The sequence below is a fragment of the Rattus norvegicus genome, chromosome 4 (genome assembly GCF_021556685.1).
Source record: "Rattus norvegicus strain SHRSP/BbbUtx chromosome 4, alternate assembly SHRSP_T2T, whole genome shotgun sequence".
NCBI lineage: Eukaryota > Metazoa > Chordata > Mammalia > Rodentia > Muridae > Rattus > Rattus norvegicus.
In genome coordinates this window covers 80,645,594-80,716,677 of record NC_141537.1, presented here as the reverse complement: position 1 = coordinate 80,716,677, position 71,084 = coordinate 80,645,594, and the positions used below count along the sequence as shown (strand labels likewise).

Here is a 71,084-nt window from a genome sequence, read left to right as displayed (position 1 = left end):
GAACGAAGTGGCTGGGTTGGGGGTGGGAAACAGAGCTCCAGTTCCAGGTTCCTTAGGATATTAAACTGGGTCACCCTATAACAGACCTTTCCCATAGCCTCAGGAAGCATGCGTCTATGAGTAAAGTAAGACGCTCCTTCAACGTAGCGTTTTAAGATATGTGCAACCCATCGCACACAAACAACCTCTTAGTTTCAAACACTTTCCCAGAAGCCCAGATAAGTCAGCCCTTTTAAACTTAGGTCACTTCCATTCCTCATTGGTAGGAATTATTTGTTCTCTGTGATTATCACTTTCCAGGAGTAGAAAGTATCTAGTGGACGTAGAAAGATAGTAAGCAAAGAGCCTCCTTCCATTCAAGTCTCCCACCCTACAGGAGACCCTGCAGCACTGTCAGGAGGCCGTCCTTGGGACTGTGCCGTGCCTTTTTGTTTGAACAGAACGGATTCCCATCAACTCAGTGAGACCCACTGGGGCACAGTGATCTTCTCAAGGTGTGTGAATACTGCAACAGAGCAAACCTGAATGATTGGCAGCACAGCTCCGCGACAAGCATTTGACCAGAATGTATAAAGCACTGGGTTCAGCGCCCCCTAGTGCTGAAAATAGCATGCATCGTACACCTACTCTCCCATCCAGCACACTCACGCCTGGCTGCTCAGGAAAGCCTCTCAATGAGATGAGCTGCAGTCTGAGAGTCTTACAGTCCAGCATGAGAACATTAGCACCTTCCAATCTCAAGAAAAACCACAAACCCAAGCTCTAGTGAAGATATTTCTCCTTCATAGTAAAGAGAAAATTCAGGAAAAGTGGCAAAAGCTGGAAGACAGACCACTTCCGTCCTCACACTTACTTTCAATATTAATGAAAACTATTCCTTTAGAAATAAAATATTCCTGAGTATCCGTGCAATAGACAATACACTCTGATCTGCACTGGTATGGTCCCGTTCTCTGAGTCTACGGAGCAGTATGGACAGCTGTGGCGAGAGAGACAGCTGAGAGCAGAGGGAAGTGTAGAAAAAAGATCTGTCCCTTGAAGCTGTACAGCTAGCTTGATTTTCACAGTATGTGATACCTCTACTGAGACATCTGACACTTTCTGTGCATAAGAAAAAGACTCAGCAGTTCCCAAGCATATCATGGGCACCGGGCTGTGGGCAAGAAAAAGCACAACCATTTGGAGGGAAGGGGTCACTAAGAGGCTGAGAGAGGGCTGGAGAGAGGGCTCAGAGGTTAAGAGCACTGACTGCTCTTCCAGAGGTCCTGAGTTCAAATCCCAGCAACCACAAGAGGGCTCACAACCAACTGCAATGGGATCCGGTGCTCTCTTCTGGTCTCTGAAGATAGAGACACTGCACTCAAATAAAATAAATAGACACTTAAAAAAAGAAGACGCTTAGAGATGGGGGAAGAGTTAAGCCAGAGGAAGAAGCAGAAGACAGGTTATAAAGAGTGAGCTTTCAGGGTGACTCTAAGGTAAGTCAGCATTGCGAAGAAAGAAAGAAAAAAGGGAAGGACTGGAGATATAGCTGGGTAATTAAGTGCTCTGGTCACTCTTGCAGAGGACTGGGGTTCGGTCCCTAAAACCTACATGGTGGCTCACAACTGTCTTTAACTCCAGTTGCAGGAGATCTGGCAGTTCCTCTGTCCGCTGTTGTCACAGGCACATGCCTACGTGTAGGCAGGTAAATGTTCTAGGCAAGAAGAAATTACTACAATGGACATTGGCAAAATAAGCGAACGTAAGAACTACTGGGGCATCAGCAGACACCAGGACTCACGAGAATGTTAGTGTCCACAGTGAATTTCAAATTCTAGTTCTAACATCTGTATGAATACTTCATTTCCCCTTCTGAACCTAGGTTATTATTATTGTTGTCTCCACAGAATAGAATAAAGTACGCGCTGGTGTTACCATCGAGAAAGAATAGTAAACTCACAAAGTATTTACAGCCGTTCTTGGCATGTGGTGACTATTTAAAAACATTGCCTACTATTGAGTACAATGCTCAAACCTAGAGACAAGGCGAGCTGTACATTGGGATGTGGGAGCAAACGGAAGAGGAGAGGCAGGGCTGTCACGGGACAGTCTGGCTCAGATCGCCGGATGCATGGTAGTGAGCGTACAAGTTACTGACTGTGGCTCAACTTCTATCTACCTTCCCGCACGTGGCGTGAGGCCATGGAGCCAGCCCAGTCGCCCTCTTTCTTTTGAAGGAGGCACATGGCGCTGGAAAGACTTTGGCTCCAGGGTCATCTGCTCCTTAGTTCTCACATCCATGGCTGATATTAGTGCACGTGAGGAAGACCACGATGCCCAGTGGAAAATCCCCAGGGATCTCACAGATATCCCAGTTTTTCACCTACACCCAGACTGTCTCAGACTTGCGGTATGGCAAGCACTGGCCCGGAGATGGCAGCCACTTTCTCTGCCATTTATATCTTCTCCCATGTGATCTGAGACAGTTTCCTCTCTCCCTCCATGTCCTGCCTCGTCCCCAGCACATGCCTTTTCCCTTTCAAATTAAACCTCTAGGGTGGGTGAAGTGGGTCAGTAGGTAAAGGCACCTGCCACCTGAGTGAGTCCCCAAGATCTGGATGGAAGGAGAGGACTGACTTCAGCCAAGCTGTCCTCTAACCTCCACACATGTGCTGTGGCGTGAACACACACAGACAATTTTAAAATGAAATTTTAAAATAGAACTTAAAAGTAAAGCATGTACTCAACTAACATAAGCTAGTAAGAAAAAAATTAAATCTGTGTGCCTGTATATCTTACCAAGAAATCCCCTGAGTATTAACTCTGTACACACGTACGTATGCAGTGGTACATTTCACCAAAGGTATATGTACCCTTTGTCTATCCTGTAGTGTGGTTCTCTGTCTGTTAAACTTCTAAAAAACTAAACAAAAAAATATGGTGAAAAACAGCCAATTTCCATTTTTATAAGGGCAAACCTTGTTGACCAAGGTCACACCCTGGAAAAAGTGGAAGGCACCAGATGGGGTTCCAAAATTTGGTTTGTGTCTAGTCCTTTCCAAAGAATGTGGCGCTCTAAGCAGGTCCTTGGTTTTGGTTGTACATAAGGTACCGGCGTGCTATTATAATTGCATTCCAAACATGGAAACCAAACCTAGCGGAGCAGAAAGGTAGGTAGTTACACAGGCTCCTAGGATGTCACCTACAATAACCTCTAACACATGTGCCAATACTTTATGTGCAGCCAAAACTGGTGACCTGCTTAGAGTGCCACATTCTGTGCAAAGGACTAGACACAAACCAAATTTTGGAAACCCCCTTCTGATGCCTTCCACTTTTTCCAGGGTGTGAACTCGGTCAACAAACTTGCCCCTTGCTTCATCCATCTCTCAAAAGTTTGGATCTACTGCCCACAAAAAGAGAAGTTCCATCAGCAGTTTACAAAAGAACAATTTGGAAGAGAAGTGTATTGAATCCTAGGGGAAATTAAACCCAAATAATCCAATAACAGCATTACAAAATTAACACAAGCCTATGAATTGAATTAATTGCCTCCTACGGTGGGGATTCTTGGCTACCACAGTCCAAAACAAATGAAGCCGGATGAAGTCAGCCGCCTTAAGAGAGGTCACAGGCAAGTACAGTGCTATTAAAGCCGTAGAGTTTATCTACTGCTGTTTCCCAACTTTCTGGCTTACTGTAGACACCTACGGAATAGGGAAACACCTTCATTTCTGCCATCCCATGCCTCGGGTTACATACAGAGGTTGTAGAGAGTACAGAACAAATACAGACATTTTTGCCAAGTCACCTCCTAGTCCCTCTGTCTGGAAGTTGAGGGATCTCCAGATGAGGTCCAGTTCTCCTGGGAGGGCAGAAGGTCAGATGTGACGGGTAGTAGTGTCTCTAGAACAGTGGGTCTAGCCATAAGGCAGTTCTTTAAGGATACCTACCAGTCAGCTGCTCCAAAAGAGACGCGCTGGGGTATTTCAGTAAATACACATTTCTATAAATTCTCTCTTAATGCCACGATGTCAGTATGCCTGTGGCGAAGTGAGATTACCTAAATAATATGGGCTCTGGGAGCCACAAACTGAGCACACGTGTGACTAACTCATCCTCTGCTAGGTTTCTTAAGGACTTTGAGCAGGAAGGTAGGATGTGGCGTCTTTATAGAAATAAAATCCTGGTGATTTATACACATTTGCCAAATTAGACCCTTAGGGCAAATAACGAGGAGGCCGAACTGCCTCCCGGAACACCTACTGAACATTTTCTCTGCGACTCATCCGCCATGCGACAGCTGACATTTACTCTCGGAGCTTCGTAATAACTGAACAACATTTTACGAAAACAATTAATTCATGGCATTTTATTGGGGTGCTATGTGACTTGCTATTTTTTTCACATTCTTAATTTTGTTTGACATTTTGAAAAGACCGTGCCTAACTCTTATATCCATTTTTTTTTAAAACCCAGCTAGCGTGTATAGAATTTTTTTTTCCTTTTTAAGCCTCCCTTGAAAACTAACGCAAGCATCGAAAACAAAAGATTTCTTGTTTAAGCTCTGAGAAATAAAGCATCCTGTTTGTTTGGAATCTTAATGACTGGTGCCCCAATCTACCTAATTAGGAGAGCCTTCATAATGAGGAAAAGTCTTTTCAAAGCCAATGGATTTGCAAACACAAACATTGCTGTCTCCCCAGAATGAATTAAGCACATTCCTCGTGTGCATATTTTAGTTACATCCTCTAATTAATATTACTACTTAAAATATGTGGAATTTATCTGTTCCAGTATAAAAACACCACGGGTTCCCTTCTCGTAGACTCACACACACCAGGCTGAATGTATTAACCTAATTTACATTTAGACAAAATGGAAATTATTTCATCAAAGCGATTCATTTTATTGACTTTAGCAACTTCAAGCTTCTTAACTTCAAACACCCTTTGTTCAGATGAATTAATGATGCCCCATTTTCACAGCAAAGAAGGTTATGGAAAATATTACCAGGTAAGTTTGAAAGGCTACCTATTACACTTGATATTCTATACGTACTCGCTAACATAACTGACATTCTATATGCATACACTAACATAAATAACATTCTATATGTACACATGCTAATATAATATTCCATACATGCACATGCTAATATAACTGACGTTCTAAATCCACACAGTAACAAAACTGACATTCTATACTACTTACTAATATAGCTGACATTCTATATGAATACACTATCATAAATGATATTTTATATGTACACATGCTAATATAATATTCCATACATGCACATGCTAATATAACTGACATTCTAAATCCACACACTAACATAATTGACATTCTAAATCCACACACTAACGTAATTGACAGTCTATATACATACACTAGTATAACTGACATTCTATACATACACATGCTAATATAACTGACATTCAATACCCACGCTCACGTGTGCACACATGCTATTTGTCTTGAATCTAATGCTTTGTAAAGAGTTAAGCTTATGCTTTGCTTTATTTTGGATTTTGGGTTTGTGTCACAGTTTAGCTTTTCTGTGACAGCATGTGATGGCACTTTGTAAAATTTGGCACAATGGCAATTAGCCTGACGCCTCAATGACCAGTCCTCTCGGAGTGTAATGTTTAGCAAGTGGAAGGTGAATTGTACATATCAATTGGCCCAGAGTGCACGTCTGCAATAAAGACAGATAGAAATAACATTGGATGCACTTCCGCTGGATGCTTGCATGGCAAACTGGGTGTTTGTATCTTCTCCTTAGCAATTACAAGCTGGTAAGGACTGGGTTATCTTTAAATCCTGGTAAAATGTTCATCCCTACATCAGGGAAGTGCGGGGAGCTTCAAGTTATGTTCATTCTCGATGTTTATATGTTCTGAAAGTTTCCTGTTAGTAAGTATCAGTCAGATTATAATCAGAAGAGAATTATTTAATTTTTTTGCATGTGGTTCAGTGTTTAGGGTGGAACCAAGTCTAAATATTCACTGCTCTCTGTGAGGCTCCGGCGTTGCACTAAAAATGTAATCTGCAGTCTAATTAAAGTGCAACCGGTTTTTTGAAACATGTTTTTCGAGTGAAACTCTGAATATGAGGAAGCAAAGAAAGAAACTCGATGGGGCCGCCTAGGCCCATTCCCAGACCAGGCAAGATCCAATTCTGTGGGTCTTTAAAGGGGTGAGGTGAAAGACAAACACACAGGGGAAAGGAAGTTTTCTCTAAAGTCATAATATAAGCACATAAAAATACTCCATAAACAATATGAATCAAAAACCTGAAAGAGAATAACTGTAATAAAATAAACTTTTGCCTTATTTCGATACTTCATTATATTCCTGCTGCTTAAACATACTGCTGCACTCACTATATATTTTTATTAATATTTTATAGTTGTCTTATAATAGTCAGGGGACAGAGAAACTAGATTGCTTTAAGAAGCTTAATACAGATTATTTATTTAAAAATTCTGCATATAGAAACACAAACTTTGTTTATAGCCAGAGCAAGTGTGCAGATTAAAGTCTGGATTTAAGTTAATTTAGGGTTTAAATCTATGGCTTGTAATAATAATAAATTATTTTAATTCTTGTTTCTAATTATAGCTGAGAGGAATCCCAAAAGGGGTAAAGGAAAGAAGTGTCACTTTTCAAGAACTCAAAGATTGGGGGGCAAAGAAAGATATTAAGATGAGTCCAGCCCCTGCCAACAAAGTGCCCCACTCAGCAGCCAACCTTCCCCTGAGGTTTGGGAGGAACATAGAAGACAGAAGAAGCCCCAGGGCACGGGCCAACATGGAGGCAGGGACCATGAGCCATTTTCCCAGCCTGCCCCAAAGGTTTGGGAGAACAACAGCCAGATGCATCACCAAGACACTGGCTGGTTTGCCCCAGAAATCCCTGCACTCCCTGGCCTCCAGTGAATTGCTCTATGCCATGACCCGCCAGCATCAAGAAATTCAGAGTCCTGGTCAAGAGCAACCTAGGTAAGTGTGGAAAAGCTGCTCGGCTGCATGGGGGCGGAGAATGAAAAATGTGTGTCCCGCACTGTCAAAGTGGGCCACTAAAAAAGCTAGCTTCTCAGAAGGACAAAGGCGACATCCCAAGTAAATAAGTGCCTGTACACACAGAGCTCTTCAAGGCGCAAAAAACCAAGCCAAGTACGGCCATACACTAAATCCATGCAATGACCAGACTGCAGGTTTAAGCTATGACACATGGTTCAATGTTTATCTCTCTACAGCAGAAGTCCCATGTGAGAGAACTGTTCCCCAGTTTAGATGACACAACCATCTCAACCAGATGGTAAAAGCAGGGATTCCCCCTGAAGAATACTTTGGGGTGGTAACGGGGATGGAATGTGGGCCTTATACATGCCAAGTCAATCAGACTGGATGCCATTCCTGCCCGACTTTTAAATGAAAGTTTTCCTTTTATACGTAAGTCCTTCTACAGTCATTCTGGATTACCTAAAAAGTATTTATTACCCACTACCTAAAGATCAGAGTACCAGTTGCTATATGGGATTAGAAAATGTTATTTCTAATACAGACCATATATTAAGAAAATTCAAATTCCTGACTTTAGTTAGGGACTGAGGGATGTAGGGTTGCAGAGTCTGTGACAGAATCAGAGAAGCTGCCTCAGAATACACCTGGCTTCCTGTTTCCAAGAACTTACAGCCATCTGACTTACATGTTTCGGTTCCATTGTCTTTAACAGACTTTCATTTCTGTAAGTTCTATCATTTTATCTACTGCCCTAATGTTTGGGCCTAGACATGTGACTGCCTCGTAGTAAGTCCTGGGTATGTGAGGGAATGAATGCACGTCATAAGGGACTAATAAGATCCTACAGAGGCGGGTTCATCTGCGGGAGGGAAGTCAGAGATATTTCCTCCAGAGAGTGGCGGGAGTCTGAACATGAAGAGACTGTGGGGAGGAGACAGGTCATTTCCAGATGAGGATGGGCTAAGGCCCTGAAGATAGCAAGCCATGGGGAAAGTCCTCTGTGGGAGCAGAAACAAGTGAATAGATGGGGACATGGGTAGAGGGGGAGCAATGCAGACAAACGGGACCCAGACATGGGCTGAGGCCCAGTAACTGGTAGATGGAGAGTTGCTGTCGATTTTTGCTGAGGTCCTGGGGTATATAAAACATGAGGTAGACTTGCACAACTAAGTCAATGGTAAGAGCGTATAACAAATTCAGAATTCACCCAATTCAGCTAAATTATAAGTAAGTAATTACAAGGATGATATTTTATTTTATTTTATTTCGAGACATCATTTCACAGTGTAGCTCTGACTGTCGTGGAACGGTCTCTGCAAACCAAGCTTGACTCAAACTCACAGAGATCCACCTGCCTATGTCTCCCAATGCTGAGCTAAGGGCGTGTACATCTACACCCCAGATGGGCTGTACCTTGACGTCCTTCTGCTTGCTAGTGCTCAGATGAGAACACTGTTTTGTTACATTTAAGGAAACGGGTGTTCACGGAAACAGATGATGCAGAAAGGAAACAAGAAAAAATAGGAAACCTCCAGCCAGTCCTTCAAGGGGCTATGAAGCTGTGACCTGCGGTCTGAGCAGCTCTGTGGTGTTGGCAGGAGGAGCATCGAGGAGAGCCATCATTCCTGTCAGTATAGGTGATGTTGAAAGTTGTTAAACGGGATCAAGGATGCTTGTAACGTAAATGTAAAGTAACCTTTGTCAGAATAAACAGTATTGTAAATAAAGAAGCCTCTGGTTAATGAGAGGGAGGGAGGGAGGGAAGAAAGGAGGGAGGGTGGGAGGGAAGGGGAGAGAGAGAGAGAGAGAGAGAGAGAGAGAGAGAGAGAGAGAGAGAGAGAAGACTGAAGCTACAAGACTGCACATCAGAACATATGTGTCCCTTCCTCCCTACACCCACATCCAGCATTGAGCTCTTCCTCCTGCTAACTAGGTCTGGGGAGGCCACCAGAGCCTGGCATTTATTCCATAGCACCCAGCTCCACCTCCAGCTCAGTCAGCTGAGGGATTACAGGACAGAGCTGGGGGGGGGGGTTCTACATCTATGTGATGGAGAAAAACTTCCCAAAGGTGCAGAAATGCAGTCAGCCTAGGCTCCCAGCCAGCTCCTGCTGCCCCATGAAGCTATGAGACCTGGCTAGAGCCCACCTGGGCAGAGCAACTGCCCAGCTCCTGGGGTCCTTTTTGCATTCCCCCTCCTTGTATCACAATACCCTCAGGTCTTCAGTGCCCCATCAGATAGCCTTCTGAGGTCAACCTTGGGTTACATTTCCAGAAACATGGATGAGAGGATGCCTTCATTGCTCTCCCATGGAGAAGGTTCTGTTGTTAGGTGAGCGTGATGACCACTACACCACGGAAACACCCATTGAGAAGGTTCTATTGTAAAAAAGGAAAGAAAGAAAGAAAGAAAGAGAGAGAGAGAGAGAGAGAAGAAAAATCACAAAAAAAGGTTTGTATAAAAACATATCAATGTACTACACGGGGATTCTTTCTGAGTCTCTATCTCTCTCTCTCTCTCTTTCTCTCTCTCTCTCTCTCTCTCTCTCTCTCTCTCACACACACACACACACACACAATCATATGCACAGTTATGATTGCTTACAAAGTTAAATAGAAGTCTGCCCTAACCGATAGCAGGGTAAAGGTTGATTGACATGTGAGTGGACCAAGGTGACATGGTCACTTGTGAACATGTTTTAAAATGTCCTCTTCTCCAGGTCACTTTAAGTGATTCTGGGACAGGCTGGAACTTAAAGCCAGACACCTCTCTGTGTAATTGGACAAGACAAAGGAAGCCCCGTGGTTGTAGAGGGACGAAAGAGAGACCACTGTGAGCTGATTCATTTAATGTCTCTTGCGTCCATAATTAAAAACTCGCTTCTCATGCATCTCTCTGCTCCTCATTTAAAACTTTAAGGCTTTGATTTGACAAAAAAAAAAAAAAAAAACATCTGGCCACTCCTTACCTAACAGTTTATAAATGCAGCGGAACCAAACTCAAATGCACAGTAACCCAACCTTCGTCCTAAGAATATGAAGCCCTTCATCAGCTGTAACGGGCTCACTGGACGGCCTCAGCTCCACAGGGGACCCACAGGAAATGATTTTCTTTTTCCCCTACCAGCCTCCACTGGGCCTTGTGACTCTCCCACTCCTGCTGGGCAGAGATTCATTAACGGTACCCTGGACAGACTCTATAACTTCCTTGGTCACTTCTTGATATTAAAAAACTCTGTCAAGTTCGGGTGAAGACACCATCCTCATATCCAAAGCAAATTGTTCCGTCCCTCACCACTGGCTGGCCTGTGGGCTGGGAAGATCCACAGTGGGAATGGACGATTCTGCTCTTCCCTCTGCCCGCAAACCTCAGTGGCGGTGTGGTGTGAGGGGACACAGTCTAGAAATCTAGAAAACAGTCTGTCCCCTTCTCCAGAGTGTCCGTGTGGGCAAAGGGTGATGGGAATTCAGAATAAGAGATGCTCATACAGTCTGTATGAGGTTGCCATTTCTCACAGTGATTAGTCAGGGAGCTGGACGGGCTTTCAACCTGCCTGGGTCACTGCCCTGGGGGCTTACACGCTGCTCACTCCCTACTGCCTTCCACCCGTCCTGTCCTCTCTGTACCCTCCTATTGCCTGAAAGCAAGGCTTGGCTACCTTTCCAGTAACCACTTGGGACATAAGCAAGACAAGTTACACTGGTCACATAAGTCACACAAGAATATGAGAGGCCACCATAGAGCTTAGGTGTCCCAAGGAACTACCCGGAATAATGCCCTGATACACACACCAGAGTCAAGAGCACTGGTGTTGAAGAGACCAAAATCTCCCATTCTTCTCTCTGCTACACAGCAGCCTGTGGGACCTAGAGCCAGAATGGTCTGAGAGCTCCACCTTGTAATCCCTTGGAGCAACTCACTCCATGCTTTGTTCTCTTCGTTTGATTTTGGTCCTGGGACAAGAGACTGAGGTGCATATTTTACATACCAAAGCAGGCCTGGCCTCCAGGTTCTCCCAACATCCCTCAGTCCCTCGTCCCTGGGTCTGAAACCAAACACGCTTTACCTCATCTTTCCTGTGGCTTAACTTCCGCTCTGGAATAAACGTCTCAGATGGCTTTGCTCTCCTTTGCACAGCTGTAGCACAGCCAATTTAAACATATCCCCAACTAGCGTACAAATAAATGAGACTCACACTTTTGTTACTTGACTTTGACAATTACTGGAGGGGGGACCCCTAATCTACTTTTCTAACCGCTGACCTGGCTACTTCCCCAGCGGTGTACCCCATTTACTTGCTGTTCCTCCTGGCTGTGTGCCCATGGTCCATCTCCCATCATGGTGGCTCCCTCTTCTCTCCTCAGTCTTCCTCCTTTCCCTCCTGTTCTCTCTCCTCTCTCTACTCCACCCCCAAGCAAGTAACTCAAAACCCACCTACCTCTTATCCCTCCAGTAGCCGGTTGTAGCAAATTTTATTTAACCAATAGTTTTAAATTAAGGAACAAGGTTTTCACAACAAAACCTTGTAACCAGGAGAAATTCTCGTAGGCCTGGACCTCTTGATATAGAATTTAGCATTACAATCCATAGCAACCGACCAAACTTGAACATATACCACTCTGCTCAGTTAGATCTTAGGGAAGGCCTCATTGGATTCATTCATTACTATCCTCTCATGCATCCCCACCTCAAGGCCGCCATCTTTCCTAGGGCCTCACCAATATGGAACAAATTACAGCGTCGTGCTCCTGAACCTCCAAAACTGTGAGCTAAACCATCTCTTCCTGAAATAAGGAGCCCAGTTGGAAGTATTTTGTTATAGCAATGAGTGAGACCTGCCCCTTCCAAAGGTCATTACCTCCTACGACACTCCAGAACTAGAGCCAAACTTCCAGCCCATGAACAAGCTTAAGCTACCCAGACCGCAGCACCTGACTTCCAGAGAGCCACGGCAGGCCCACTGCCAGGTCTCTCATCCGGGCTTTTGTTGCTTACCCCAGAGTAGCTTCACAAACCTGTGACCTGTGGAGTCTCACAGGGCCCAGGCTTGATGATGTGAAAGTTTGGAGATGACTTAAATGTGATCCTCAAGGGCTCCTGTGTTGGAGGCTTGGTCCCTACTGTGACGGTATGGAGATGTGAGACTACGCGGAAGTTCAAAGGTCTCTGAAAGTACCTCGCTAAGGGCACTAAGGAAGGATTAGTAGGAGTCTGGGTGAGTTTTCATGACCTCGGGTCACACAGACCCAAGACTTCTGATTGCCTCGTTAGCTTTCTGTCTTACAGTTCAATCACTCACTCCTGCCCAGAAAGACTGCCGACATTGTGTGTGATTATTATGGTTAGGGTATGAGATGTGCCCATCCCGAAAATCACGCTTGAGCAGTGATGGAGTCATATGGGCACTACCCTCCTCTGTGAATTAATCCATCGTGCTGGAGAATTCTGTGTCAACTTGAGCAGAGTTGCCTGGAAGGAGGGAACCCTACTTAAGGACGTGCCTTCATAAGATCCGGGCTCTGTTTAGTATTATGGTCTGTCCTGCCTCCTTCAAACTTGACGATTCATCGATGTGCGCTCTTTTTTTATTTTGTGGTACTGGAAAATAAACCCAGGGCCTGGCGTATGCTAGGTAAACAGTCTTCTGCTTGACTACATCAAAAAAGAGGAGAGAAAAGAGAATGCATGGAAATCTTTCCCTGTCCGTGACTGAAAGCTTACCAGATGCTTTGAACTTTGCTCCTAAAAAAAAAAAAAAAAAAAAAATCAGATCTTTGTCTTTGGTTGTTGCAGCTATTTTTTTATTTATTTTATGGGTATGTGTGCTTTGCCTACATGTATGTATGTCTGTGTACCACATATATACCTGGCACTGACCGAGGCCAGAAGAGGGCATAAGATCCCTCAGTGGAGTTACTGTTTTGAGCCACCATGTGGGTGCTGGGAATTGAACCTGGCTTCCCAGAAGAGAAGTAGCAAGTGCTCTTAACCACTGAGCCATCGCTCCAGCCCCCCTCTGTGCTTTCTAAGTAAAAAATACATCATGTTTAATTAACATGATTTAATACTTCCAACCTTATTTTAAAAAAATAATAGCACATCATTGTACCCTATAAATATACCCAACTATAATTTTTCTGTGTATAATAAAAGAGACTCAAAAATTGGAAAAATGTGCATACACACATACAAAGCCTTGGTCCTAGTGTAATCATCAATTGGCATTCAGAGTTCATTAGTCCGTTCATCCCCTACCTCCTACCCCACCGTGCCAGGTAGGGCTTGACTTTAGAGACAACAGTGAGAGTGAGCTGGGAGTTCTCGTCCAGCCTCCGTGCTCTCTCTCAGCCTGGCTGCTCCCTTGGATTCCACTGATAGGGAAGAGATCCAGATGAGAGGCAGGAGCAGAAGACAGTTCAGAGCAGGCTGGAGAGACTCTCAAAACCGGAGGCTAGCCCTTTGCTCGCAACCCTGCTGTTCCCCATAATCCCTTCCTGGATGTCCTGCCAGAGTCCTGGAGCATGGATTCCCACTCCATACACGCCTGTGTCTCCTCTGGGGGCCCCTAAGGGAAGGACCTAAATCACGCTCTTATGAAGCACATGTATGGTCATGTCCGGCTCACCCTTCCTGCTTAGGCATGATTTCAAGGGAACTCTGCCCTGCCTCTCCTGCCTGTAACATTTGGAGCCTTTGTTTCAATAAACCACACGAAAGACATTTCCTCAACCAAGGGAAGCCCCTCAGGCCTGAGTGACCGGTGTTGGGAATTTTGTAACTGTTAGATTTTGGTGTTGGCCTACAACTCAGAGGGAGATTTTTCTAAGAGTTCAGAATTATTGGAAAACTCATAGAGATTTTCTTTAAGTTTTTGGATTGTTTACGTGTGTGGGATTCCTGCTGCCTGTGGAGGTCAGAGTAACCCAGACCTTTTGCACGAGCAGGTGCTCATAGCTGCTAAGCCACCTCTCCAGGCCATCAGAAGAGATTTTGATGTCAAAAAGTTTAAGGATCACAGCAACAGATTTATTCTAGTATAATTTTAAGTGAGCATCTATTTCAATAGATAATAGGTGATTGATGTTTCTCCCTGGCCCCCAACACTATCTTTTTACAGTAGAAAAAATACAGAAAGGAGAGAGAGAAAGAGAGAAAGAGAGAAAGAGAGGGAGAGAGAGAGAGAGAGAAAGAGAAAGCACTCTCTCCAAGCACTTTGCTTCCCTGTAATGTACCTGGACCGTACAACCCAGCTGGCCCGAGAAGGAGAGCAGGGACCAAGGCTTCAGGAAAAGCTGGGGATTGGGCAGTTCTGATACAGCAATGATTTTCACGGAAGTAACTGCCACGTGGTCTCAACGCCACATTTCATACATCATGCTCTGACAATGACCTTGAAAAATACAAAGAAGGAAAACGTGTCCTGACTCCGGGGCAATTTCTTATGAGAGAAATGAAAGGTCGGTGCTCATCTAACTGTGACCAAAGAAATGAAATAGTAGGGTAATAGGTAAGCGCACTGGCTCCGTGTACCCTGTTCCCTTTTCTCCTTCTTAAAGACTGCCTGGGCCATCACACAGTACCTCTCCTTCAGAAGATAGAAACTTATCACACTGCATAATGAACAAACCAAGCTGCATGCTATTTTCTGTACCTGTGTCTATGGAAATTTCTTCTTCATCAGGAAAGCCTGTTTCCTACTTAACAAAATCCCTGGTCAAATTTGGTTGCAGATGCATGCAACAGAAAACCTAAGTAATATTGTTCCAGCCAAGAAAGGCTTCTTTCTTCTCACATACAAAAGGGGGGTGGGGTGGGGAGGTGGTGGTGGGGCAATCCTGAGCTGGTGTGAAAATTCAGTCAACAGCCAACAGGGACCCAATCTCCTGCTATCTTTCCCTCCTCTAGGTCTTAGTAAGCTACCAGGTCTGGCTCTGAGAACAGAAACAGAGCCAAGGCAAAGGAATCCTCTATTCAAAAACAAAACAAACAAAATAAACCCCTTCAAACACTAAGTGGTGATTTCCTTTGTTTCGTGCAAAGGGCTACCCTCATCTGGAAATAAAACAATGCTTCTTTCTACTCCAGAGTGTGGCCCCACCACTCTGACTGTGAAGGAAAAAGGCAAGCATGTAGCAATTGGACAGGCAGCCTCTACAAGCCACTTCCATGGTATATAAAATGCTTATCACATTTTAACTGTTCACTAGACAACAGTAAGCCATTGAGTTTGGGCTCAGGGACTATTGGCACATCACCAGTTAGTTGGCAGTCCACATAGTTTCTATCTATAGTTTTACCTGTTATGTGACAATGGGACTACTCTATAAAATGTCTCTTGACACTACCAAATGTTACCTGGAGGTCCACATAATTCCTGATTAGGAACCACTTAATTCAATTATTCATTCCTAAAACTCCTGACTATTTATTGCTGTGGGGATTATGTCTGTTTTAGCATTTACTACGTTCTGTTACACTGATATCTATACATGAGAACAGGGCTTAGAAGAAACAGGAGCCAACAAACCAGTTCAACAGACTTTAACCTGTCTTAAAGGTCACACTCTCTTCAATCCACTGCCCTGTCCACCAGCAATGGTCTGCTCTCCAGCTCCCTAACATCCAGCTCTCTAATGTACTGAGCATGTGGGAAACGCCAGCTGAATTAAGCACCAACGGTAAAAAAAAATAAAGGATTCCCGAGATTAAATCCTTAGTGTTTTAAAACACCATACACGGATTCGGAAGGGAAAAAGGGAAGGGATGGGGACAGGAAGAGAAGCAGCAGAGTAGGAGGGAGAAGGGAAGGAGAGACAGAATATAGATTCTGGAAAAGCATTACCTTGTCTCTTCCCCGAGGCTTCTAACTGTAGAGGAGGAAAGGAGTACCCACCTCACCAGGAATAAGGAGTAAGGGGTACAGGGTCAGAGAAGCTGAAGGGTACCATTGTTATCTTGGGTCATCAAGGAGTAACTAATACATTTTCTTCTCCAGTGTTTCAGGTGTTTCAGGTTGCACGTCTGTCTGTGTACACACACACACACACACACACACACACACACACACACACAAAGGCAATGTATAAGTATAAATGCATGTGTACATGTGCATATGTGGACATGCATGTAAAGACCTCAGGTGCTGAGATTTTCCTTTGTTTTTCTTTTCTTCCTTCCTCTCTTTCTCTCTTTCTTTCTTTCTTCCTTTCTTTCTTTCTTATTATCTTGAAGAAGTTCAAGTAGGCTAAGCCCCCAGATCCACCTCTTCCTACGTCCTCCATACCATGATGGCAGTGGACCACCGTGAACCTCAAGTCCTTGTGCCTGCAAGGCAGCACTTACCAGCTAAGCTTTCTCCCCAGCTCCCAAAGCACTCTTGTTGATGATGAAGACCAGCTTCCCATTCCGCTTCTGCACTGAAGCTGGGCCAGAGGTACAGGAAATCTCAATGGCTGACAAACAGAATTGAGGAGCAGTGGCCAGAGGTGCTCTCTACCTGCAGAGGTCATACACTCCCTGGGTGATTTGCAGTCTGTTACAGATCTTATTCGGGAAATGGAACAAGACAATAGAGCAATTAAAATTAATCAGCAGTGTGCCCTGACCCTCCAGCATGAAGTGTGGTAGACGCCCCCAGCCCATCCCATAGATGGATGGCTGTAGCCATATGCTCAGTGCGATTCACTTTGGAAATATTACCCAGCAAGCACCAGGCCCTCTTCACTAACCCCAGTCTATGTGAACTTCCCATTTATTAATTAACTCTGCAATGTTTGTCAGATGTCCATGCTTTACTCACTATTGTGCTTTTTAAACTGGAGAGATGTTGCTTGCCTTTTGAAACAAATTTTTATTGTGATAAAAATCCATATAACATAACATTTATCCTCTTAATTTCCTATATGTTTACAATTCAATAGATTAAATACACCTCACTAGTCGTTTTCTGGAGTCTGGTTCTATTCGTTATACGAATGCTGATACAATGCAAGCACACCCAAAATTTTGTCTTAATTATGCAAAAAAAAAAATCCCATGAAAACAACAAAGCTGGTTTTTTCCAGAGGCCTGGGCTCGACAACAGTGCTTCCTTTACCCAGAAATGTTAAACCACATCACCTAAATATTTTTCTTCTATAATGTCGTTAGCATGTCTCAGAGGAGGCTATGTTGCCAGTCATTTCTTCTCCCCTTTTATTCACTCATGGCTAGCACACTGCACTGCCCAGGGTCCCAAGCTCATGGAAGGCTTGGAAGTACCTGGGCGAGCACAGCTTTCTGTGAGCATCAGATATGAAGAGACACTTAAGAACAGTCGTGAAAACAGTCTGATTAGTTTAATTCTCTTAAGAAATAAGAGGCCGTGCTGCTGCTGTGCTGTTTTGCAATGCTTTCTCGTGAACTTGAAAACTCATTCACGTTCTTCGCAAGAACATAACTCATGGCATTGCCTCTTGCCTGTTTCCTATTAAAGACAGTTAAAATCTAAAGCTTTGCACTTGATGTCAGAAAAAATCCACCCCAAAAGATGTCCAAAAATAACCAATAAAAAAGCCCCTTATAGAATGTATTGTAGCATTTTCCTCTCATAACGTAACCTGAAGGTGACGTGCACAATCCTAAATGCAGCTAAGGAAATAGCGAGAATCACTACCCATACCCTCATTCTCAATATAGGATCCAAAACATGAAAGGAGCCAAACAGGAAAACCACTATTATAATCAAGAATGGAACTAAATTATAACCCAATTGATGCAAATATTAATATTTTCTTTGTAGAAATAGAAAGATATTATTTTAATCCTGAAGGATAAATATCACAAAATTGATTTTACTTCTGGCCCAGATTCTTAGGCACTGGTATATTGTGGTTAATAAAGAGCAATCTATTGTTCCTCTTTTGTACAATATGCAATAAAAGTAGTTAGCTATGACAGGGCATCATGCAATTCTCATACTTGCAAAATTAATTGTGTCTTTTTTTTCCCCCTTGTAAATTGTTAAGTAGAGCCAGCATTGCAAAATTACTTTTATCCACTAGGGGGCAGAAAATGTTTCACATTTGTATATTACCAACTTTAAATTCTTGAGCTAAAAAGAGTCTCCACTACAACAAAAGGTCCTCAAGGTCGTCCTGTGTTCTGTACAGCACACTGCACATATAGTGCTCAGTTGATAGCTGTAAGGGTTGTTTAAATGAGGATATAGTCTCCTTGACCCAACAGTTCACTGACGGTGGACATAAGTATCCCTCGGAGACTAACAAATCCTCCGGGAAAGGAGGGTTGCTTAAAGCGGGCTCACAGCCTCTGAGGGCAAGCAAAGTCCTTTCTATGATACAATGTCTGCAATGTGATGCAAAGGTGGGGCTTCCTCTACAACTGGGTTGACACTGAACTCACAGAGCTACAAATGCTCCTCTACTGGCTCTGGAAACTTTGTTACATGAATTTGCCATACCACAAGCTAACAATAGCTTCAATGTGGCAAGCATGTTCTTAGTTTCTTCTTAATGCATCTCTGTGACCAATTAATATGTTTCCCTTGTTCCCATTCCAATAACTAAAGCATTACTTTGATTAAAAGACACAAGCTCTTTACTTTTTCTCTCTCCTTAACTAAAACACATCAAGGTAAATTGTCCCTCTTGGGTTTCCATCTGAACAGGTGACCTTTTAATACCGTTCCTTGCTCCTCCCCTCCGTGTCAGTCTTGGCCATGCCCTACATCACTGGACAGCAAAAGTGTGACAATAGCAGGCTGGTGGAGGAATGGGGCTGGCAGGGAGCCAGGAATTATCCATCACCGAAGTTGGTGACTTCACCGATGCATGGGGCTCTCACTTGCCAGTCAAACCTCACACAGATTTTAACTTGCATGGCTTTACCCACTACCCTAAATCACTTCGACTGTAAAGTGTTTTCCCTTAATGGAAACAATTCTTCTCTCTCCACTTCCTAGGTCTATGGCCGACACTCACTCTAACACTAAAAACCACAAAGTGATGGTATGGAGAAGCTGGGAGTGGGACAGTGTGGCAGCGTCTCCTCTTTAGTAGTCAGAGCAGTCTGCCACTAAAAGCAGGGCCTTTCGACTAACACCAGGTCTAGGAAGGTGCAAATACTCAAAGTACAGATGTGTTTGAAAATACCCTAATCAGTCCCTTCCTTGTATATGGTTAACAGATGCTAATAACAATAAGGAGAGGGACTGGGGAAATGGCTGGTGTAAAGGCAGCTACCATGCAAGCCTGAGTTTGACCCCTGAGATTCACATGGTGAAAGGGGAGCACCACCTCCTGCAAGCTGTCCTCTGCACTCTACGTGCACACCATGACACGCATGTGCTCTCACAACTAAGAAACGGTGATTTGGGGAGGGGACGGGGAGAGAGAGAGAGAGAGAGAGAGAGAGATTCATGTTGCTTCTCACTTCCCTTTATCCACTATACAGTCCAGGATCCCAACGAGGGAATGCGGCCAACAGAGAGTCCCCTGATGACCTGTTAACATCAGTTGACCATACACTTCAGATTTATCTCTGGTTCTCTATTTTATTCTACAGTGCATGTCTACTACAGTGCCAGTAAGGACTGTTTCCAGCCTACAGATTCCTGAAATGATGTTAAGTCAAGGAGCGTGATGTTTCCAGCTGCTTGGTTCTCAGGATTATTTTAGCCATTAGGAGTTTTTGTGATATGATTCCATGTGAATTTTAGGATTGATATTTTTAAATTGTATAAAAATGGGGAAAGAGGAACTTCAGAGATGACTCAGTAGATAGAATGCTTACTAAATGGGCAAGAGAACCCAAGTTCAGGTTCCAGCATCCAAGTAGAAAGCTGGATGTGGTGGTTTGAATAGGAGTGCCCCGCCCGACCCATAAATTCGTGTGTTTGAATGCTTAGCCATAAGGACTAGCCCCATTAGGAGGTGTGGCCTTGTTGGAGTAGGAGTGGCCTTGTTAGAGGAAGTGTGTCACTGTGGGGCGGGCTTTGAGGCCTTCTATGCTCACATTATGCCCAGGGTTGCACACAGTCTCCTCCTTCAGATCAATAGAATTCTCAGCTCCTTCTCCAGCATCACACCGCCTGCATGCAGCCATGCTTCCCACCGGAACAATGGACTAAACCTCTGAAACTCTAAGCCAGTCCCAATTAAATGTTGGCCTTTATAAGAGTTGTCATGGTCATGATGTCTCTTCACAGCAATAAACCTAAGATATCGGATGTGACCATGTATTATGCTTATAGGTCCAGTGCTGTGGGTGGACAGACAGCCTAGCTCCTCAGTGAGAGACTCTGTGAAAGAAGCAATAAGGTGGAGAGTGACAGAGGAGGATCCCTGATGCCCTCCTATGCACTGTGGGAGCACTCACATATGGAAACCCATATACATACATGCATATACCACACACATACAACACACATATGTAAATATATTATACACCACACATGTGTGTGAATATACCACGTTCACATATGCATATATACTACCCACACTTATACATATATCACATGCATACATCACACACGTACATTTGACATCCACACATAAGTGAGCAAATATTGGAAGGTGGCACAAAAGTAGCCAATGGCAGTATAAAAAGGTGCCCGAGAACATTAATTATCCAGTAAATACAAGTGAAAACAACTAGGAGATACTGTCTCACTGCTGTTAAGATGGTATTCATCAAAAAGGGAAAGAGAATAAAGACGGGCAAAGGTTTGGGGGAAAGTAAACACCTGTACACTGTTATTGGGATGTAGAATGCTGTAGCCAGTATGTTAAACAGTACAGAGATTTCTAAAGAAGTAGAGTTACCCCGTGACCCCAAAATCTATCCTCTGGGCATTATTTAAAGGAAGACATCACTATCCCTAATGATACCTGTACTCCCATGTTCACTGCATATATTGTGTATATGTAATACATATTGTATTATTGGTACCATACTTGATTAATTTTTTATTACTAATATAAATATATATATGGCTTGTGTTATGCATGTGAAAGTGGGATATATATCATATGTATTATATATTTATATACAACCATATAATATAACAAATATAATAGGGGATGGGAATTTAGCTCAGTGTAGAGCACTTGCCTAGCGAGCCCAAGGCCCTGGGTTCGGTCCCCAGCTCCAAAAAAAATATATAATAAATATGTTAATATGTAATTAATGTATTGTATTATATATACTACACATATCCATACATATTATAAAATATTATACATATAACATAAGCCATATTATTTATATCAATTACTTAAACTATATGCAATTTGATGCATATATGGTGAAAATTATCCAGCCTTTAAAAAAAAATGAGATCTTAGGGTTGGAGATTTAGCTCAGTGGTAGGAAATCACTCAAAGTGGCTCATGAGGCCCCAACACTCAGTAAGGGACTCCCGGCCATGGATAGTTGGGGGACACCTGTCTCCCAAGTTACCCCGTGCTCCAGTCATTACCTCCTGGTCATGCTCATGCAAACAGCTCTGATTAAACCCAGCGGGTCACACACAGAAAGGAGTAAGGCTTCATGGGGAGAAAGAAGGGTTTCAGTGGAAGCAGGAAGCAGATGAGAGAGGGATTGGAGGTGAGGAAAACTAAGATTCAATTAATTTAAAAATGGAGGGGGTGTCGTTTACAGTGTAATTTTCAAAGCAGAGTACGTTTGCTCACTGGTTGTCTTTCTAGTGAGCGGATGCATATCCTGAAACCAATGCGGGACAATGCTTCATGTTTTTAAATGCAATTTTTTAAAAAAAGTACTGACAGAGGATAATACATCTTCCAGGCAAGGAATAAGATCCAGTTTTTCTTTGTTTAAGAAATCTTCTTATCTGCCAAGAAGTTCCCTCAAAAACTTAATTCATTTTTGAAATGCCACTTTGTTAAAGGTCTCTATAAGATTTAAAAGAAAGGTTATAGACTATAATTCAACCTTTAAATTATTATATATGTCCTGGAAATTCTTTAAGTGAAGATAAATGGTCCCATCGTTATCTGGGACATTTTGTCAACGCAGACACAATGTTCTAGGCATTTTCCCATTTATGTACCCTCTGAAAAGTTCTCAGAATTCCAAATGCCCCACAATCGTGCATTATCTGCAGCTGGCAAAATCATGCTTCTGCTAGAGCACGAGGCAAATCATGGTCAGCTGCTGTGGGCTGAGGCTGCCCCACACCTGGGAGTTTTACCTAAAATTTACTTCCATGTGTGGAGGACTGCTAAAGCAGGAAAATTAGCAAGTGAGAAAGAGATCAAGCTTCCTGAAGGAGAAAGGGGATGCAGGGTGTTGATGCCATCAATGGTCACTGCATCCTAAGTGAGTCACTGTGACTGTCTAAGCAGGTCACTTGTGTTGGTGGGCTAAGGCAAATGAGTTAAACCGTCAGTGCTAGGGATCAAATGTATTCTCAAACATATAGAGCTGACCCTGATGTTGTCCCTGAGAGCCTTTCAGAGATGTGTAGCTGGCCCCTGCTACCTTGGGGGTTCTTCTTTTTCCCACCCTTTTATGCCCCTGTTTCACCCACTAACACTAGATAGAGAAACTAGGAGAGAGGGGAGAGAGGATTTAGGGAAATCACTGAATCTAATTTCATTCTCTTTCTTCTTTGGCTGTGGCCACTGACACATTGCAAGCAAACTCCCTAAAGGACCAACAACCACTGACCCAGCCTCTCAGGGCCCTCAAATTTATGTACCCTCTGAAAAGTTCTCAGAATTCCAAACATTACACTATCACAGAAGTTATCCTAGGCTGGCAAAACCATGCTTCTGCTAGAGCATGAGGCAAATCATGGTCAGCTGCTGCTGACAGACTGAAGCTGCCCCCCATTCCTACACCTGGGATTGAAACAAAAGAATATTCTTATATTTCTGTTTTATAAAGAACCCAAAATTCTAAAACTCAAAAATGTCACTACAGAGATTCATTTCCAAAGAACACTTGTTTTAAAAAGATGGTGTCTCTTTCCTCTAAATTTTTAGTTAAAAAGCTTAATGATGAAAATAATTAAATTTTCTACCCTTTACATTCGGATGAAAAAGAAAAGAAAGAAATAAAAAGGAAAGGAAAGGAAAGGAAAGGAAAGGAAAGGAAAGGAAAGGAAAGGAAAGGAAAGGAAAGGACATGAGTGCTACTAGGTATGGTGGGGGAGAAAGTTTATTACAGATGTGTGGGAGAGCACAGCCAGAGGGAGGGACATCTGGGAAGAGTCCAGAGGGGACGTGACCTGACTAGGCCACCTGGGCAGAGGAAAGGAGAGAGAAGGGGAACCAGGTGCAGCACACAGGAGGACAAAGATACAAAAGTCGAGGAACAAAAATGATTGGATTATATTGGGAGGAGCATCCCAGTCCCCTGGGCTCAAGAGTTTAGGATATCGGGCAGGTATGCCAACCAGGAGGGCCCTGTGCAGGTAGGGACTAAGGGACTACAGGTAGAATCTGGCAGCCAGTGTCTGATATGTTAAATAGGCACTTCGACTGTTTATCTCAGGTTTGAAACCTAACAACATTCACTTGAATTAAAATAAAAACATAAATCCACCACAAACAGGTTACAGCCATATCATTAGAGGCCTGTGCCTTTAAGATAGCCATAGCTCATAAGAAGCCAGACCCCACAGCCAAAACAAACAAAACAAACAAACAAAAAACAGATCATGACCCATGACCCCATGACATTCTGTCTCTGAACAGAGATTAAAGAACTGTCCTATGTTGTGCTTTTACAGCTCCTAATTTATGGTCCTAACCAGTATCTAGCTCTCCTCTGCTTGCTGTCATGTGTGCTATGTTGAACTAATTCACCTAGTGTAAAGTATCCACTTATCCTAAAAGGCTATACAAGTCCGGTACCTCCCTTGTTTGGGGATTTCTCTGACCAGGATGCTCTGGCCCATGCCTGCCCATCCATATCCACGAAATCCTCCTATGGTTGGTGGCTTTCTAACTTCCTGCCTTTTGTTCTCACTCAGGACGAAGCTCCTCTCTAGGTTTTAAAGAGAAGCTTCTCCTTCCATTAGGACCCTGATATATTGTCGTTCTTTTTTGTTTATTTATTTTTATTAGCTTTTTTTTTTTTCGGAGCTGAGGACCGAACCCAGGGCCTTGTGTTTGCTAGGCAAGCACTCTACCACTGAGCTAAATCCCCAACCCCTTATTGGCTTTTTTTTATTGGATATTTTCTTTACTTGTATTTCAAATGTTATCCCATTTCCCAATTTCCCCTCTGGAGTCCCCCTAAACATTTCCCTCTCCACCTGCCTCTGTGAAAGTGTTCCCCACCCACCCATTCCCTCCCATCTCCCTGCCCTGGCTTTCCCCTACACAGGGGCATGGAGCCTTCACAGGGTCAATGGCCTCTCCTCTCATTGATGTACAAGACCATCCTCTGCTACATATGTGGCTGGAGCCATGGGAAGAAGAATGAATCTTCCTTCTTCTAATGTCCAAAGTAGGTCTCCAGCAGAAGGTGTGGCCCACACGCCTGGATCTGGGACTTGCTTTGTCCCAGATGACCTTGAACTCAGAGATCTTCTTAACTTGATCTCCGGATATTAAAGGTGTGTACTACCTTGCCTGGGCCTAAGCTTTTCAAAGCCACTATGCCTCAAGATCTCCATGCCAAGATCCAGGTCAGAAACTATTGTCTTCCAACCTCAAGATGTGAATCACAGGTGAGCCCTTCAATTCTGGATTGTAGTTCATTCCAGATATGGTCAAGCTGTCAACCAGGAATAGCCATTACACTTCTGGATAAAGGGAGGAAGCCCCTCTGCCCCTCTTTCAGTCTGTATTCATACTGAAAGTCCTTAAGCCCTGCTCCACAGGAGATTTCTGCTCCCCCAAACACTTCCCTCTCCCCCTCCCCTTCCCCCTCTCCCCCTCTCTCAATCACAAGAACACAGAGAAAAAGAAAGAGAGTGCACAAGCACACATAAGCACACATCAATCAGAATTTATTAAGGCTTTAAAGCAGCAAAGACAGGGACTGAGGACCTGGTGGTCACTTGGTTCAATGACAGCCAGGACTCTGCAGAGAGACCCTGTTACAAGCCAGAAGTGTTAATAATGTCCCAAGTGGAATGTGTAGAAAGAGTGCATGAAATTTTCAAAATAGTGCATCACCAGAACGTCTTCAATTCATGTGGACAAGGCCTGAGAGAATGTAAACAAAACTGAAAAGGCAGGTGGGAAATGCTCAAAACATACCAGAACAGGCTGCCTGGGGCACTCAAGGGTTAGGCCCGAGGTGTGACTCATCATGTCCTGGGAGGGAACTGAGGTCCCTGACAGCAACTGGACCTGAAGGCACCACTGGCTGCAGGTTGGGGTACTCTGGGTCTCTTCCCAGGCTTTCTGTTCAACAAGGCTTCTTGACAGAAACATTCTTGGAAGAAAGTTCCAGCACGTGGCTGATGTCTCTCCAGAGCTCCAGGTCCTCCTTGGTGATCAAACCCTTGAGTTTCTCCAGCAGGCATGGCACCTATGCACTGGTGTCTGGGGAGCAGATGCCCCCAAGTGCGACAGGGTGGTCCACAGGGCCAACAGCAGATCATCTAGGAGCTTCTGTCTGCTCCCTGGCTTGTGGGTGGCCTGCACAGGTAGCCTGTGTCAAATGGGACCCAGAACTGTGGTGAGTATCTTGTATTGCTTCTTGAAGCACTCTGCCACAGCCTAGAAAGGGCCCAGCACCTCCAACTGGGCATTGAGTATGGCGGCCAGCTCCCGCTGTTTCTGCCAAAGCAGCAGCTAGTGTCACAGTTTCAGCACCTTCCCCTGCAGCCTCTCCTTCTCCAGGTACATGGCTACCAAGTCCTTCTCAGTCTTCTCCTACAGCAGACTCCCTCACAGACAGTGGGGTCAGCAGCAGTATCTGGCTCTATCCATGGTCTCCTGCAGATCCTGCCTCTTCTTATGAAGAGCTCTTTTCTGAAGGGTTGTGAAGGACGTGTGGCCTCTACTTTCTTTGACATTGTCCTGTCTAACTGGGAAGGTGCTTTTGTTGATGGTGGCAGAGAGGTCTAGGGTGGTGGAGTTAGCATGGTGGACTGCAGGTCATGCATGGGTCCTCATCATCGGGGGTTGTGGATTGCTGCTTGTGTGTTCTGCTCCCTCAAGAGTGCCTTACTCAGGTGTGGTCAGTGAAATCTTAATTGGTCAGATAAGGCTAGAGTCTGTGATTGGGCAGTGGAAGGAAAGGCAGAGCTGAAAGTTTTAGAGGGGAGAGAGAGATGGAGGAGAGAGAGGGAACAGAGAATGAAGGAAGGTGGAAGAAGATGGAGCTGAACCACGTAGTCATAGGAGCCATAAGTAACTGAGGATTTCATAGCTGGGAAGTAGAGTAATGTAGGGTGCATTTGCTCGATCTAGGTGTGCAGCTTGTATTTATATCAATTGATTTTTGTGTTCTTTGTAGGGCATTTTGTGGTTGGAGATTTACTGTTATAAATCTGGCCGGGATATTACAAGTCTTTGGTGTTATCATTTTATGGGGCTAAGGGTACGTGGAAGCCAACAGCCGGCTTTCTGCAGGCTAGCCACAGGTAGTGGATGGCCTGGGAAGTTCGAGCCACCTGGCAGCAGCTAACGGAGAGAACCAGGGCAAGACTGCAGAATGGGGCTGGTCACGGGGGTGGGGGGTGGGGTTGGTGCCGGTGCCTAGCTACTTTAACATGGATAGATTTGTTTGTTTGTTTTTTTAAACTACAAGCTACAGATGACGTCCATTTTGTGGTAGGCAAGAATCCACTAGAGATATAGATTCCAAGAGTGGGAGAATCAGTCTCTCTCAGTGAGAGGAGGAGAGTGACTCAGGCACACAGGATTCTAAACAAAGAAACATAGGGTTAGACCCAGTTCAGCCTCTAAAGTTACCCTGCTATGAATAGAAAAATAAGTAGAAGCTGCCTGCGTTCTACAAGCAGGTATTCATAGAGGTTTGGTTTAATTGTGTTTAAAGTTAGAATAGGATACAGATTTTGACCGAGTCACATGGGGAATTTTGCCACAGTTTGAATTAATGCAGGAAAAGGGCCCAGATGTGGGAGCCCCTGCGGTGTAAGGACAGGCTGAACTATCAAAAAGGCTAAAGCTTCCAAAAAAGATAATAAAAAGATGGTATGGGGTTGGGGATTTAGCTCAGTGGTAGAGCACTTGCCTAGCAAGCACAAGGCCCTGGGTTCGGTTCCCGGCTCCGAAAAAAAGAAAAGAAAAAAAAAAAAAGATGGTATAAAGGTAAAAGTCTCTAATAAAGTCTTACAGGATACTCATATTCTTTCTAACGTGGGCTCCACAGGGATTTCAAGTTAAGAATCCTGGCTCGATGGATTAGAAAAGGCCTAAGATTGGCTCAAATAGTATCTGTTTCACTTTTTTAAAATTGTTTAATTATCAAGATATGGGTACGATGTTGAGTTTTGTGGTTATCTTGTTAACCCTCTGGGAGAGAGGTCAAGCTAAAAGTTTTCCTGGTTTACTGCCTAAAGGACATACTAATTTGGGAGAAAGGCTTTGTGTTTTTAGAAAGGGTAATTAGACTCAGGACACCTTCCAGAGTTATATGGATCAGCTATGACAGAGGGAGACACCCTGAAGAATGCCATTCAAGAGAATCAAACACAAAAGGTAAAGCTTCTTTGTGCCGTCCTTCACATGGCACAAATGAAGACTTATGATTGGTTTTTAAAAAGGGCTCATAAAAAATTGTCTTTCACATGCTCAAAGGAGGAGCCAAATTTCATTCCTAACTAGTCTGTAACCCTACACAGACTAACACAATCCATACAGATATCTTGATGGCACTTATATTCTGTTTTAAGATTTCTGTATTGCAGAGTGTACAGTTTTGGTGAGATTCATCTTCAGACAGGCTGGAACTCATGATGTCATGGATTCCAGGTTGCCTTGCGTCATTCAACCTTACAGATGGATCCAGTCAGAATTTAGACATCAGAGACTATAACAATTGTTGGCATGGCCTTCTTAAGGCCTAACCAACTCCCCCATTTTCCCTACCCTTCCCACCCCCTTCAACGATACCACACTGCCATATTCAGCAGGAAGAAGTTATGACGAATCATTGTCATCTCAGTTCCCGGGGCTTGGGGGTCTGCAGGTGGTTATTCTAGGATGTCTTTCTGGGGAGTTTAGAAATGGTCGTATTTTGAACAAGGAGGGAATAGCTAATATTGATTTTGTAACCATAATCTCATTTGGTAAAAATCTTCATATTGTTACAAAATTGAAGTTATAATTTCATATACATTGGTACAGAATTTATTTGGTACAGATTTAAGGTTTTCATTGGTATGAATTTCTTCAACTGATAGAAAACTTTAAGAATATAAAGCTTAGACCCAGTCCTTCTCTAACTGCCATTACAAACTGATTTTAGATGATTAAGCACATGCAGTAAGGGCCAGATAACAAACTCGTGGTTCTGACTTAATTGTAAGTGTGTTTTCAAGGTATTTTAATTAGAAATAGCTGCAAGTAGTTAAAAGTCAACAGTCTAGATTACTTTACATAGTTTTCAAAACTCCGGAAATCCACAGAAAGTGGCATTAATGCTAGCTAATCATTTGTTGTTGAGACATATGCTCCTGACATCACCCTATTCTTGGATTCAAAGAAGAAACTGAGCGCCTATACCTCCAGGTGAGGTTGTACATCATGGCAAGGTATCCACTGGACAGATCGTCTATTCATCTACAGACAAAAATACTGTCCAGAAGAAAGGACACACTATGCGGAATAGTCGACTGATAATCTCTGCCTAGAGACAGAAATCAGTCCGTCATAATTCTGTACCACAGAGGTCTGTCAGAGGATCCTGGGCCAAACAGCCGCAGACTGATGCTCCAATGCATTGAGAAACAGTGGACTGTGTCGCTAGGCAGCTGTCTCTACAATTTGTTTGTTTTGAAAGCTATCTTAGTGCTTCCCATACTTTCAGGTAAATTTTATGTCACTCTTGGAACTCTGAGGGGGTTGAAGACTAGTTGTACTCTCATAGCCAACCCAAGCTGTTTAGCATCGAGCAAGATGATATAGATTGAGAGGACGGTTTTCAGATGATACACAATCTGAAACCAGGACATAACATGTTTACGCTAGGATAGATGATAGTGCTTTATTTAATTGACAAAATATATGGACTGGGTGTTAAATATGTCTTATACTTTATAAATTACAGAGTGGTAATAGCTGTGTTCAATTTATAGCTGAGAGGAAAGAGCCTTTTAATTAACCAGGGCAATATTGTGGATTGCTGTTTGTGTGTTCTGCTCCCTCAAGAGTGCCTTACTCAGGTGTGGTCAGTGAAATCTTAATTGGTCAGATAAGGCTAGAACCTGTGATTGGGCAGTGGAAGGAGAGGCAGAGCTGAAGGTTTTAGAGGGGAGAGAGAGATGGAGGAGACAGAATGGAACAGAGGACAAAAAGAAATGGAAGATGGAGCTGAACCACGTGGCCCTAGGAGCCATAAGTGATTGGGAGTTTCGTAGATGGCTGCTAGTTGCATTTTCCTGTGAAGCTCTAATGATAAATGACATGAGCAAAGCTGCCAGGCAGTGGCCAGAAAGAGTCAAGTGAACCCTTAACTCGGTGGTTCTGCTAGCTTCTGCTTCTGCACATTGCACACAATGACTCTCCTCCGAGTCCCAGTGTCTTGACTTAGTTTCACTAGTATACAATTTTATGCATTCTATACTTGCTTATTCAAGAACCACTCTTAAAGGTACAAAACTTATTTCCTAACTTCAGTAGTTTTTGTTTTTCCTTTCTCGGGGTCCCAATATTGGCTCTATTTCATTTTCTAATAATTTCTTCAAACTTCCTTTGCAAGTCAAACATTAATCTGGAGCTACCATTGTGCAGTTATTGTTTCTGAGATGAGAGTGCACAGCATACACCTGGACCATTAGGGCTGTGCTCTGCGGTGCTGTGCTGTGCGGTGCAGTGCTGTGCTGGGCTGGGCTGTGCTCTGCGGTGCTGTGCTGTGCGGTGCTGGGCTGGGCTGGGCTGGGCTGTGCTCTGCGGTGCTGTGCTGTGCGGTGCAGTGCTGGGCTGGGCTGGGCTGGGCTGGGCTGGGCTGGGCTGGGCTGGGCTGGGCTGGGCTGGGCTGTGCCCCTATGCCTCAGTTTTTAATTAAGAATCATTACATCGGGCTGGAGAGATGGCTCAGTGGTTAAGAGCACTGACTGCTCTTCCAGAGGTCATGAGTTCAATTCCCAGCAACCACATAGTGGCTCACAACCATCTGTAATGAGATCTGGTGCCCTCTTCTGGCCTGCAGTCACATATGCAGGCAGAATGCTGTACATAAAATAAATAAATAAATCTTTAAAAAAAAAAAAAAGAAAGAAAAAGAATCATTACATCAACAAACACTTAGTTTCACAGAATTCACCAGAGCAGAAGGAGAAATAGAAAAGATGGATATAGTAGAATAATTATGCACACCAAGGCCAACTGAAAAGCAGTCACGCACTAATGAAATCTATACTGCCATTGTCCAGGGCTAAGGTTAGGAGAAATGGGAACAACTGTTTTTTACAAAGAACTGTCATGGGCTACTGAGATGTCTCCATCCTGGCCTACTGTAGGCAGTCCCTTATTTCCGATTGTGGGTCCCCTGGAGGGATGTGTCGCCTGCTTCTCAGGGTCCCAGACACCATCCTTTTTTAAAAGGAGCTGCCACAGGCTTCTGAGATGTCTCCATCCCAGCCTGCTACAGGCAACCCCTATCAGGATATGCTGTGCCCAACATACTGGACTGTTTCCTCACCTGCCTATCCTGTTTATTCCTGAGGGTGGGATCTCTCTCCCTTTTCCTGGTCCTTGGACTTCCTTCCCTCAACTACTAAAACCATGGGCCCGAAAGCTGCAAATTCACACTTAAGAAATATCTTCTGCCCTAATACGTATTTCAGAATCCTGCCAGGTCCACGTGTTCTCTCAAAATCTGCATCCCTCAGATGGTCCCACAGAGCCTGGACAGCAAGTGAAATAGCCAGCTCTCCCAGGACTGTGCCAAAATCTCCCAAAGATTTTGTTGGCCCCAGATAACAGGAAACAGTTTAAAGAGAGCAGCTCCCTCAAGTCCAGCCTCACCATCACCGCTTCCTGTTTCTTCACCTTTAATAATAAATGGGAGGAATGTTGTGAATCGGGCACTCTGCCAGTGTGCCAGCTCTGCAACTCGGCGGCGGCAGCATCTTTCCATGGTAATGCGTTTCCACTATGCAGCACACACATCCATTAAAAGATCCTGGCCACCCAGATCTATCTCTGTCTGTGTCTGTCTTGTCTGTTTGTTCTGTCTCCTGGTCTCTTGTCTCTCTCATGTCCCCACTGGGAGAAGGCATTTTTCTCTTCCTTCCCTAATAAGCCCCTTGGGCATTAGATCTGTTCTGTAGCACGAACACTTAGCAACACACTTTGGCCCCAACCTGCCAGGGTACTCCAGACACTTTATCCTAATAGTGTTGGAAATAATACATTCAAAAGACTTTGAGGGCTAGAGAAATGGCTCAGCGGTTAAGAGCACTGGCTGCTCTTCCAGAGGTCCTGAGTTCAAATCCCAGCAACCACATGGCAGCTTATAACCATCTGTAATGAGAGCTGATACCCTCTTCTCGTGTGTCTGAAGACAGCTACAGTGTACTTACATATAATAAATAAATCTTTAAAAAAAATCAAAAGACTTCGAAAACCAATAAGTTTTTAATATTCAGTTCTGCAGAAAGCAACAAGCACCAAGAAAAGCCAAACACGGCTGGTGTACTGATTTGAAGGAAGACGGTGGCTTTTCCCGTGACATCGGAAAATTTTCATCCTCTCTTTATATAGACCAGGACTTTCCCCCTTTCCAAATTCTTCATCCTTTGGTTTATCCATAATTTCGGGCTTGAGAGTGTCCCCTTCTCTGATCTAGCGCTCAGCAGGCTACTAGTAGCTCTCCAATTCTCCAGAGCTGTGAGATAAACTGGGTGACCCACCAACTAGGAGAAGGGGTACCCAGTGCCTCGGGCTTTTCGGTAACTGATGAACTGAAAGAGCACATCATAACTGTAAACTGACTATAACAATCTGTTTATTATACAAAGATCTTCTCGTTCTCCTACCCAGGACCAGAGCTTTTGCTTCCTTCACACCTTGAGAAAGCATGCTCACTCTAGGACAACTGTGTAGGCCAGATAGATAGTATAGGGATGAAAGGATTGCCAAACTGGCACCACCAGAGGGCGCCTGGGGTCAGCCTGTAGCAGGGCGTGAGGTAAGACAGGGTGGGGGCGGGGCCTGGGGCTGAGTTGGTGCCCATTGGAGGCCTTGGGGCGAGGAGGGACCTGGGAAGGAGGGAGGCCCCAGGGGCGAAGAAGGACAGGCGTGTGGGCGGGGCCTAGAGCGGGGGCGGAGCGCAGGGGTGGTGTCGAGTCTGTAGCTGAGAGGCACCGGGAGGTGCTGGAGTTTATAGGTGCTAGGACTCCAGTGCCCGCGATGGAGCTGATGGGGAAAAGCGGCGGTTCCACCTTCCCGCTAGCCACAAAGCCCTCTTGCTTCACTTCCGGCCTCTCTTCCAATTCTAGTGGCCTGGGGTCCTCTGAAGGGCTCACCGCCGCTCATCGGCCTGCGCTCCGACCAGCCACGCGGGCGCCCCACCCTCAGGATGTGTTACCTAGTGCGTGGTCACCGCCGCCGTCACAGGCAGCCTCAACCCCACCCCGGCCTACCTGCAGCCTTTCGGCCTTCCTGCCCCGCACCTGCCCGCACGCTCCCGGGGCCCGCAGGTGCGGAAGACCACGAAATTCCACGCCCCGCGGAGAGAAGAACCACCAGCTCCCTAGACAAGAAAGGGAGGCGCGGTCAGGCAGCGCTCCCGGACAGATGTGGCAGGTGCGTGCGACCCCGGGCTGCAGGGAGCCTCCGACACGAGTCCTCCGAAGGGCGGGCTTCTCTCCAGCGCTCTGGGGAACCCAGTGTCCCCCCAGTGTGGCCAGAGGTGCTGAACCACCCAGTTTAAACTGCCTTTAGAGGAAGGGCTCTTGACCTGTTAATGAGGAGTCCCCCCCCCCGCCCCCGGCTTAGAAAGGCCACCACAGTATAAGTTACCTGAAGACATGAATTGTAGTAGGGGGCTCGATGCTTGTTTCACTTCGCAGGTTTGCTTCAGTTTATTTCCACAGAAGTTAACGTCACTTTATTACAGGTTTGACAGAATCCACAGACCCTCACAGCCAGTAAGACAGTAAGTCCCTGATTTTTGTGCGTCGATGAGATGGAAGAATTTTGGCAGCAGAAAATGTTTCCTGTCAGACCTAAGGCAGAATCACTGTTATACTAACCAAGACAAGACCAAACGTTAATTTTTTTTTTTAATCTATCCAGATTGCCTTTTTAGGCGAGAAAGATGGAGGTTATTCACGGCAGACCCTACTGTTGCAGGGAGCTTGAAGGAGCTGACATTCTGTCAAACACCTTTTACTCTAATGGACTGCACACCCCTTATGAAACAACTATTCGACCAACCGCTTCAGAAGACAGGTAACACAAAAATTAGAGAAATTCAGAAGAAAGATTTCCTCACATTAGTGACGTTATTCTATAGCATACACATCTCTATAGCTCTCCCATTTATCACATGAAAGGGAAGGCAAACTACTACATGGTTAATCTGTTAAAACAGGAAAAGTACTGCATACTATAAAAAGGCAGACATATTCTTCCACTGCATCAGAGAGAGAGAGAGAGAGAGAGAGAGAGAGAGAGAGAGAGGAGAGAAAGGAGAGTTGCTAGGGACTGAACCCTGACCTTGTGCCTGCCAGGCAAACAGTGCCACCAAGTTACACCTCCAACCCTGTTCTAGAACCCTAGAATGGCCCCTTCCTTCACTCGGAGATTGTTTTAAATAGATTATTGTGGTATACACTAATAGCCTGTCTACCAACACCTTCTGCCCAGAAAGAATCCCAGAATTGGTTGCAAACACGATGCTGTGTGAGCCCTGCATCATTTTGTTGTAGCTCTTTGCCTCCTCATGACAGCCATGAGAACAGTGGGAACTGTTATCCTCCTTCACCTATGACATATGTAGGGTTAAGACAAATACTTTGTCAGCTCCCCCCACCCCCATGACTTACTTGAATCACTTTTAGAGGAAGAATAACTGTCTGTTTCTAAGTACCTTGTGTAGTTGTGTTCTTGTCCTGTGTTTTTCTAATTTCACATGGCCAAGTCCCCAATAATTCTTTATAGAAGGGGATAGGTGATAGATGCCTCATCTGGAAAAGTGCTGACCACACAAACCTGGGGATGTGAGTTTCATCCCCAGTACCTACATAAAAAGCATGTGAAGGCAGTGTGAGCCCATCACCCCAGTGTTGGGGAGGCAGAGGTAGGAGCAGCCCTGGAATCCCTGGGGCTCACTAACTAGCTAGTCAGTAAAATCAGTAAATGCCAAGTTCAGTGAGAGACCCACTCTCCAAAAATGGAGAGCAATTGAAGAAGGAATTTAACGTCAACTTCTGGCTTTACACATCTGGATAGAAATACATACACAAACTTTTTTATTAGGGAATTAGACAGAAAGCTACCTTGCCTCAGTTTAAACACTTTCAAAGTAGGGCTAGAAAGATAGTTCGGCTGTGAGAGCACTTGCCATTCTTCCAAAGAACCTGAGTTTGGTTCTCAAGACCTAAGTTTGGCTCCCATCTCCTACATTAACATGGTAGTTTGTAACCACCAGTAACTCCGGTTCCTGAAGATGCAATGGCCTCTCCTGGCCTCCTAGGGCACCTGCACACATATGTGTACCATACATGCAGTCAGGCATGTACACACTCAGAAGACAAAAACCTTCCACAGTGGTACACTGCTTCCACACAGGTAATCCCTTCCACCTTGGACTGTCCCTGGTTGTTGATCATTTTCTTTGGGATGTTTCTAAGAAGACTTTTCTTTCTTGTAACTTCTATCTGCTTGTTTTGGCTCTTCTGTCTGAAACATATGAAATAACAAGTAACCATCCCCAGGCCTGGAGCTCTTCAAGGGTCTCTCTAAGGGTCTGAACCCCAACACTGGTTCTCCAAGACACTCCTCTTATATTTAGTCTCTTGCCATCCTGGTCAGGTTTCATGGATCCGTTTCAATTTATAAACCTGCTCTTTGCAAAAGTTTTTTTTTTTCAGGGCTGGAAAGATGGCTCAGCTTTAAGAACATTTGCTACTCTTACAGAGGACCCGGGTTCAGTCGCTGGCTCACACTCCAGTTGTATGGAGTCTGATGCCCTCTTCCAATGTCTGTGAGCACTAGGCACACATGTGGTGCACATACATGCGGTGCACATACATGCAGGCAAAATATTCTTATTAATAACAAATATGTATACAGATGTTTGACATGATCTGTGCTTTTGAAAACAGAAACATTTGAGAAAATTAAGTGACCATAAGATCAGTTATCCATAGAGTGGGAGAGGCCATTTAAAGCAGTGTCTGAGAACGACGATCCTGGCTTCTCACAGGCAAGCCTTGCTGTCCCTGTTATTTCGAGTGAGGGCTTTCCTGTTGTAGTCTCCAGACAGAATGCCAGGATGACCGTGTGCTCCTAAACCCTTCCTCTCAATTCCTTCATTGGGAGGCGCCAGGCAGCTTAGAGAAGATACTTTCCTTCAGCCTTCTGGATGTTCTGGAAAGTTTCATTAGGATAACAGCAGCATCTCCACATTGTCCTACCTGAGGCTTGCTTCCAAACAAGTTCTGGGTCAATGGCTCTCAACAGAAACCACAGGGTACTCACCAAAGCAAAACAAAACAGCAGAGAACAGAAAGCCCCTGCGTGCCAGGGAATCACTCTCCTTGGTGGTAATGAGAAATCAAAGTCCCCGTGTATGTCAGCGTTCAGAAACTCAGTTTCTAAGCATAGACAAAGGCACGCCCTTAAAAAGTGTGACAGATTTTGAGTTAATTTGGCAATTTTAATGGTTACATACAATCACACCAGCCCAGTTTGTCCTTTACGTAATGGGCAAAGCAGTCAGAGTACATTAATTCACCTATGGATAATCCCAGCAGCTTATCCTTATAATTTGAGCACTTGGGAAGCTAAGACAGTACCATTGAATAAGAACTGTTGTCATGAGTTCAAGGCCAGCCTGGGCTTCCAAGTAAGACTTTGCCTCAAAAAAAAAAAAAAATCACTTGAGAAGCTTTGTGAAAATATACATTCCCAGGCTTAACCTTCATGTATTCTAGAATGCAGAAGAGGGGCACAAGAACCTGAGGAAGACTGAGTGAACTGTAAACAGTAAGAGAGTCAGAAATAGGGTTCTGGCTTACCCAACGATCAAAGAACGATCTAATCTTACACTTCACTTCAATTATCTTATTCACTTGTGTGCTTTAGAGCACTTGCAGTGGGCAGTATTTTATCTCAGTTGTTCTCCTCTGAGAATGTTAATAGGCAACATACCCTTTTGTAATTTTTTTTCTGTTGAAAATTTAGAGACAAGGAACAGTTCGGTGGCAGAGCTCTCGCTCCCAGGCATGAAGCTCTAGTTCAATTCCCAACATATACTCACACCAAGTATCTAAAATAAAAGGAAATATACCGGGCATGGTGGTTCACTCCTGTCAATCCCAGCATCCAGCCCCGACACGGAGAAAGACTGCAGGGGCGGGCAATAGGGGGGTCATGGTTGATTTAGGCATTACCTCTTATTTAATTTTATTTTAATTTTTTTTCAACTTTCCAATGTCACTGTGTTCCCGTACACATGATTGATTAACATTTCCTTCTGGCTTGTCTTCCGGGACAATGCAATTTACTGGGGTCAGATATTGAGAAATTGACTCATTTATGATTCAAATGTAACTTTACAAACTTAAAAATTAAAGCCTAGCTTATCATTAATCACAAGTGTTTAATATTTTCCCTTGTCATGACCCCTAAACCATATGTGTTGATCATCGTCAGAGCTGGGGAGAGGGGAAAGGTTTGACAGCTAGCTATTTGCCAGGTCCCCAGAGGAACTGTCACCAAACTTTCCTAGACTGATTAGTGTAGAGCCTAGGACATGTTCTCTGTATCGAGCCAGACAAAACAGTTCATGCTTTACAGTTTTACCACAGATGCTCAGTTCTCCTGTCGCAGGATGAAGGCAGCCACAGACTAGTCATACATAAATGAAATGCAGGACTCCAGTAAGATACTATTTTCAAAACAGTTAGTAGGCCCATGGGCCACAGCTTAGTAATTGTTTACCTAGCAATTCCATTCAGTTCTATTTGTAAGCTAGTTCTGAGGGTTAATGATCCATTACACTTAGAGGTTACTGTATGTGGGTATGTGTGTGGGTGTGGGTGCTCTAAGCGCTTACTATGCTAACATAGAGACAGAACTACCTGGCAGCTCATGCCTCTCCAAGCTCCACTTCCATATCTCTGACTGCTCCCCTACACTCTCGTAGTGCAGCCCACAGGGCTCAGAAGCCATCAGGAGACCTAAAACCCTAAAGAAGCAAAAGGGATTCTCAGTGCAGTCAAGAGTCTGTCCTGTCTCACAGGTATCAGGAGTTGAGGCAGGCACTGCCACAATGCAGGCTTCGGTGGGGTGCCGACCGGGAATATGGTGGCATGCTTCCTGTTTCCCTTCCCGAAGAACACAGGCCAAAATGTGAGCCTCCTCGCCTCATGAGCAAAGGACATCAGCATTATGGATTTGGTGGAGAGATCTGGCCCAAGTAAGTGAACTTTCCAGCATTCACTCACATAAGGTCTGCACTGACCATTCTCACCTTCACTGTTGGCTCTTTGTCAACATGTCTACTTCTAGGCTCCTCTTATTGCTTATAGAGAGACACAAATAGAAAAGCGAATTCTGTGCTTCCCAATTGTGAAGTCAGCAGAAAGTCTGTAGGATTCGTTTTAAGTTGCTGTCCATTTGAGATATTGAAGTATTGTAATTAAAATTTTTAACTAATTCCCCACGTAGTAAAACCAAATGAGGGCTGAGAGGTGGCTCAGCTGTTAATGAGCACAGGCTGCTCTTCCAGAGAACATGGGTTTGGTTCCTAGTACCCAACCCCATGACAGCTAACTCTAGTTCTGGGAGATCTGCGCCCCCCCCCCCCACACACACACAGTTACAATAACATGTGATACAAAGATACTCATGTAAGCACACACAGCCATACACATAGAACAAAAATTTAAATTAAATGAGATAAAGGGTAGGAGGAGGAGATTAGGTTACAAATGTTTGTGCTTGAGCAAAAGCTAGCCCAGTTTGTACGGACGTTTGGTTTGAGACTTGGCTTTCCAGTTCTTTCGTCAGTTTTTACTACAATATTTGAAGCTATGGGACACTATTTACATATTTTTCGTATGTGTCTAGGGTGGGTTCATGGAGGTCAGAGTACAACATTGAAAGTTGGTTCTCTGCTTCTGCTATATAGGTTCTGGGCATTAGTCGGGCTTGGCAGTGGGCATCCTTACCCACTGAACTCACTGACCCGGTCATATTTTTAAGTAATAGACTGTGAAGTCATTCCTTCAGCAAGGGAATTGAAAACACAAAACTGAAGGACTCTGAGGCTGGTGATGCAGGTATACAATCCAAACTGACTAAGAGGCTAAGGCAGGAGGATCAGGGCAACTCGGTAAAAAAGACCCTGTCTAAAAATGAAACATAAAAGAAAAAAAATCAGGAAATAGCTCAATGTTCCATGGTGAAGAACTTGCCTAACATGCACAGGGCCCTAGGTTTAAAACAATAAAGCATGAGCAGCAAATTAAATTAGATACCACAGTGTTTGCTGAAGGTTATTGTATTTACCCAGAACGGACTCCATAAAACGGTGACACAGTGCCCACCTTCTTTCCTGCCTTATCTAACACCCCCAGTTGCCTGGCTTACTAACAGTCTAGGTAGCTAGTTTCTTGTTATCCTAAGCATGTGAAAGACATAAATTAGGAAAGATAAGCCACAGCTAGAAAATGAAATGTTAATACATGGCCACGTGCAGTCAGTGACCTTCTCTAAGCATCGACAAATCAAAAACAAGACCCCACAGAGAGTAAACGGGAAGATTCAGGCAGGTCACAGACAATAAGGATCTCAAGTTCGAACACTTGTTGGATAGACATTAAAGGCTCCGCTCCCACAGAACCCCTCGGCTGCCACTCTTCCCTGGAGCCTCTGAGGCGTTGCAAATCTGTAGAGCAGAGATCTGGTCCCATGTTTGTTTGATGCTAAAGTCCCAAGTGCGTCCACCCGTTCGATTTATTGATTGACCCACTTATTATCTACTCCATAACTTGAACATAGCAAGCACTGTCTTAGCTACTGGGTTACAACTCTTTGAGGAACACACAGCCATGGTCCCAACATCTGTATGTTAAAGAGGCACAGCATTCTAAAAGAATTAGAGGAATTCACACTGAACGCCAGTGTGTTTAAAAAAAAATAGGGAGAGCCAAAAAGATGAGTGTTAAATATTCAGAAATCCAGTTTGAAAGGAGGAGGTTCGTTGTTCTGACTGGACATGGCCTTAAGACCCTGAGGAGGGAGTACTACTCCCCTTAGAAACATCAGTCTTCCCTGACTCAGACAAGGTATCTGTTTTTCTCGTGCTCCTTGATATCAGAGCCGTTGTTTTAGCATGCTTCTCTTGAAAATATCTCTTCAGACATTCTTTATCTTGTAGCATACTGCAGAAACTGTAGAAATGATTTATGTTCTCCCCAACAAAGACTCTTCTCTTACGGCATTTTGCTTTCTAAAGAGAGCCTTTTATACAAAGTATTTTCCAGGTTTCTGATAGCCAAGCCTGAATTAGTTCATAAAAATATTGCCTTTGAACCCACAGGTCATCTTTCCTAGGTGGGAAGGATATTTCAGTTGGGTTCTCTGCTTCCACAGCCACTACTTGTGGGGATGTGTGCTGGTTATTTTTTGTCAGCTCCATAGACTAGTTCCCCCTGTGAATTAAGGAACTGTTTCTATCCAGTTGGCCTGTGAGCATTTCCTTCACTGATGATTGATGTGGAAGGGCCTAGCCAATGGCAGTATCCTCTAGGTACGTTGTCCTGGGTTGTATAAGAGCCTGGAGAAGCAAGCCAGCAAGCAGCACTCCTCTTCTGTGGGCTCTGCTTCACTTCCTCCCTTTAGGCTCTTGCTTGAATCCCTACCCTGGCTTCTTTTAATGATGGACTAACTAACCTTTAAGATGTAATAAACCCCTTTTCCCCAACTGGTTTTGGTCAGTGTTTATCACAGCAGCAGACAGCAAACTAACACAGGGTAGGCTCCTTCTTCCTTGATAACTCTGTTGATGAGAAGCAGATGCCTGCTCCTTAGGGATATGTCATGGCGACAGTATTTGAAGCAAGGCGATAGAAAAAGCAAGACTTAAGGAAAGGTTAGCTATCAGCAGAGTGATTCTGTCATGCCATGGGAGCCATCATTGCTCTTCCAACTCTTCTGACATGACTATCTGTAAGTAAAACTCTTTAAAGGGATTTTGAACAATACTCACTTCACGCTTCAGAAATTCTAAGTGAACCCAGACATCTCCCAATTCATCCGTTCACAGAAAGAATAAAATCAACATAATGAAAATATGTGGTCTTGTTTTCACTTTCATAAATGCTTTTATTTATGTTTAATCAAGTAGCAAATTTCTGAGTTCTCCATAAAAAATTACTAAATTTTTCACTAAATTACTGTCAAATGATAAAAAGTATTAAATAGACCCATAGTACCATGTGAACTAAAGGATTTGTGAACTTTTTCTTGGTGGTCTTTAACAGTAATGATGGGGTACCTAAAAGTTAATGTGACTACAGGAAGAAAAAGTTAAAATGTGTAAAAGATAAATTCAAAATTTATCACCAGACAAGAACAAAAAAGGAAGGAAGGAAGGAGGGAAGGAAGGAAGGAAAGAAGAAAAGCATATGTCATCAATAGGAGCCAACCAAGAGAGGAAACTTGTGTGTAATTTATGCCAGACTCTAACTTAATGTCTACCAAGAAGGCATTTGGAGCCAAGCGCTTCTTTGTCCCACAGATTGTAAGATGCTTAGCTTCCCTGCTCTTCACCTGTAAACGACCCTTAGCTGTAACAAGTGGGCTAAAGCCACCGCTTCAGGCCCCAGTGCTGTCCCATCCTGTTTACTGAAAACCGACCTTACAACTACCTAAAGTGCTACCTTGTATACATTCTATATAGAAGCTCTATATAGTCATGGCTGTCTTCACCTTCTCGTCCTTTACTGGCTCATGGGTGTGCCGTATTTTTGTAAACATACATTGTTTACTGTGTTGTCTTTTCAGAAAGCTCCCTATTGAACAGTATTACTATTTGACACAGAATAAGAAGAGTGACCTGTATGGAAACGACTCTTTGTAAGTCCTGGGCAGGGGCTGCTTTATGTGACGTCACAGAGTATTAAGTGGAAATGAATTATGTGAGAAATTCAAAAGCCCTTTTATAGAAATAAACCTTTCCTTCATATTAACGACCACCAGCACCAGAAATCAGCACCAAGCAAATGGAACAGGCAATCCATATGTGACTATATGTGGTCTTTACACAAGCCTGTGGAAACTAAGGACTAACGGAGAGCAGGAGGGCAGGGTGGGTCACCTCAGACCTTGCCCCTGCCTTTCTCCTCAGTCCAGTGAGAATCACATGCTTTTAAAGAGTCACCAAACATGCCAAGGGTCCTCAGCACAATTTGAATTTGAGTGTATGATGAGAGGGGTTATTATGATCACCTGATTTTAGATACAGGCTACTTGCTATCTGACCTGCAATTTAAAGTGCTTTCTTCATCATATTAAATTGCTTACATGAATGGTTTCTTGTGTATACTTAAAAACAACTACATTGTTCTCAACTAAAAATAAAATGCCATCTCCTTAATGGAGCCCAGTTCCACGTACAGTGAACGTAACAGCAATTGCAGAGACACTGAATAACAGGGAACCCTTAAGATTTGTTGCAAGAAGCTAATGCAATATAGGACTGAGCCACTAGATGGAGCCAAAATTTGTGTTTGCCCAAGCTTTACCCATTTGAGTTTCATTAACAAAAGAACTCAAACTTGGCAGAGTTTAAAAAAAAAAAAAAAAGTGTCTCTGAACATCTGTTAAATTTTTAATTTTAAAAAACATTTCATCATCTAATTTTTAACCAAGTCTATTTTAGTCATGAATTATAGCAAAATTTGTCATGTAAGAACAATGTTAGACACCAACTCATGTTTTATTTATATAAAGTCAGTGTAGCAACACTAAATCCTTTGGATTCACACACTCGTCACTTCTGCCCCCATGCTTCTGCTTCAGGAACATAGCTGGAAGACAGAAAATTATTGCTTTTTTCAGTTCATACCCACAGAATACAAGTACAGATTAAAAGCATCATGGCTCAAGCGAATCATGCGTTTATAATGCACTATAATAGGATAATACAGTTATATGGTTGACTGCTTTCTTGTGAATATATCCAGCATGGAGGATATCTAAAACAATTAACAGTGTATTCAAATTTTTCTGATTTTATTGCAAAACAGTAACATTCTCATTATTTTCTGCACCTGAAGCCTCTCAGTTTTATGAGCACAGGCCGAAAGTGTCACTGTCAGTGTTTAGCTCTCTCTTCCCGGGCTTGTTTCCAGCTCTTGTGGTGTTATCTCTCGGCCTGTGGGTTCAGAGTAGTAAGTACACCACATTGGAACGAACTGGGTCACAAACCCAGGCCTCTGGGAACTTGGCTGGTTTTGTTCCCTTCCCTCTGGTGATTGTGCAATCTCTGTCTACTCTCATGAGAGACCGGCAGCCACGGGCCAAGGGACAAAGCGTAAGCAGTAGTTATGTATCCTCCCACCAGGCCGCACGAGTCGCTTTAGGACACACCGTTGCATCACACGTGATGTCAGTCAGGCTCTCAGGACTGCCTGGCTACTGCCTGCTTATGACTGCAGAGGTAATAACAGGAACCCTAGCCCCTGAAGTGTCCCTGCAAATAAAACATGCAGAAGGTTTGGTGACCAGGGTCAGGCTGGAATCAATGGGAAAACTGACCAATAGACAACTAAGATATGGAAATACCAATGCCTGTGTCTTACCATTGTGCAAGGCAATAAAAAGTTGCCCACATGTCAGCATGGTTTAAACACAGAATAACCTTCATATTCTTAACATTTTAATAGGAATACAAGTGTTTAAAAGCTCCAACTTAAATTAGGACTTTTCTCTTGTTTTTATTCAAGGTTACCCAAACCACCTAATTCAACAGTAGGGTAAGTATATACTTTATATTTTCCTCCCCACTATAATAAAAAATGATAGCACCACTTATGAGTTAGATGGGTCTGAGTGCAGATGGGACTTGTCTCGAAAGCTGCATTTGAAGTGCTGGAGAACAGTCTGGTGAGGTCCAAGGCAATCATGTTCTTATTTCTCTTCCCTTGTACCCAGTCAGTCTTTCTGAATGCAATTTTATTTTAGCACACTTTTAGGCTTATCTACGATTAGAAGTTTATTTGTGTACCCCTGCTGTCCCTCCTGGGAGCCTCTTAGCATCCACGCCGCATGCTTCTCATAGCAGATGAACCAGCAATGCTGCCCTGTAGTTAATGAGCCCACGATGCAGATCTGATCAGCTGTGTATGCTGTCCTTGTCTGTTCCAGAATCGCACCTAAAGCACCATGTTGCATTTAGGGCAGGTGTCCTTGGGGGCCTCTTGGCTGGGACAGCTCCTTAGACTTGTTTTGATAGTCTCAACAGTTTTGAGGGTTATAGTATACTTATAGAATGACTCCAAATGGAATTTGACTGTTTTTTTTTTTTCTAATGGTAAGATGGGTGCTGTGTTTTGGGGAGGAAGACCATACTTGACTTATTGCTGATGTGACCCTTGGGTGCTAGGCTCAGGGATGCTCACGGGCTTCCTGACTGTGGCTACTCTTTTTGTCCTTCCTTCCCCGTGTGCTCTTGAGAGAGTTGATGTGTGAAGATGGTATCTGGAATTCTGCACTAGCTTCCAAGAGCAAAGCATTGGTATGAACTGCTTAGAGCTGGGATGTAGCTAAGATGGTGGGACCCTTGCCTAGTGTGCCCCAGGCCCTGGTGTGAGTCCTGGCGCATGCCTATAAGCCCAGCATTCTGGAAGAAAAGGCGGAAGATCATGAGGCCAGGGTCGTCCCCAGGTATATAGTGAGTTTGAGGTCAGCCTGGGCTGTGTTAGTTTCTGCCAAAAAATTTTTTCTTTCTGGTGTTCTGCATGGGAATTTTACATACTCTTATATAAAAATTAGGGTTGTTTTTTTAAAAATAATAACCTATTTCAAACTTGTGGGTGTTTGTTTAGGTTTAGGGGCTCGGGAAGGAATCCAGTGCCAGTTCCCTTTGTGCCTTACACTGGCCGTAAGCGGTCTTTGAATCAGTCCCTGTGTTATGTTAACGTTTCCCACAGTGCAGTGGGTTCTGAACAGGGTACTACATTTATCACTTACTCCCTTTCTGGCGTGATGAGATACTTCTGGGCCATCTCGTTCATTTCCTGCCCACTCCAGGGACCTTGAGATACAGAGCTCTTTTTGTTAGAGACTGGCATAAGGAACTGTATTTGAGCAGTAGGTGCTCCTGCCCACTGAGTTCTCCTACACCTATTGGAAGTGTTAACATGTTGAAACTGTGTTCCAGATAAAGCAAAGAGCTAGCTACTCAAAAAACTGTCAGAATCCAGGTCAAGGTTGGGGAAGCAAGGTATTAAAAACAGCTTTTGATGAATTTTTGTTTGAGTGTTTTACAACTCTTCACAAAGAAGGGAGTGAGAAAGGAAAAGCCCTTCTGTTGGGTTCCATTTCTTGGGTTGGTCTTTCTTGAGTCTGATTTCTAAGAGGCAGATTAGAAGCACAGCATTACAGTGTAGGCAGGATTGGTCCCTTTAAAGAGTGGTGAGGGGAATCCTGGCTGGCCCAGGGCCTGCTGGGGTACAGATGTGTCCTCTCAGTTCTGACCCCCATGGCATTCTCAGTGCACACCTCCCTGTGTCCAAGTTCGACTTTCTTTTAACCAAATAGCCCTCAAATTAGGAGCCCAGCCCACTTCAGTATGACCCCTCTCTTACCCAATTACATGCACACTGACCCTATTTCCAAATTAGTTTATAATAGAAGGCTTTGGGGTAGCATTTCAACACACAGATTTTTGAGAAGGAACAATTCAGCCTGTAATACAGGTCTTGTTTTCTTGAATTCTAATTATAAACAACCATTCTCTATTCTGTGGCGCTTGCCATCTCAAATTTCTCTCGTTCTTACGGCTCCTGTGCTTTCCCTTAGTCTGGGCCAGTTCTCCCAGCAATAGCACACTCAGATCCCGCTGCCTCTCAGACAGTTTATTCCACAGTGTTGTTCTCGTAGGTTTAATGTCACGAGAGAGAGAGAGAGAGAGAGAGAGAGAGAGAGAGAGAGAGAGAGAGAGAGAGAGTGAGTGTTGTTAATTGATCAAAGGAACAAGTGGCCTGGGTTGGAATTCCTGTCCAAGACATTGGATTACTAGGTCAGATACTCAAAATGGTTCTGTAATAATAAATTACATAGATCTCCTTAAAACATGAAATGGTAGTTAAAAGCAACAAAAAACAATCTATCTTCCTACAAACTATAAAATTAATACATTGTCTATTTTATAATAGCCATTTAGGAAAACTACTCACTAATAATAATTATGGTATTATTTTCAAATTAAATTAGTTTTGATTTATCTAGAAAAATTAGGATTTCCTTGTTTTGGTAGTTTCTAAAGAATGCTATCTCTATGAGTATAGGAAAAGTGGTCTGGGCCATCTCCACAGCGATTAGAACAGCATGTGCCACAGCCAAGGAGCCCAGTAAATATTTGATGGGTTTTTTTATTGTATTTCTTTGTCTGTTTTTATTTACTCAATGAATCTTAGAGAAATCTGCTCATCATATCCAATTGAACATCCCTATCATACGCACATAAGCCGTGGCGCCATGTTTCCGGCCTTTACATCACCTAAGGACCTCTACACCGGTGTTAAAGCTCGCACCCAGCAGCCTTTTCCTCCTACATTGCCAACCAAGACCTATGATTCAACAATTCTCAAGACAAGAGGTAAAATGTGACGAAATCAAAACTGTATGACTTCCTATCATTGGCAAGAATTCTGTAGTAAAAGAGGCAAGGAGATCAGTGGATGTAGTGACCTCACACCAGTAGGTTAGGAAAGATGCCCAGCTTACCTGCAGTCAGCTGAGGGCCCCAGACTACATCAGCCTCTGCAGACACTCATGACCGCACTGCAAGCTCAGCCTCTGTGGTAGAAACAGGATCTCTCTTCCTGGTCTTACTGCACCCGTAGGTCTGGTTAACTAAAAGACCATGCAGATCTCTTCAGAATAGCTGCTTTTGTTTCCATTTTCAGGGAACCCTTACAGATATGAACTACTTGATCTTCCCACGGATTCAAAGAAAAAGGCATTGACTTGGCCAGGTCAGAGTGTATATTATGATGTAAGTACCTTTCCAAATGTGTGTTTAAGGGGAAATTAATATAGTTTTACCTAATACATTTATAAAATACACAAGATAGTGCTGGGGAGATACTCAGTGGGTAAAGTATTTGCTGTGTACGTGTGAAGACCTGAGCTCTGATCTCTAGTACCTACCGGCTGAGATGCCGGGTGAGCTTAGCCAGCTGGTCTAGCTGAGTCAGTAGAGACTGTTTAAGGATTAGAATATGGAGAATGATAGAGAAGGTCCAGTGTTAACCTATGGCATGTACACACCCCTTAACAAGCACATGCCCACCCTACCCCACCCACATACCTGTGTTACACAATGCATGCATCAGACACATAAAAGTTCACATGGGGGACCGATTATTTTATATCTAGATGAAAAATGTGCCATTTTAACTTTCACATTTTCTTACTTTCTTAATGATTTCATATACTTGTGATAGTTGTGGGACATCTCAGGTCATAAGCCAAAAACGGTTATGTGTCCTTCCTTCAAACTGCACTTGGGACAGACTGCATTCCCACCCTCTGTATTCTCTAACTCCACCCTTGGGATTCATCATAAATTAAGTACTTCAAGTGGTTCCACCTATGATAGAAGAAATGGAAGGTTTGCTTTAGAAAGATTCATCAGCTATCTTCATTCCAGTCATTAGTAATGCCTTTGTATCACAGTCTAAGCGGAAACATAGTGTGTTAAATTGCTGCACACAATCATTTAAATCTTACAATACGTTTCTAAGATTCCTATCGCCAAGCTCATTTTCTAGATGGGGACACAGACTCAAGGTTTGTGACTATGCAGTGATTACAGAGTTCAGGTTTGTGAGGCTTGTCTCTGCCCTTCACCCCTGTACCAGAACTCCACATGGATAAAACGGGGGCATTTTCCAGTGTGAGGGAATGTATCTGGGCGTTTTCCAGTGTGAGGGAATATATCTGGGCGTTTTCCAGTGTGAGGGAATATATCTGGGCGTTTTCCAGCACGAGGGAATGTATCTGGGCATTTTCCAGCATGAGGGAATATATCTGGGCATTTTCCAGTGTGAGGGAATATATCTGGGCGTTTTCCAGTGTGAGGGAATATATCTGGGCATTTTCCAGTGTGAGGGAATATATCTGGGCATGTGAAAACAACAATAGCCAGCACTTATTGGCCAAGTGGTTTCTAAGAGGCAGAGCCAGGTTCACCCAATGGCAGCTCCCTACACTGAGACTTTGTGAGCTAGGAAAGCAGCTCACTGTTGATACTATAAGGTTGGAAACACCTGACCTCTACTGAAAAACCCCTGTGGCAGGCAACATGTGGACACTGCAGTAACATACAGTTGTCCATACCATAAACAACTCCCATTTGTGATTTGAAGTATGTCTGAATCCTTGACACAACCATTTTAACTGGACCTCACTTTTTACATCCCTTAAAAATTAGTTGTTTAAAAATAAGCTATTATTTTAAAATAAAAACATCACAGGACCTCTGATTCTTTCAGGCACAAATCTATTCTGTAAGTGACATAAATGTGAGAGCTATCCTGGTGAGCACCCCACTACTTCATGTTCTAATAGTCCCTGCTGTGTGCTCTCTTCCTGTCACTCCCCTTTGGTTATGAAGGCCAGTGACATAGAGGGTCTGGAAGGCCTCTGCTAGCCTTACTTCTCCCCTCAGCTGCTCTTTCCTCAGTAGATTCCTGCCCTGAGAAACCCTCTTCCACAGCCTTTCTGCCTGTCCAAAATTTTCTCATTTTCTGGGGCTCAGCGCCACAAATTGTTTCTATTGAAACATAGTTGGGATCCAAGTCATGAGTCCCTTGTTCTGGTTAATAGCTGTCCTTAGTTGGTATCTCCTGTCTCAGTGATATGGGAGACATATTGTTTCTTTTCGAACTTTGATTAACTATGATTTCAGGAAAGCACGAAACGTTTGGGAATAATATAAAAACTGGGACGTGCTGGGTAAGCTATTGCTTTAGTCCAGCTGGGGTTCTCTCTGCTGAGCCCGACTATACGCTATAGCCAATAACTTTCCACACTGGCTCTACAGCTCACCAACTACAACTCCTTTGAGAACAGGGAATATCGTATTTTTCCCTTCCACAGTGTCTGGGGGGTGTTGTTAGGTATTTGCTTGTTATAACAGGATTCCATGTAGCCCAGACTGGTATTGTACTCTGCCTGTAGTCAAGAATGACCTGGAACATGATCCTCCCGCCTGCCTCCCACATGCTAGAACCCCAGGCGTGTGCCGCTGCACTGGTTTCTGCAGTGCTGGGGATGGAACCCAGGGCACTATTCATGCCAGGCACTCACACTACCAACCGAACTACAGCCCAGACTCTCCCATATTTGCTTTATACAACTACTTACCACTGGTTTTACTCTTTCTCATGTCTCTCATGTTTAATTTCTTTTGTGGTCTGTTCTAATTATTTTTAACTTTTTGATCATTTTTCAAACCATCCCTAACCTTAATAAATTTTGCCCTCCACTAGGTGGGTGTACATCCTGGTTCATCTTCTTTTATTTTTGGTTTTGTGTGTATGAGTGCTTGCTTATGTATGCAGTGTTAGGTCTGGTGCCTATGGAGGTCAGAAAAATGCACTGTACCCTGGAACTGCAGTACAGATGGCCGTGAGCCCCTTGTGGGCTCTGGGAACCAAACCCGGTCCTCTGCAAGAGCTGCTGGTAATCACAACCTTCACTTTCTGTGAACTCTGAGAGTACCCTGAACTTTTCCTCTCCCATTTCCCTCCTCTTGCTACTCGAATGGGAGAGTTTATAGAAACCCCTGATTTTTGGTTTTTCAAGACAAGGTTTCTCTGTGTAGCTCTGCTGTCCTAAAACTCACTCTGTAGACCAGGCTGGCCTCATACTCACAGAGATCCACCTGCCTCTGCTTCCTAAGTGCCAAGATTAAAAAAGGTGCTCACCCAAGCAGTGTTGGTATATACATAAACATATACATATATACATACATATACATATACAAATACACACACACACACACACACACACACACACACACACACACACACACACACGGAGTCAGAGAACAACTACTCCTGGTGTCGTTCTCTCCTTCCAAGAGTTCTGAAATGAAACTCAGGCTGTTAGGCTTCATGGCAAGCATTTCTACCTACTAAACCACCTCACTGCCCTGCAGCTTAGTTCTAACAGAATCCTTTGAATGCCGTCTTATCCGCATCCCCTCTGACATATGTGTGAAGCTCATACTATGAGGATCACTGAGCTCCAGACCCTCATTCCCACCCACAGCCCACAGTACTATGTTTTACCTGACCCCCTGTTCCCCGCAGTCACTGCTCAGTCCTCGCTGTTCTAACCAGATCTTCTCTGTATTTGATTATTCTGTGCTATGTGGATTAGCCTAAATCCCTTTCTCCCTTTTATTTGTCAAGAACAGAGAGCACTTAGTGTTGGGTTTGTGATATAAAGTCTCTTTAAAGTGAAATGTACTTTGTAACCATCTTTTGAGTAAAATGACATAGGATCCCAGAAGGAGGCACCATATAATTTCCTAACTTTGAGCTTAATTTGAACAATTTTCAGAGCCTCTCCAAGCCTATTTATTAATTTAATGTTCACTGCAAAATGGCTTTCCTTCAACCCAAGCATGTGTACAGAACCTTGGCTTCCATTGAAAGAGAGCTGGCTTATTTCACCATATGAAAGCAGGAATAACCTCCTTTCTCTTTCCTGTTGATGCTCACCAACCTCCAGAGCCTCACTGCTGGGACAGCTGTCACTCCAGTACAGCACCTGGCTATAAAAAAATTAGAGTGAGCTCCCAAGCAAACCTTTTAAACTCCCTCTCCATGCTGCTTCCCACCCACACATCCCACATACCCCTCATCCCCTACCCCACCCCCACTCAGTCCCAGCCACATGGAGGGCATTCAGAAAATGAAACCCCTCATTCTCGCTGATCCTCAACGCTCTTCCATACCCCTGAACACTCTCTTCCCTCTGGTCCTCTCTTCCAATGTCCTAACTAGACACAGAGAAATCTGCCACTTTATTTGTTCTCGTTTGTGTCTTTTTTCATTCCATAGGGAAATGATCGAAGTTCACAATCATAACTTATTAATGTGATTCACTGTAATTAAGTGAAGTAGGATCCAGTAGAAAGTGTCTGACAATGCTAAGATCCTTGTAGAGGGGGCATCTGTCTGCAATAGGCTTTCTCTTAATCCCCTTTTCAGCCCAAATAAGCACCAACATACAAAATTAAAGCACAACCAAAAGAAAATGTTGTAAAATTTCACTTACAATGTCACCACTATATGACTTACTAATGTTTTAATGGAGGTTGACAGTTTTGGTGCCTAGTATAGAGCCCTCAGAACTTTGCACATAATTCTATATTTAGTACTGACTCAATAAGTGTTTATTAAAGATTATTGAGCTGTGGATGGGGAGATAGCTAAGAGGGTAAGAGCAATTTGCTGCACAAACATGAGGACCTGAGTTCACATCCCAGCACTCAGGTAAAAAGCCAGCTGTAGTCCGTGCAAACCGCAAGCTGTGCAGAGAGGGGCAGAGAGGGGTTTGCTAAGGCTCTAGCTGCTGCTCTAGTTCCAAGCTCAGTGAGAGACCCGGTCTCAAGGGTAACATATAGGACAGCGCGCGCGCGCACACACACACACACACACACACACACACACACACACACAAGATATATATTTCATGGGCTCTGCAGAAAATATATCATCCTTCTTATAAACTGGAGTATCTGCACAGTCCTGAGCTGGACATACCCCTCCCCAATGAACCCCTGTCATGATTGCTGTCAACTCCCCTCTCACTAGCCCCTAAGGAAAGCATCATCGTAACAGCACCCCACTCATAATGTTTCCTGATTGGTCAACAACTCCTTGCCAGAACACTCACATTTCCTATTTAATTTATTGTGTCCTAGACTACATTCCAGTGGGTGATTATTAATTCAACCAGGATAAAGTCCATTAGCCTAGCCTCTTAGGACAATGTTTGAAGAAGGTCCATGGTTTGGGTGTGTTTTGTTTTGTTTTGTTTTCAAATAAGCTAGCTCTAGAGATAATGCAAAAGATACAGAAAGAAAGAGGGCTTAGTGCTCTTGTTGAGGAGCCTGGTTTGTTTCCCAGCATCCACAACTTCCTGTAACTCCAGTCCCAAGTGACCCAACACCTTCTTCTGGCTTTTGTGGGTTCCTGCACACAGGTGGTATACATAAACTCACACAAGCGTGTGTGTGTGTGTGTGTGTGTGTGTGTGTGTGTGTGTGTACACAAATGAAATTTATTACATAATTCTTTTTAAAGGGGATCCTTTCTTTACCCCTGAGTAAGCAAGCGATAGATTGATTAACAGCATATAGAGGTAGTTACTTAATATTTCCTGACGCAAACTCAAGTGCCTTATGTAAACGAGTTCTATACCTAAGATGAGAGTTACTTTAACATTACAAGAATGCTAGCAACGATCTCACCCTAGGCTCAGAACTTTCCATAGTTATTCCCTGCCCTTCCTGTGGCTGTGCTCATCCCTAGAGAGCTTGGACTTCATGGAGTAAGGAGGCTGTGTCTGTGTGCAACACGTGTTCCTGTCTCCCACCCCACACCAGTCTAGAGTCTCTTCTTTGTGTCCATCCTTAAGGGTTATCAGTATACAGTATACCCCCAACCAGTATACAGCTCTAGGCCCACAGGGTAACCGGAGGTGGCTAGTGTCCAGAATGGGGATGCTGAGAACGAGCAGGCAGAAGAGAGCACTAGGAGGACCTGAGGCTAAGTGCAGCACCTGGCCCTTCCTGAACTGCCATGTCTTGGTGCAAAACTTGTAACAGACTAAGAAGTCTGAATTTAGAACTATTCTCTGGATTGTTAAATGTCATGTCAAAGTAGATAACAGTTTGTTGATTTTGGCTAACTGTTTAGACAAATGGAAGGTTTCTATTTATAGTTTAGCCCTTATGCCCTGCAAACATGAAAGGCGGGCTTGGATTTCAGACAACAAATGGCACCATATCCCATACTGCGCACCTCCAGCCTACCTCTGCTGCTGCAGCTTTTGTCCCCATCTCTCCGCCTAGTTGCTGTGGTGGGGCATAACATGACCTTTCTCACCTGTTCCTGGCCTCACTTCTCAATTCAACTAGAATCAGTCTCTTTCTTCAGTAAACTTCCAAGTAGTTTTGTCCAACCTTCTTAAAAACCGCTGTGGGAAGTCAGCTGCTTCCCCCTGCATGACTGTACTCGCCAGTGTACTCCTGGAACGTTTGCTTCCGATGATCCTTGTCCTCTGCCACAGGTCTGCACATCCAGGCCCCAGCTAAACAGCCACAAAATGCATCCAGGCATGTGACATGCACAACTCTAGAAAATACTAAGTAAAGATGCTGCTGTACATAAAGAATGACCATTATATTTGAATTTGCGTGAGTTAAGGCTTCATCAGCTGTAGCCAACATCATGCAGTTTCCTTTCAGGGACAGAAGACAAAGCAGCAGCCATTTTTGGCTAAAACCAGCCAGCAGTACACAGAACCCTCAGGACGGCTAATGAAACTGTACTAGCAATAAACTATCCAGGGACAAACTCCAACCTAGGTTCTCAGAGACTTTTAGAAGAGATGTTAGCATCTCTGTGATAAAATGTGGTTATAGTTACAGCCACCAGGCCTGGCTTGAACATTGTAATTAATGAAGAAAATGACCTCAACTGCTGCTTGCTGGACAGTGAAGCAGTCCTTACTCAGGTAGATACACTTGTAACAGCAATCTTTATGTTCCTATTCTAGTTTCCTAAATGTGTTGAGAAAAACAAGCCAGTATTCTACCCCAAGCCTCCTAAAACCTTTGCTCCTAACTCATCTGTGACTCCGTGGGATACTATGACCTCTGCAAAGGATGCCAATATACAGAGAAATCTTGAGCGTTCTCACTGGCTCACTTCATACACTCATGATTTTACAGGTATGAGTTCACAGCAGTACAAATAATGGAAACAGAAGGGGAACACTCAGCAAATGCTGTCTGCCGCAAGCTTCTGTTTCCTGACGTTCTTCCATGCTCTCAGCAAATCAGTGGGAGAGCTCAGTTTCTTAAGTGGGTGACTGGGAGGTAGGGCTGGCTTACATTTTATTGGTTCTAATTTATACGATAAAGTGGGCAGGTTTTCCTATTTACAGAGTAATTTAATTATCATTTTTCACTTATCTCTACCAAAATAATAAGACAATGTTTCCATTAAGGTCTAGGTCCTATGAGCCCCCTTGAGCTGGATGATTACCGTGAGAAGGAGCTAGCAGAACTAACTGGACAGATAGGATTTGACCCACAGCCTGTAAGTAATTGCAGTCAACTCTCAGTTATTTGGGGGAGATTATCCAGGTATCGTCTCCTTGCTCTTCCCATGTTTTGTGTCTTGTGCATTGGTGGCCACCTAAGCAAAAGGACAACTTAGTGGGTTTTCAAAGATAATTGAATTTACTGGAACTGATTCAGATATCCTTGCCACTATTTGGAAAAAGAAAACTTTTTCACAGTATTATTCGTTAAACATATTTTCTGTCATGCTACTGTTGATAAAATAATTCACAAAAGAATTTGCTTACAACTTAGCTAGTAACTTCATGATTTCTTTTCAATTCTGGATCTCTGCAAACTTGTGTATCTTACCATTACCATTACTTTTGAAAAAATGACTGACTTCTTCCTAATAATCACAATAATTGAGAGTTGGCTGAATTACAATCAAAAGCCAATTAAGTTTTTTGCCTATATCAATGGACAATTGATTATATAAATGGCTTGAAAGAAATTATCAAGCCCTGTAATAAACTATTTAATCTGTTAGACCAATTATATAAAGAATGTGAAATGACCTAATATTCATGTGTTGGTTTACTGAAAGCCTAAATTATATTCTCTATAAATATAAATTTTGAAAACGTAATTTTCAAAGCTATAAATTGTGGAAATATATATAACTATAAGCATACAAAATATGGATAATTTTAAGATCACAACAAGCACTTTAATGTTATATTAGCTTCAGCATTGTTAAGCGGATTCCAAATCAAAAACCTGGATTGGGTCCAGAAACTGCCCTTCATCAGTCACCAAGGACCTTTTGATTGTTTTGATTCTGTACTTGCAATGGGCACTCTCTGTTGGATTAGTTATATGCTTCGACACTGATGTGTGCTCAGTATGCATGCCTAAGTTCAGGAGAGCATGTGTTACTGAAGATAAAAGTCCCTGTGAAGCTTTGTAAAGCATGAGATGCAAGTCCTGAACTAGAGATGTTCAGTTGGTAGTGTGCTACCTTAGCAGGCATGACATCCTGGTTTGATTGCTCAGCACTTCGTAAACCAGGCATGGTGGGGCACAGCTATGATTCCTGCACTTGAAACTTGGAAGTAATTGGTTCAAGAGTTAAAGGTCATCCTTAGCTGCATATCAAGTTCAAAGCCAGCCTGTGATATATCATAAAAAAGGAAGTACTAAAAGCTCTTGCTTACACAGCTGATACTATTACAGTCTGATATCCTATTTTTTTTAATGACAAATTAGTGAAACATGTCAGGAAGCTGGGGTCTTTGCCTCATATTCACCAAAGCTTGATTAGCTAAAGGTTATAACAATTACTGATCAGTATGGAGATTTCTCCAATGAATCACTCAGAAGGATCATTCTCCAGGACGATCCTCCAAAGTCCCTTACTCTTTAAGTCTGTGCTACTGTTGCTATGTTATCACTGCTCATTTTTCCCCAAACATGGGGTGTCATGTAGCCTAGGCTAGCCTCAGACTTTCTGTGTAGCCAAGGATGACTTTGAACTCCCAATCCTGTCTCAATTTCCCTAGTGCTTGGGTTACAGGCTTCTGCCATAAATTGTGCCCAGTTTAATGAAGCACTGCCAACTGAACCCAAGCTTCTGAGTAAATAATATCCTGACGAATAAACTACATCCCTACCCACCCCAAGACACACACTCATAATTATTACCTTCCCTGATGTGGACATATGTATACTTCTTTTTGATGTTTTATTTAGCATATTATAAACATTTTCAAACATGCAGAAATAATTTTCATTTAAGACCTGTCTACTCACCAGCTAGATTCTGCTATCAATGCTTATTCAGTCTTTTGCATAATTACTCCAACCACCCATCAATAATTTTATTATTTTTACACATTTTAAACTATAGAGCTTAGTATATACTTTATCCCTTAAGATTTGACATGCATACCATTTACCAGAGTTAGAATTTTGGCTTTCTGTCCTTCATTCATTGTGAAGTATGCCTTCATTAAAACTGTACAAATTTTAAATGTGCATCTGTCAAAACAAAAGCATACAGCTTTTCATTCAAGCCTCTGCCACAAAATAGAACACATGCCACCTCTTCCTTCTTCCCCTGCAGACATAGCTCCAGCAATGATATCCTGAATGTGCTTCCTATCTTTGGAGTTTCCAAGTTTGACTGAATCCACGCTTTTAAAACATCCCAAAAGCTCAGACAGGGCAGTGGGTATACCTTGGTGGCAGAGCATGTATTCAACATGTGCGAGGCCCTGTGCTCAGTCCCGAAAACTAGTAAACAGACACAGACTCAACATAGTGCTTCTCCAAGCATTTAGCATGGCACCAGCCTTAGCTGCACCCAAAACATTTGTTAAAATGCACGCTCTTTCGTTGGGAAGAGAGCTCACAGTGCAGGAGTTTGTTCCCTCCCAAAATAAGGGATCTCAGACCCCACTGTAGACTTCACAAGTCCTGGTCTTGGAACTAAAGTTAGGAACTCCACTTTCTGCCACCTCTGAGGTGATTGTGATTCAGCTGAGGCCTGTGATGATTTAAATAACTGCATAAGATGGATAGTCAGCACAATCATGGTTTCATAAGGTTTTGTCCAGTGAGTCCCTTTGTATCTTTGAAATTTTGAGAGCTAAGAATTTCCACACTTGAAGAAAAACTTGTCTTTAGCCAAATAAAACCTATATATTTTCCATTTTACCTAAAGCCAGTAAAAGAGAAGTATGTATTTATTTGGGCCCAACTTCATGTCTTCAAATAAGTACAGAAGTATCTTAGTGTGTGCACTTCCCTCACTTCTCCTGTTTACTAAGATAGTGAAAATGAGTATGAGATTAGCCTGCTGGTAGCTACATCGTTATAATATTACATTTATTAATTAGTTTATTTTCCCCCTTTTATTCCACTGGTACAGCAAGAAAAATTCCATCCTTCCTTAAAACCTCCTAGACCTTTGGATGGTAGAATTGCCCGACTTATTCAGAACCAACGACCTCTGGAGGCTACGGTGCAAATACCACCTTCCTGTCCAGACTGTACCCCAAGAGTTTTGTGTGCTTTTCATACATTCATACCCAGTTCTGCAGAAATGATGGCAATGAATGATCACCTCCTGTCTGGACTAACCCATAAAAACCAGAATATTGAAGACAAGATTAAGGAAGAACAACGCTTGTTGTCTACCTATGCACTCCCATCGAGTTATGAATCAAAAGACATGGGTAGTCTTTTTGACCTACACTCCCTTCCAAAGATCACAGACACCAAAAAGTCAGATGATTTGTACTGGAGGCAGCTGGACGTGAAGCCCCTACCCATAGCCCGCTCTAAGTCAAACCATTACATTGATTATGAACCACATAAGTCCACCTACCGTGACCCATATGCTATGTGTCTAAACCCTGTTCGCCTCAGTAAGTCTAATATTCTACAAAACAAAACAGATATGGCTGATCTCACTTTTGACAACTATTTAAGAAAACCAGAGTTTTTGGGCACAGACATAGAAAGCAGTGATGAAACAAGACCTCTCTTGAATTGGATTTCTCGAGCTGGCGTGCCCAAGCATCATACCAACTTTCGAGATTTTAAGAACTCATTTTCAAGGTCCATGGCACATAAACGTTTGCATAACTCCATTCAAGAAGAACAAAAAGACCTCAGAGATAAATTGCAGTGTGGGATGAGACATCAGTTTTATGGCCACAATAGCCATTATTTCTATAATTGAGATATTCCCTTGAAACCCAGCCTCTTGCAAGAAAATAAAATATGTCATAGAGTGCCCTGCATTTGGCTGGATTCTGTTTCTGTATTAAGCCATAATAACATTAATAAGGTTGTGTTTTCAAGAATTTAAGTTAGAATCTGGTCAGGGGGACCAAAATAATGTCCTGACTTCTCAAAACACTTAAGTTTGTCAACAAAGTATCAAAGCCAGAAAAAGTAGTGTTTAATGTCATCTTCAAATTACACTCTGAAGAAGTTTCCCAAAATCATGAAAATCAATGTGTAGACAAAATTCACATCATCATTTTGTGAGAAATGAAAAAGTTGAAAAAAAATCATTCAAATATTGAAGATTTGAGAGACAGCTATAGAATGTATCATGCTTTAATAAAATTAGTGTATCAAGAATCTCTTTCTGTAAATGTTTTCACAAAATAATGGGCAAAAAGGTAAAATTAATCTCTGTGAGTTCAAAGCTAGCCTGGTCTACATAATTGAGTTCTAGGAGAACCCCAGTCTCAAAAAACCAACAAAATGGAATGGGGTAGAATCCAAAGCCTCAGAGCCTCAGTTCACTGAGTGTAGAGTGGCTCTCCAAGCTATACACCTTCAATAAAAGTATGTCGACAAGTCAATGGGAAAGATGAACCCTGAATGTTCTGTGTGTACACATTACATTATAGGATATATGTGTTTGCTTCCCTTTAGCCTTCTAATACCAAACAGCTATTTTATATGGATAAAATTATTTTGTGACGATACAATTTATTAGATTTGCAATTTTGGCAAGAAAATGTGTGGCTTGATGCTAGTCATTCCAGATCCCAACACTTTCATCTTTGAAGTGTTTGCCTAATGTGTAGTTAACTTCCATATGCAAGCCAGCACATCAGTATATCAAGAGATATATATTTAAAAGTTCTTTCATGCTCTGTGTGCTTGTGTGCCCATCACAGCCCCAGTGGAGGGATCAGAGAGCAACCTTAATGAGTCTTCTTCCACTGTGGGTTCCAGGGATCCAGCTCAGGTCATCATGCTTACACGGCAAGTGGTTTTACTCACTGAGGCTTCTTACTGGCCCAAGAAATACATTATAAAAATAATTTACCATGACAAGCTTACTAGCGTGAAAAAGTTAGGAGTTGAGATAAGCTGAGTTGCTTAGAAGAGCCTCAGATGAGACCAAGTATGTGAGTGAAAACAGATCAGCCAAACTACGTGAAAGGAGGTCAGCTAAGCTTCCCAGAAGAGAGCCTACATGAGCCTCCAGCATGACAAGCTACTTCAAAATGTACCGTGAGTCCCCAGCTTTTGTGAACTGTCACCTGAGCTGAGGCAGGCTGGGATGCACCTGTTTGAGTCATTTCTATTCCTGTCCATAACCGTCACCTATAATCCTATAAGTAATGCCAGTAAAACTTACTGGCTCACGTGCATACACAAAATAACATTACATGTTTTGAATTTTTTTTGTATAACCAACATGTACCTTCCTGAAGCCCATTCTGAGCTAAAATTATGAATTATAGGTAGGTATAAAGGAAAGCAAAACATTCCATATTGAAATACTTAAACTGTATGTAATATAATCAATCACATGACAACTCCTGAATCATAGTCTTTATAGACTACAGCTGGAGTGTAACTCAGTGGTAGAGTCCTTCACTAGCATGCCTGGGTTTGATCCGGAACACCACACCTTCTAATATAGGTTCTGGGAGAGAGCCCAGCAGGGAAAAGCACTTGTTCTCCAGCCATAAGGACCCACATAAGGCAGCTAGGATTCCAACCATGCTTGTAAGGAGCCCTTGGTGCTGGAAGAAAAAGAACAATCACTAGGGCTTGCTAGGTTTCTGCCCACCTGAAAAACCCTACCTAGCTCCACATCCAAGGAAAGATCTTGCATCCAAGGCATAAAGTAGAGAGTGATAGAGGGGAGCATTTCGGCATGCACACATGCGTGTAACAGACATCAGAAATTTGGGGCTGACAGATGACTCAGTGGGTAGAGGCACTTACATGCAGTCTGATGACAGTGGCATTCATGCACTTGCACTTAACACAATTTTTTTTGTAAAGTAAATATCTTTTTAAAAAGCCATACTCAAGTTAATAAAAAAAAACCAGCTTTTAACAAATGGAAAAAAAAAAGCCATTTGGATATCCAAGGTAGTGGGCAATACAGTGGACATATTAATTTAATCCTTTAGTCATAGAACATGCCACAGGACAGAACTTCTAAAGAACAAGTATTTAAAAGACACAACTCAACAGTATAGGAACTCAGTTCCACCCTGTTTCTTTTTACAATTGTCACACACACACACACACACACACACACACACACACACACACACACACACAGTGCGCACGTGGGAGTTAGACAACTCAGGTTGCTGGGCTTTGCTGCAAGTGCCTTACCCACTGAACCATACGTATACGGGTGCAAGAGCTTGACGTTCTCATCATACACTTTCCTTGAGTCTCAAGGGTGTACAACTGCATCCTAAGCCACTGCTATGCAGAAGTACCACAGCCTTCGATTCAGTGCTGTCACAGTTACCAACTCCTAAGAGGAAGTCTACCCTATTCCTCACTGCTGTAATTAAGATGAAGGGCTCTGTCCTTTAGTGAGAAGACAGCTGTATTCCACACAGTTCATTAAAAAGGTCATTGGTGACAGTTTTTAATGGAGGATTCCAGGTTGAAGAAGACTATCCATCCAAAGTCACTCTTAAAAAATAACACAGGAAAACTTTACTTTGCTTGTTAGATTATGTCTTATGCTACAAGCGTACAACACACACAAAGGCATCTGAAAGCTGAAAAGTCCAGACAACTGAGTAGCATGGTGAAATCCACACCCGGAGAGCCCACAACCAGGGAATCTAGTGCAGTATAATTCTGCCTAAGAACTAAGGGCTTGCTGGTACAAGTTCCAAAGGCCAGAGAATCTAGAACTGCTTGTCCCACAGGTAAGAAGGGAGCTCTGGCTCCTGAGGAAACAGCAGGAATGCCCTTCTTTGTTTTCTCTGGGCCCTCAACCAATTGCACATGCTTACCCATTATGGATGAAAGAGGATCTGTCTTACTTAGTTCACTAATTTTGAAATGCCAGTTTCTTGGACATAATTTATTGACATACCTAGAAATAGTACTGGCTACCTGGATATTATAGAATCCAGTCAAGCCAACAAAGTTATCCATCTCAGGATGTGTGAAACTCCAGATTTGCAAGATGGAGTTCTATGAGCAGATATTGGTCAGTTGCACAGTATGCCTATACTTAATGCACCACCGAACAGAACATGGCAAACTCTATGTGACGTGTTTTACCACAATAAAAAGGAGGAAATTAAACTACAGTAAATCTAATTAAGAAAGCTTAGTCAGGGTTTCTATTCCTGCACAAACATCATGACCAAGAAGCAAGTTGGGGAGGAAAGGGTTTATTCAGCTTACACTTCCACATTGCTGCTCACCACCAAAGGAAGTTAGGACTGGAACTCAAGCAGGTAAGGAAGCAGGAGCTGATGCAGAGGCCATGGAGGGATGTTACTGGCTTGCTTCTGCTGGCTTGTTCAGCTTGCTTTCTTATAAAACTCAGGACTACCAGTCCCACAATGGGCCCTCCCACCCTGGATCACTAGTTGAGAAAATGCTTTACAGCTGGATCTCATGGAGGCATTTCCTCAAGGGAGGCTCCTTTCTCTGGGATAACTCCAGCTTGTGTCCAGTTGACACACAAAACCAGCCAGTACAAAAGCCATGTATCTGACATTCTCTATTCTACTCCCTGGTTTGCCTTCAAACTTATAGTAACTGGCATTTTGTCATTGCTTTATATATAGTGCTCTCTCTCTCGCTCTCTCTCTCTCTCTCTCTCTCTCTCTCTCACACACACACACACACACACACACACACACAGAGAGAGAGAGGGGGGGGGCAAACAGTATCTTATGGTGGGGAAACACAAGAAAGAAGTCTCATGGCAAAGAAGGAAGCAAGAGGGACCAGGCTTGCTCCTTCATAACAGCTGGCTCTCTCAGGAACTAATCCACTCTTGAGGGAACTAACGTATACTTACAGCCAGAGCCGAAAATGGCTCGTCATTAATTCTGGAGCAAGCTTAGAGGACATGAATCTTTGAAGAATAAACACCAAAATTGTGTCCAAATTGTAAGCAGAGAGCGTCTCCTCCTCCCCCTCTCCCTCCCTCTTCCTTTTTCCCTCCTCCTCCCCCTCCTCTTCCTCTTGTTCTTTTTCCTCTTCCTCTCCTCCCTTCTCCCTTCCCCTCCTCTTCCTCTCTTCCCCCCCTCCTCCTTTCTTCCTCTTGTTTCTTCTTTTTCTTCTTCCTCTCCTCCCTTCTCCTCCTCTTCCTCTCTTCCTCCCCCTCCTTTCTTCCTCTTGTTTCTTTTTTCCTCTTCCTCTCCTCCCTTCTCCCTTCCCCTCCTCTTCCTCCTCCTTTTCCTCCCTTTGTTTTTTAAGACAGGGTTTCTCTGTGTAACAGCCCTGGCTATCCTGGAACTCTCTTTCTAGTCCTGACTGTCCTTGAACTCAGAGATCTACCTGCCTCTGCCTCCTAAGTGATGGGATTAAAGACATGCTCACAGTAGTAAAACCCTAACTATGACAACATGACAAAAATCAGAGTAGGCCCTTTAGGTTTTTTTTTTTAATGTAAAATATGTGCTATTTAATGCTGGCTTATGGACTGAGAGGAGACCATCTCTGGCTGAACTAGTAGCTCAGCAAATCAGAAGTTCAGCTCAGAGAAGGTGGCAAAGAAAAAAATGTACAAGAAACCAAAGACAGTTTAAGACAATAACAAAACAGGTAAGAACCAAAAAGAACTTTACAAATTAAAGTTATAATCATGAAAATAAAGTATATACAGTAAAAAAAAAATATGCTTTCTATAAGGCTCAATGCTGGCAAGGTAGTTCAGTGGGCAAACACCTTTTCTGCCAGGCTGATGACCTGAGCTCCACCTCGGAGACTCAATTGGTGGAAAAAGGGAACAGACTCCTACAGATTGTCCTTTCACAATCCACACATGCAACCTGACATGCAGGTGCCCACATAATACAGTAGTAAAATTTAACATGTAAGTCTAACATACACGCACACATACATTCAGTTAGGTGAATACTTACATGGTGATACAGCAGCCTCTGTCGATGACTTCTACTTCACGCTCCTATTCAGCAGACTGCCTTGAGCGCTTTAGGAATAAGCTGTATCTTTGTTGTTTCTCATTAGCATCTCAGGCTCAGAGTTTCCCAAAAGCACGGGGATCGTCAAGGACTTGGGTTTAGATATTCTAGTCCTCTGCAGATTCACCAGAGACCAGGATGCACTGTCCACTCGCAGCCACTTTGTTTATATTTTCAGACAGAACTTTCTTAGACTGTGCAGAGACAATAAAATATAATTCTGAACTTGCATGAAGGTAACCTGAAACTATGAAGTCCTCAGAAAGTGGTTTTTTAAAATTACATATTTATTGAAAATAGATTTTTTTCATACAACATTCTAATCACAGTTCCCTCCCTTCATCTCCTCTCAGGCCCTCCCCATTCACCCACCCTTCCAACTTCCAAATCTTCTTCCCTTCTCTCTTTACAAAACCAACAGGCAAATTAGAAATAAAGAGAATAGAATAAAAGCAAATAAACAGGCGAGGGGGGAGAAAGAGCACAAAGTGTGCTCACGCACACGTACAAAGAAAACACAAAGCCGGAAGCCATAATACAAGCAAAAGAACAAAAAGGTAAAAACTGCCCAAAGTGAGACAAAAAAAAAAATTCTCCAAAATCAACTGAATTGGTTCTGAGTTTTCCACCTATAACTGGCCAGCCCTGGCCTTCAGTGAGGTTTGTAGACCCACTGAGACTCTTGCCTCCACTCAGGAAACTAACTTTTCCTTTGCGTCTATGTGGTTGCCAATTGGAGATAGCCTTTTGCTTAGGGGTGGGAGATCATGCTCACTTCCCCCTCTCAGTGCTGGCACCCCACCTTGCTCGGGCCTGTGTGAGCTCTGTGTATTCTGCCACAGTCTCTGTGAGTTCGTATGTGCATCAGTTCTGCTGCATTTGGAAGACACAGTTTCCTTGGTGCTTTCCATTCCCAGTGGCTCTTAGAATCTTCCTTCCTCACTGTCCTCAAAGTTGAAGGAAATGGTTTCATCCCAGTATCACTAAATCCAAGGCAGACAAGACTAACCTGCTTACTGGGAATAACTGTTTTGATCCTTTAAAGTGTAGCAGCATTACCCAGGCGTCCCTGCCAAAGCTGCTCCAAGCCACCTCTGAGCTGAACTTCTCATTTGCTGAGCTGCCAGTACAGCTGGAGATGGCTTCCTCTCGGTCCATAAGCTGGCCCTAGACTCAGCATGGGACGAGCACATTATCTGCCTGCAAACTGCAGACTTCTTGTGGCCTCGGCTACATATTTTGATTGAGAAGGGCATTTTAATAGCTTTTTGTTCATAGTTTAAAAAAAATAGGCAATCCATGATATTGTTGAAAAGAGAGGAGTTTGCTTTAAAACAGTTACGACTCTTACCAGCCACTATCCTTCCAAAGGATAAGATAGAGCACACAGAGCAATGGAGATAAAACAATATGCAGTTTCCTTTTCCTACGCAAATAATTCAAGTAGGCTGACTATGGACTGCTGTTGTTTATGGTGTGTGTGTGTGTGTGTGTGTGTGTGAGAGAGAGAGAGAGAGAGAGAGAGAGAGAGAGAGAGAGAGAGAGAGAAAGAGAGAGAGGGGGGGGGAGGTTATTATGTCTCAAACAGGTCTTGAATTTGCTATGTAGTCCAGGATGACCTTGAACTGATGCTCTGTCTCCCTCCCAAATGTTGGGAGGCACTGCAACAGCATAGAATTTATGGTATCTCCTTTCCACAGGAAGGAGGGGTTTTTGCTTTGTTTTGTTTGTTTGGAGGGGGCTTGTTGTTGTTCTTGAGACGGGGTTTCTCTGTGTAGCCCTGGCTGACCTGGGACTTACTCTGAAGCCCAGGATGGCCTTGAACTCAGAGATCCACTGCTTCCCTGGTGCTTACCTCTGCTTCCCTGGTGCTGGGATTAAAGGCACGTTGCCACCATGCTTGGCAAGTGATTTTACTGTTCTTTCCCCTTATCTCCCCACAATTTTTAGAAATAAGACTCTTTATCCACAATTGTTTTAGTTAGAAAAAGATGAAGAGCTGTCTATTTCCTATTCTCTTCCTCATGGGAATAAATTTGTTTGAGACAAGGTCTCCTTATGTCACCCAGCCTGAACTAGCCCAGGATGACGATAAACTTCTCATTCTACTACTGTCTTCTCCTGCCCAATCCTGGATTCCTGGTGTGGATTACAGCCACCACCACAACCATCATCCATTTGCACAGTGTTAGGGATCAAACCCAGGGCTTCATGAATGCATGCTGGATAAGCAATCAATTGAGTATATCTAGCTTACGGGAATAAACTAAGATGTCAAACTATTCACTTGGTCAGCTGAGTCACTGGTGTACCTACAAGACCTGCAGTAGGATGTTCTTGGAAATCTTCTCATTGGCCAATTCACTTATAAACTAAAAATGGTTATCTTCTATTCTACAAAGAAAAGATATTGAGAGCACAGTGACTTCAGTTGAGGACTACACTTTCTTTGGAGAAATATGGAAGGCAATATCAGGGCTTGGTTTAAGGACATATTGAATGTCTACAGATTTGCTATACCATGTCTTTAAAAACTTTAAGAGTCTGACGAATAAGCCTATATACGAACAACTTAAATGTACATAAGCACTGTATCTGAATGTTCAATTAGTACCCCCGAAAGCCACAAAAGTCTTCAATGTGCTGTGAGTCCCACTGTTTTACAGTAAGATGTGGCAGTATAATACTGTTTTAAGAGAAAGAGGAATTAAAGTTAGGACTATTTAAAAACAATGGAAATATGTCAGACCTTCCTATCTATGGATTCCACATCCATGTCATCAGAAAACAGCAGATGACATCACATACTACGTAGTTAGGCTAACAATATTCTCGCAAATACTGAAGGACTAGCATTTTTGTCGTTTTTCCTAAGTAACACCATATTTGGCGTTATATGTTATAATCTAGAAATAATTTAAATATTGGGGAGATTGTGTAGATTATATACAAATATTACACTATTTTATGTGAAGAACTTAAGTTCTGTATGGGTTCTGGGGATTGATTTTGGAATCAACTACCCCTGGGAATACCTAACATCTATACTCATACAGACTGAAGTCTTCGAGCAGATCACAGGACCAGTAGCTGGAAAGAGATCTTTGGAGATTTGGAGCCTTCTGACACCTAGTGTTAATCTGACGGTGGAAGGAAGGATGGTAGCATAGAAACAAACTCAACCAGAATATGTAGGTTTATACTGAGAAGGGCCTGACACACACCAGCCATCTATAAACACATGTCAGAACATAGGGAAAGGGCCGACATTCATCTGAATTTGGGAGACAGGAGTAATGAAGAAAACTTCCAGTGGCTGAATTTAGCGTGTCGGAGAGTTCGTTTTGAAGTACAACAGAAAACTTCCATCTCCAATATGGACAGAAGGGATGCGAATCTAGCAGATTCCCAAGTATCCTCTAATCAGGCAAATCCTGTTTCTTCCTTAAAGCTTGCCTGCACACCCTCCTTGTTTTTTCTACAAACTAGGGGAAGAAAACAGGGATAAGATCCCGTCTGCCACATGTACCGCACCATCCCCAGCTTTGAGGCTTTCACTGGGAGAACAGAAGATGGTTTAACAGAGTGAAGGTCACCAGCATGAGTCCGGTGCAGTTACGCTAGTCAGGGAATCTAGACCAAGCCTGGGTAAAGGTCGCCTTCAGACTGGGCGGCGGTCTTAGCACTACCCGTGGGCGGAGGCAGAAGGAGTCCTAAGAGCCGGTGTTACCTGAGCCCAGCCGCACCCAAATCCCGAGGGAGCGACCACCCCGCTACTCGCTCCTCCCCAACACGCAGGCCGGAGGGTGACGTCATCCACGTCCACGCCTTACGTCCAAGGGCCTGTCGTAAGTGTCGGGCAAACGAGGCCTCTAGAGGAAGGGCGCCCTCTCGGTACAACCTACCATGCTAGCCCGCATGCGCGCGCACCTTGCTAGCGCTCCCAATCCTGGAGCCAATGACATGCGGCTACGTCACGGCGCAGTGCCCGGCGCTGCCGCACGTCCGGCCGCGGGAGGGCAGAACAAGTGTGGTTGCATTGACACCGGTACATAGGCGCGGGCCGGCGTGTCCTTGGGCTAGAGAGCGGGACGTCTCCCTAAGAGTCTGATCCTTTGTGGTGTTGACCAGCCCGGACCGGTGAGCGCGCGACGGGGACGCGGGGCGGGAAGAGGGCGAGGAGACCGAGGCAGGCCTGACCTACAAAGACATGCGGAACTGTGGAGGCTCCGTGGGTGAAGGGCTGGGGCCCAGAGTTCTAGAGGGAGCTTGCCCGCCGCACCTTCTGAGAGCAGAAGCTGCTGTTTCTTAAGAACTGGGCTGGTTCTTTTTCTGATTAAGTTTCTGGAAAGGTGGGTTTCTTCAGTCCCCTTTGGATGACCTCGTGGTTACCCCTGGGATCTCAGAACGCGAGAGTGAGAAGGTTCCTTCCCTTGCCTTCCCGGGCCGGACTAATGCAAGAGTGACTTAACCTCCAAATGAGACCAGAGCAGGAGGAGGAAGCACTTAGGATCTTCAGCCCCCGAGCCCCATTGATGTATTTTCCCTTATCTTTGGAAGTGACTTTAAATGACAGCACAGACAGCAATTAAGCATTCTGAAATGCTAAGAGGTATAGTGGTTTTGGCTTAACAAAATTGTAGTCTAGTTTCATATTTGACTTTTTGACCTTGCCTTCTTCAGAAACTGAAGCTTGAACTGTGGGTTTCCATTTCCCTTCCTTGGGCATGAGCCTGTCTTGAAAGTTTGCTTTAATCCTAAATAACGCGCTTGCTGTTGAAGGATATTGCAAACAGACTGAGTTATTAGATAGCATCCAGCCTGGTGGTAGTATTGTAAAGGGTTGGTACTTAAGTGATTTGAGTGGTCATTGGGATCCATAGTATGTTTTGCTGTAACAAGTGACTTGAACCGTTGGGTCTTTTTCATTTCTAGAATTTAAAATGGGTGATGTTGAAAAAGGCAAGAAGATTTTTGTTCAAAAGTGTGCCCAGTGCCACACTGTGGAAAAAGGAGGCAAGCATAAGACTGGACCAAACCTCCATGGTCTGTTTGGGCGGAAGACAGGCCAGGCTGCTGGATTCTCTTACACAGATGCCAACAAGAACAAAGGTAAGTGTGGAGCTGCTGTTCAGACAGAGCACAGGTTGCATGGGTGTAACCAATGCAGACTTATCAGGTATAAAACATTTAACTGCTGCATCTCTTTCTGTGTAGGTATCACCTGGGGAGAGGATACCCTGATGGAGTATTTGGAAAATCCCAAAAAGTACATCCCTGGAACAAAAATGATCTTCGCTGGAATTAAGAAGAAGGGAGAAAGGGCAGACCTAATAGCTTATCTTAAAAAGGCTACTAATGAATAATTCCACTGCCTTATTTATTACAAAACAAATGTCTCATGGCTTTTAATGTATACCATAATTTAATTCATACACCAAATTCAGATCATGAATGGCTAACAATGTTTTTGTTGGACAGCCCCGATTTAAGTAAAATTGACTTGTCATAAAGTGGATATGATCTTTTTTAAAGTAACACTTCCAATTGAATACATGTTATCACTGCTTTCCCTTTCTCAAGATAAGATTGGACTTAATTAGTAATATTTTCCTTTCCATAAATATGAGGGTGTCGCCTCAAACCTATTGAATGGTTTTATACTTAGATTTATATAACTGGGTATATGAATATGTTCAAATCCTGGGAAAATTCTGTCACTGTCTCAGAAACAAGAAGACTCACCCGTGCTTCAGTGTGTGTAAACTGGCCTCTGACAGGCAATGCTAAACACCAGGACGGAACTATTCTTGACAGTGCTGTTTTAATTAGAATTCCCTACATCAATGATGCTGCCTTTCACCACTGAAAGGCATTTACTGTGGTTTATGTATGATATCAAATAAAGAGTATTTAACACTTCTTTATAGTTGATCTACAAGTTAAAATGCTTTTAAGAACAAGTTAGCCCTTTTAAATCTTCTCTTATCTAAGACTAAGCTGTAATTCAGAATTGTCCTTAAATGCCCATTCGGAAAGTCATAACTGGAATTTCTGTTCATGCCTGATTGGGAGTGGTACTCTTTTCTAACTTACTAGATGGAAAGATGAAAATAAAGGAGATAATTTGTAAGTTATCAACAGTCAGAAGATAATTAAATCAATCACAAATCATGATCTTTTGATTGTGCTTTAATGATGGTTGGCAAAACTTAAGCTGTTTAAACTTTCCCTAGTAAAACCGTGGTCTAGTGAAAGCACTGGTTGATATTACCTTGATACGGGGACAACTCAGACTAGAGCAACACTTCACCCTTACTTCTTTGGCCAGAATCCGACATGTAAAGGTGAACAGTTATACACTCATTGAATGGTCCTAAATTTTATAGAGAATGGCAGGGTGAAAGTGGTGTCTCTGAGTGAAAAGGCTGGGGAAAGGACCGCATCGATGACTTCAGACTGATTAACTAGGTCTCAGGTCAAACACAGCACTTGATGACAAATCCTGCTTCATACAAGAAATTGAAGACAATCTGTGGAAACAAGTTCTGAAGTTCTGTAATTTGGAGTTTTGGGCTGATGGATAGGATCTTCTTGTTTGTTTTTGGATTGATTTTCTGTGTGTGGTGTTTTGTCTGCATGTACACCTGTGTGCTACACATGTTCAGTGCCCTTGAAGACTAACCCAGGGTGTTGGGTCCCTTGGGACTGCTGTTACAAGCAGGATCTGTAGTGTGGGTGCTAGAGTTCCAGACTGGGTCCTCTGGAAGAGCAGCCAGTGCTCTGAGTCCTCTGCAGCCCTGATAAGCTTTTTTTCCTTCAGAGGTTGAGCTTTGTGGCAAGATTAGATGAGTCCTAGGTTTTGTAACAGCTTTCCAGGGACACTAACCAATGTGTAAAGAAATGAAGCCCTGGAGTTGTTTCCTCTAGAAATGATAGGGAGAGAAAGTAAGCCATTGAGACGAATATATAAACATTGTAAGAGTTTATAACCATGGGCTTTCATTATAAATTCAAATGGGCCTCATTAGTGTGACAGGTCGTGTGTTAGTCTTACAGTTTATAAACTCAGATACTGTAACCCAGAAGTGATGAGCACTGATGACTCATTTCCTGGCAGCAGGCTGGTTACCTCACAAGAGGAAACTATGTGGGACCCCAAGTAAAGCATCCCTACTGATGGTCAAACTTAGATTTAATTTGTTATTTCTATACCTGTACCTAATACATTGTCTTTTTTTTTTTTTTTTTTTTTGGGTTCTTTTTTTCGGAGCTGGGGACCGAACCCAGGGCCTTGCGCTTCCTAGGTAAGCGCTCTACCACTGAGCTAAATCCCCAGCCCCTAATACATTGTCTTAAGACCTATGTTATATATATGGGACCTCCTGTGTTTTTAGGCTAGCTAGACTCAGGATACCCAGTGATGAAAAGAGTAAACCCATGAGATGCAAAAAGGGGACAGTCTCTGCTGTTAAAGGGGACACATTTTACAAGTAAGGACGTGGAACAAAGGGCTAGCATGCTAACTCATGCTTGTTCTTGTTTATTGTAAGTAGCTGGTTCAGTGATATCGGAAGGGAAAATGAGATGAATTTCTAATCAGATGCTTAGAAAAGCTTGCCCCATAGACCTTCCTATACTGGATCGTTTAGATAGGTGTCCATGACCCAAGTGTGGCTGTCAAACCCGTGAAGTGTACGTGGGATGACTATAGTAGCTAACAGCTGCTGTGTTTATGGCATTCACCTAGAACTAGATTCAGCCAATGTAAGCACTTGCTTCTGAGAAGCTGGAGTTAATACACATAAACTCTAATGCCTTTCTTGAGATAATTCCTGTGCCAAGTCCCGCGTTCACTTTGATTTCCCCATGTTTCACCCGTCAAGTTTAAGTTGCCTGTTTTAGGTAGGTAGACCACTGTCTGTCTTGTTTGACTTTTACAGACATTCTATATTTGTTCGCTTTAACTACTGGAGATTGCTCAATAAAGGACATCTCAGAGTACACACTGGCTGTCAGGAAAAGGGTCCTTAACAGATTTTCCACAGCTACATAGTCTTAGATGACTTCATTAGTCAAACTCAGAAGCAAGCTGACACATTCATTTCTAGTGATAGCTATTCCAGCTTCCTTTTGTTAAAATATTTTGGAAACCAAAGAATGGGCCCTGAATGAGAGCCGTGTAGATCATCCAGGTGAACTCCTGCTCCCTGAT

At 43.3% G+C, this 71,084-nt stretch overlaps 3 protein-coding genes, 1 long non-coding RNA gene and 1 pseudogene across 7 annotated transcripts; 3 read left to right on the top strand and 2 right to left on the bottom strand.

The window, feature by feature from the left end:
* Positions 1–4,821: 4,821 nt before the first annotated feature.
* Positions 4,822–8,739, top strand: Npvf (neuropeptide VF precursor). Its single transcript, NM_023952.2, has 3 exons — positions 4,822–4,998; positions 6,609–6,988; positions 8,484–8,739. Exons 1-3 carry the CDS (start codon positions 4,861–4,863, stop codon positions 8,575–8,577), a joined length of 612 nt encoding a protein of 203 aa, NP_076442.2. The 5' UTR covers positions 4,822–4,860; the 3' UTR covers positions 8,578–8,739.
* A 16,382-nt stretch (positions 8,740–25,121) lies between these two features.
* LOC147994846 (HAUS augmin-like complex subunit 8 pseudogene) lies at positions 25,122–25,948 on the bottom strand (annotated as a pseudogene).
* Positions 25,949–31,749: 5,801 nt separating this feature from the next.
* LOC102546410 (uncharacterized) lies at positions 31,750–66,772 on the bottom strand. Of its 3 annotated transcripts, none has more exons than XR_015685992.1 (4): positions 66,600–66,772; positions 62,810–63,063; positions 33,155–33,360; positions 31,750–32,885 (listed from the first exon to the last, which is right to left on the bottom strand). It is a non-coding gene; the product is annotated as an uncharacterized LOC102546410 (long non-coding RNA). The 3 variants fall into 3 exon arrangements; XR_015685994.1 differs by lacking the exons at positions 31,750–32,885; positions 33,155–33,360 and adding exons at positions 42,182–42,399; positions 46,322–46,450; XR_015685993.1 differs by lacking the exons at positions 31,750–32,885; positions 33,155–33,360 and adding an exon at positions 42,182–42,399.
* Spmip4 (sperm microtubule inner protein 4) lies at positions 32,483–58,061 on the top strand. 2 transcript variants are annotated; one of them, NM_001024329.2, is made up of 10 exons: positions 32,788–32,938; positions 33,431–33,586; positions 37,605–37,781; positions 41,375–41,446; positions 43,318–43,347; positions 46,012–46,193; positions 46,504–46,592; positions 53,399–53,573; positions 53,852–53,943; positions 56,839–57,715. In NM_001024329.2, the coding sequence occupies exons 2-10, from the start codon at positions 33,453–33,455 to the stop codon at positions 57,652–57,654; spliced, it is 1,767 nt and encodes a 588-aa protein (NP_001019500.1). In that variant the 5' UTR covers positions 32,788–32,938; positions 33,431–33,452; the 3' UTR covers positions 57,655–57,715. The 2 variants fall into 2 exon arrangements, with proteins under 2 accessions (XP_087514852.1, NP_001019500.1); XM_087658726.1 differs by lacking the exon at positions 43,318–43,347 and having other exon boundaries at positions 32,483–32,938; positions 41,375–41,463; positions 56,839–58,061.
* A 170-nt stretch (positions 66,773–66,942) lies between the features above and the next one.
* Cycs (cytochrome c, somatic) lies at positions 66,943–69,043 on the top strand. The gene is made up of 3 exons (NM_012839.2): positions 66,943–67,009; positions 67,805–67,981; positions 68,087–69,043. Exons 2-3 carry the CDS (start codon positions 67,813–67,815, stop codon positions 68,233–68,235), a joined length of 318 nt encoding a protein of 105 aa, NP_036971.1. The 5' UTR covers positions 66,943–67,009; positions 67,805–67,812; the 3' UTR covers positions 68,236–69,043.
* The last annotated feature ends 2,041 nt before the right edge of the window (positions 69,044–71,084 follow it).

Bases quoted from the DNA above. Each gene is read 5' to 3' on its own strand.
- Npvf (NM_023952.2), top strand. From the start codon at position 4,861: ATGGAAATTATTTCATCAAAGCGATTCATTTTATTGACTTTAGCAACT. The intron at 4,999-6,608 runs GTAAGTTTGAAA...TTCTAATTATAG, and splicing joins GTTATGGAAAATATTACCAG to CTGAGAGGAATCCCAAAAGG. The intron at 6,989-8,483 runs GTAAGTGTGGAA...GTTACATTTAAG, and splicing joins CCTGGTCAAGAGCAACCTAG to GAAACGGGTGTTCACGGAAA.
- Cycs (NM_012839.2), top strand. From the start codon at position 67,813: ATGGGTGATGTTGAAAAAGGCAAGAAGATTTTTGTTCAAAAGTGTGCC. The intron at 67,982-68,086 runs GTAAGTGTGGAG...CTTTCTGTGTAG, and splicing joins AGATGCCAACAAGAACAAAG to GTATCACCTGGGGAGAGGAT.
- Spmip4 (NM_001024329.2), top strand. From the start codon at position 33,453: ATGGAGGTTATTCACGGCAGACCCTACTGTTGCAGGGAGCTTGAAGGA. The intron at 46,194-46,503 runs GTAAAATGTGAC...TTCCATTTTCAG, and splicing joins AACAATTCTCAAGACAAGAG to GGAACCCTTACAGATATGAA. The intron at 46,593-53,398 runs GTAAGTACCTTT...TTCCTATTCTAG, and splicing joins GTCAGAGTGTATATTATGAT to TTTCCTAAATGTGTTGAGAA.